The sequence below is a fragment of the Microcaecilia unicolor genome, chromosome 6, assembly GCF_901765095.1.
Source record: "Microcaecilia unicolor chromosome 6, aMicUni1.1, whole genome shotgun sequence".
NCBI classification, from domain to species: Eukaryota; Metazoa; Chordata; class Amphibia; order Gymnophiona; family Siphonopidae; genus Microcaecilia; species Microcaecilia unicolor.
This window is the reverse complement of record NC_044036.1, coordinates 161768872-161828107: the sequence shown is the minus strand read 5'-3', so window position 1 is coordinate 161828107 and position 59236 is coordinate 161768872. Positions and strand designations below refer to the sequence as shown.

The following is a 59236-nucleotide window of genomic DNA, read 5'->3' as shown; positions in this document are numbered from 1 at the left end:
CTCAATAAACAAAAAAGAATGCATTTGGAAATGCTCACTAAGTTGAAGATACCCCCCCAATGAAATTTGAAGGAGGGCTGGTGGGCTGGATGTCATTGACTCACACTGGTCAGCAGTGCCATGGCCCTACATGGGAAGATATTTGGCAGCTGTCCTTCAGCTCATTAAAACCCCAGCTTAAATATTAATGAAGGCCTCTGGCATAGTGGATGAATTGTTCCATGAATACAAGTTTGCAGCATGATATTATGGGATACGGGGTGAAATCAAAGAATGGAGAATGATGCTATTGCATGAACTATATTTTTTTTAGGGGGGGGGGAGGAGGGGGAGATAATGTGCTCAAAAGAACTATTGCATTAAAAAAGAAGAGAGAAATGTACTGCAATTTTCTGCTTTCTTTTGAAATGCTACCTTTTCAATCATTAGAAAAAACCGGACAACTCCAGTTCAGTAAATAAAAATCATGTACATGCATTTTAAAACCTGCCTAGACTGCTGTATATTACTTACAGTACACAATATATTTGTCGAGATTTAACTCACACTTTCAACAGTAACTTAAAAGGAATTTACATTCAGATACAGTAAATATTTCCCCTGTCCCTGGAGGGCTTTCAATCAAAGGGTTCCTTTTAACAAGTGACGGTAAGCACTATGCTTACTGCATGTTAAAGGCACGCTCAGGCATCCTGTAGTCGTTTTGGAATTATTGTGTGCGCTACCCAGGCACTAAAAAAAATAGGTTTTATTTTTTAGCACAGGGGCTGTGTTTGGAGGGGAGAGTAGGCATGCCCTGCGCTAACAGGGTAGCATGGGTAAATTGCTGTGCGCTGCCCAGTGGCATAGCTATGTGGGGCCACGGAGGCCTAGGCCCCCATAGATTTTGCCCTGGACCCCCCTGCTGACGACCCTCTCGACCCCCCCCCCCCCGCCGTTGGCTACCTTTGCTGGCAGGGGACCCCAATCCCTGCTAGCCGAGGTCCTCTTCCTCTCGCGAAGGCTTCGTTCTGTTTCTGACATCCTGCACGTTGCGGATGGCAATGGCAGAGGGGGGGGGTGTCTGCGGCGCCGGGAGGGGGGGGCTAAAATGTGCCCCCTCTCCTCAGGCTCTGGACCCCCCTCCTGCCGAAGTCTGGCTCTGCCCCTGACACTGCCTGATTAGCATGGGGTTAGCACGTGAGCTCTTACCACCTAGTAAATAGGTGGCGGTAAGGGTTCATGAACTCATGATCATGTGCTAATTTCACAATTAGCGTGTGGCCATTAATGGAAAAAAAGTAAATTGTGGCCATTTTACAGCCATGCTAAAAATGGCCTCAGCATGCAGGAAACCCACACACTAAAAATAGCACTGGACACTCTTTAGATTAGCTTTGTAAAAGGGCCCCAGACTATTCAACGCCGATCACCAGAAACGGGCTGGCATTGAATATCCAGTCACCGCAGGAGTTAGCCGGGCTGCCTTTCGCAATCTGAATATCGGCCCCATAATGACTTTCAGCGGTTCAGGTAGGCACCTGGGATATAGATGCTTAAAGCTAGGAACAGCACCTAGATTTACACCATATAGACACATGCCGGAGGTGTAGTCCTGAGGGGCTAAACACAGATCAGGTTTTCAGGATCTCTCATGACTATGCATGATACAGATTTACATACAATGGAGGTAGCATGCATGCAGATCTCTCACATACATATTCATTAGGTACATCCTGAAAACCTAACGTGTTTCTGTCCCTCATGGGTTGAACTTGTGCGCCCCTGATGCAGGTGTGCCTTAGGGGTGGAGAGAAATAGGAATGGGCACTTATGCCTAAATCTGTTTCAAAGCAAGTGTAACTTTGTGTGGGAGCTCTGGGGTAGGCTATTTTAAATTACCCTCTTTATGCATGATCCCCATTCTCTTCCAGTGCTGTAGATCACTTCAATTATTCATCTTCAGAGAATTAAACTTATCTAAAACAAAACCAAGAAAACTGCAGCAACTCATAAAATCTACTAAATATCCTTTTCTTTTCTGGACAAACAATGACCAGTTTCCTTGCCCAGAACGAACATGAAGAGAGACGGAATACAGTTTGCTCAGCAGTTACTTGTTTATTGGTGCCCAGTCTGCAATGGAATGAACTGTGTATAAAATGAAAAGCAACTGTAAGCCAGGTGATTGTTAAAACGATTATAAAGACCACGGTTTTATTACAAGCATTAAAAGGTTTTTGGAATTCTTTCCAGTATTACTGCTGTGTAACGAGACGAGATATGAGGAATTTTATCCTACTTTGCATTGGTTATTTGGGAAACCACAGTTTTGACAGAGTTCACAATGTTATCTTTATCAATGCCAAACATCTTTAGCAGCTCGGCTGGCTTTCCGCTGCGAGGTATATGGGATACAGCCAAGCGGGTGACTGTGATGCCGGGCTGTCCTACCACAGCAGATGACACTGCTTCTCCAATCCCACCTATATGAAGAAGACAAAAATCGATTAGCATAGCAAGCTTTGCTGGTCGAAGTGTAAGAGTGCACTAGTGCACATAACCGTGCACTAATTCCAATCCTCATGTAGGAGTGTTTTGACTAAGTTGAGTTAGGCGCTAATGCATAGCAGCAAAAAAAATAAAAAAAAAAAGCCCAACACAGGATGGACTAATGTGCTCCATTTTGGGATGTGCACACGCTAATCACACACTATTTTTGTTTTTAAGGGGGCTTGTTGGGGAAGGGGGGAGTGGGCATTCCTGCTCTAACCAGTTAGTGCGTCTACATTACTGCATGCTAATTGGTTAGCGCACTGATAATGCAGGAGTCCTTATTGCCTACAAAATAGGTGTTAGTAAGTGCTCCCATAATGGCAACATTAACTCATGGCCATTATAGAAAATTATTATTATTTATTTTTATATATACAATTGGTAAGATGGAATTCTCTAAATGTTATGATTATGGAAGAAAAAGACTTCAGAAATTCTGTATTCACCTGTTCAAGATTGTGAATCACAGACTGCCATAGATCTCATAAAAAACTTTTTGTTAAAGACTATGATACAGATTCCTCAGTCAAAAAACCTCCAAAGTAACATCATAGAGCTATTTCTTAATATTCTATCATCACAAAGTTATAAAAGGTTATAGATACACCTATGATATTACTTTGGAGGTTTTTTGACTAATGAGGAGTCTGTAACATAGTCTCTAACAAAAAGTTTTTTATGAGATCTATGGCAGTCTGTGATTCACAATCTTGAACAGGTGAATACAGAGTTTCTGAAGTCTTTTTCCTCCATAATCATAACATTTAGAGAATTCCATCTTACCAATTTTGTGTATAGCAGTTCTACTCAGGAGCAAGACTCAACGGTTAGTTTAAATATTATTTATTTTTACAACCACTGTAAAAATGGCCTTAGCGTGAGGGGGATAAAACGTAAGTCAGTCATGCATGCAATAAGTGCTCCAATCACTGGTACTTATCTCCAAATTAAGGGCCAATTAACTAATTATAGCCCCTCTTTACTAAGTCACGTTGTAGGTGCGCAAACTTTTTAGCACGCGCTAAGACACCCATAGGAATATAATGAGTGTCTCTATCATTAGCATGCGCTAAAAATTAGTGTGTACTAACGAGAGACTCTCATTATATTCCTATGGGTGTCTTGGATCACACTAAAAGGTTTGCGCGCCTACAGCATGACTTAGTAAACAGGGCCCTATGTTACTGACCCTATTCTATAACTGAGTGCACAATTGGGTATCTAACTTTAGGTGCCATTTATAGAATTTGGAGGAGGTGTGAAGTTCGGACTCCTCTTTCCTTCAGGCCTCAGATCTCAGCTGTGATATGCTCTTCTTTTACAGAACTCCACAGGACCAGAACAGTGAAACCCTAGTTTGTATCTTACAACTCAAAGCTTCTTCTTCACACAATGTCATCTCTCAGCTGGACTACTGCAATACCCTCAATAATGGCCTAGCACCATTATCACTCAAACGCCTACAATGGCAGCTGTGAAGGTGCTCGTATGGGCAAGACATTTTGATTGTGTTTCCCCAATTCTAGCAGCACTTTAAGGTTTTCTTTCCAGCACAGAGGGTGCTTCATTCTTATCGATCTTTATATTGGACAAAGTTTTTGAACCCTTACAGATCCTCATGAAGCCTTCACTCATCTCAAGCTTCTTTGCTTTCCATTCCTCTCCAGCTGAAACATGACCGGAGATTTCTCCCCACACACTTAGGGCCCTGATTACTAAGGTGCGCTAGCGTTTTTAGTGTGTGCTAAAAATGAGCATGCGCTGTGTAGACACCCATAGAAATATTATGGCCATCTACACAGTTAACACAAGCTAATATTTAGTGTGTGCTAAAAAGCCTAACACGCCTCTAGTGCGGTTTAGTAAACAGGGTTCCTTAGGCATCTAATAGAACAGCAATGGGGTTTTTTTTTTAAAGTTTCTCTATTAAAATCAGATGATCCATAATCCTGAAGTGTTTTTGGAGCAAATTCGCATCATGGTAATAGAGAAGATCTAAAGGGTGCATACAGTCAAAACATAACTCAATCTTCAGTTCGAAAAAGAAGAAGAAGAAAACGGATAATGGATAACATGCTGTGTGCTGTGATTTTGGTGCTTTTGCTAATGGTAGCTGGCTTCATTTGTCATACCTTCGTAATAATGGTCTTCCACTGTTATGATTCGTCCGTGGGTTGCTCTGGCACTTTCAAGAATAGTTTTGCAATCCAGTGGTTTAATGGTGAATAGATCAATCACTCTAATGGAGATATTTTCTACAAAATAAAAAGGCACTGTTAGCAGGGATACATCTTTACATGCGATGGCGGGAGAGAGTTGGCAGCGGGAGGGGGGGTCGAGAGGGTTGTCAGCAGGGGGGGGTCAAAGTTGTTGGTGGTGGTGGGGGGGGGGGGTGCTAAAATGTGCCCCCTCACCTTGGGCTCTCTGGAACCCCCCCTCCCGCCGAAGTCTGGCTACGCCCCTGACTCCTACAGAAAAGGAGTTACAGGAATGAGCTCAGAATGTTGTGCTTATAAGGTATACACAAAAAAGTGGCACATTTCTTGGGCAGACTGGATGGACCGTGCAGGTCTTTTTCTGCCGTCATCTACTATGTTACTATATAAGTAAATACAAGCAGCACAGGAGTAGGTGCTTACTACTATTACTACTACTCATTTCTATAGCGCTACTAGACGTACGCAGCGCTGCATACATTATATGCAAGTACTTTCTCTGTCCCTAGAGGGCTCACAATCTAAGTTTTTGTACTGGGGCGATAGAGGGTTAAGTGACTTAGCCAAAGTCACAAGGAGCTGCAGTGGGAATTGAACCCAGGTCACCAGGATCAAAACCTGGTACACTAACTATGAGGCTACTCCTACCAGGGGCGTAGCTACATGGGGCCACGGGGGCCTGGCCCCCGTAGATTTGGCCCTGGACCCCCCTGCTGATGACCCTCGCGACCCCCCTCCCGCCGTCAACCCGCCGTCGCCTACCTTTGCTGGCGGGGGATCCCAACCCCCGCCAGCCGAAGTCCTCTTCTTCCGGCGCAAGGCTTCATTCTGTTTCTGTGAGTCTGACGTCAGAAACAGAACAAAGGAAGAAGAGGACCTCAGCTGGCCGGGGTTGGGGTCCCCTGCCAGCAAAGGTAGGTGACGGCGATGGCGGGAGAGAGTTGGCGGCGGGAGGGGTGGGTCGAGAGGGTTGTCAGCGGGGGGTGGGGGGTGTCAAAGTTGTTATTGTTGGTGGTGGCGGTGGTGGTGGGGAGCTAAAATGTGCCTCCTCACCTTGGGCTCTCTGGACCCGCCAAAGTCTGGCTACGCCCCTGACTCCTACAGAAAAGGAGTTACAGGAATGAGCTCAGAATGTTGTGCTTATAAAATGTATAGAGATCTAGTTAAGCAAAGCCAAATCAATTCAAACCATCCTTAAGTGTTTTGGTGCAGCTGTTAACACCTCTATCAGGTCTCAACTTCTTAGGAAGCACATTTTTTTGGCATTTAAAAAGCTCTTGAAAGCAAGTTTAGTGCTTCTGGAACAGTGACTGATTGCTCTCTGTGGGAACTGAAATGGATGTTGCTTGAATTGACTGTGTTTATTGATAGCATTGTATTGCTACGTTTTTATGTAATGATTTTGTACATTTGCTTGCAATCTGCCCTGGATGAGGGCGGAATATACATTCTAATAAATGAAATGAAAAATGAAATAAACTAACAAAGGGAAAGAGGGGAGATAAAGAGAATTGGTATCTTTTCATTACAGGAGCGATGTCAATAAGAGGGCGCCTTCTTAATGCTGTGCTTTTTCCTGACGTTTTTGTTTGAAAACATGGGGAATGTCATTGACAATGGAAGAAAAAACACAGTGCAGATAAAGAAAACAGTATTTAGTGACACAAGAGAGCATAGAGCAAGACCTGTTGGTATCCGAATGACCCAAACTAATCCTATGAACCCTATAACCCAACATATATCCAGGACACAACGACGATGACCTAAACTACTTCTCCCACCAAAATTCCCTATGCTCAACCCGTAGCCCATCCCCCTCCCCTACCCCTCCTCCAACGCTCACCTACCCTTGCTTATACCTCTCCTACTCCCTTCACCACCTATCTTTTTTGTTATTCGGCTATACTTAACTTATATTTTCTCTATCAATACTCTGTAATCCCTATTACTATGTAAACCGCGTTGAACTGCTTCGAGTGGGAAAGCGTGGAATACAAATGTAATAATAAATAAATAGTCTATAATGCCACAGAAATCAATTGACTAGTGCCAGCAAGTTGGCGATGGCTAGATGACCAGCTAGTAGATGAGCACAACCAATGCACACAGTCTGCCTATTTATTCCTGCTGACACTGAAGATTACATCCCAGGTGCCGGCTCATTTGCTGTCTGTGCAGACATGTAGTTCATATATATCATCCCTCTCCCCCACCCCCAGCCAACCCTTACTAAGTCTAACCAGAAAGCCTTGTAATAATCAAATCCAATATTAGCATGACTGTGCTGCATGACAGATGACCTAGGTCAAATGCAGGCTAACATTTTTTTGTTTAATATTGTTTTATTGATGCATTTGCATAACCAAACAGTATTGTCATAGTACAAATATATCTTGTTGATATAACTCCCATACTAACAGTGTGTAACTAGTACATCATCATCAATCTTTTAACATTTTCCTCCCTCCATCCCCCCCGTTCTCGACTTCCCCCTTCCCCAATTCTATTCCCCTCCAATCCTCCCCCCTCCCCCCTTACTGACATTAATCCGGTTTTATTAAAACTTGCCATCATTCTATTATTCCGTACATATCGCTGCCATACTCTGTAGACACCGTGCAGGCTAACATTTTATATTAACAGTACCTGCACTTATCAAAGTTTCTGTGGCTGCGACCCCATTTTTGTGGCTATAAAAAAAAAAATCACATGACCACCCCCTCTCCTTATTGCTATGGACATTTATGTCTCTATGGAGGGACCACCCAGGCAAAGACTTCAAATGTAGCTTTCTCAACTTCACCCACAGTTTGGAAAGCCCTGGCCTATCTATTCATTCTGGCATAATACTTCAAGAGCTTCTGCCCTCTCTTCTATTCAGCAAGATAAGGAGAAAACATGGGAAAATACAGCAAGCATGGACGAGTAGCATCACAGGCCCTGGGATAGCCAGGGTAGTACCAGCTGGCTAGAAGTTCCTAGAAACCAAGCCAGAGCCAATGGGTCAGTGGTGGCTGTTTACTGTCTGTTTGTTAATTTTATTTTTGTCATGTTTATATTGTGTATTCGGTTTTATTCTATTTTATTCACATTTTGATATTTCTGTATGTATTTCAACTGTGTCAATGCAATATTGTTTTAATTTTTGATCTGTATACATGTTTTTAGAGACTCCTGAGGAAGACGGCTTGTGTCGAGTCCTAGGTGTTTAATAAATGTGCAAGTTTGTACATCGTCTGTTGTCCCCTCCCTTTTTTCGTCGCCCTGGTTGTGAATGACCTATCTAGCAAGGTCACAGTGATCTACGAAGATAGAGATAATCTCACCAGGTTTGGTAGATGTTTAGATTACAACTCTTGGTAAGACGTGGGATGGGGGGGGGGGGTGGTCTGCAAGCTACACAGTAACATTACAGTGGATGACAGAAAAAGACTAAGTGTTTCATCCAGGCTACCCAGCTATTCGCATCCAAGGATTATCTCTCAGCTGCCAGCCATAGACTGTGACCACCTGCATGACATTCCTTTTTCAGCAGTTTTGTCATCTACCTCTATTGAGCTCCATCCTCCTTGGGTTATGTGCATGCAAAATGCCCTTTTTATTTCATCTCCAACACTTCTCCCCTCCTATGTCCAACCACAAAATCACAAAATAATCCAAATAGCTGCCAACATGAGTTCAGTCATTACCCGATCATCTTGCCTTTCCTGCCAATGGCCTGGTATTGTCAACCTGCCATACTAATCTGTTCAATACGAGGAGGAGGGACCCTCTCAGCATTTCTGCTAGGACCTCATAAAGTAAAAGCAAAGCTGAAAGTCAGAGTGGCAAGCTTGCAACTTCAGACTAAACCAGTTCCTGAGAAACTGCAAAATATGCATTATTAAACCGGGGTTTTGCCAGTGGTCCTGGGGACTCTTTGTACTGTATTACTGTTAATCTAATTTCAGAAGATTATTTTACTGAAGTGGTGATGTGGTGATCCTACCTTTCTTCAGTTGCTCAGCTGCAGCTAGTGCCTCATGAAGAGTTACTCCTGCTCCAATCACTGTGACTTGGTCATCTTTACTCTGACGCACCACCTGAAAGGATATTTATTTATTTATTTACTGCAATTTATTAAGCGCCTTTATGAAGAGATTCACCCAAGGCGGTGTACAGCAGGTACAGTTTAACATAAAACTTACAATTTTGTTAGCAGCATAACAATAGTAAAATAACCAAGAATAAACATAAATACAATAAAACTTGAGAACAGCAACTTGAAACCTAATAATAGATCTACCGTGAAACAGTATCAAAATATGAGATATGAGTGGTCTAGCAGAAAGGCACCTCATTGATACCTCATTTCTACTGCAAGATACCATTTTTCCTAGGCCAAGCTTCTCCAGGTTCAGTCTTCAAGGGCCACAGCAGGTCAAACTTTCAGCATGTCCACAATGAATATTCAATGAGAAAGATCTGCATACAATGGAGGTAACTGAGCATGCAAGTCTCTGTCATGCAAATTAGCGAAAGCCTAAACCTGGCATATTTACAGCCCTCGAAAACTGGACTTGGCCAAGCCTGTCCTAGACGGTATCACAGCACAACCTGTGATATCTCCTGGGATGAAATCTAAGTAAGGAGATACCAAGGCCAAACCCTACTGAATTATCAGAAATGGCCTTCAATACCTTCCTTGGTCTCTTTTTCCTCCCTTACAGAAGTGATAACCACCCCAATGGCCAAGAATACAGATCCTCTCATTGATGCTCTTGTAGTCTTCTAGTTACTTAAATCTGTTCTTGGAATGAGGTTGAGGAGGGAACATAAAACAAGCAATTTTCCTCAACCACAAAAGCTACAGTAAATGTGATATCCTGGTTAATAACTCACAAATATGCAGGCAGCCAGGAGTAGAAGCTGCCACAGTATACCTCTTGCCAGACTATTGATGAGATGCTTGTGAAGGATTAATATTCATATGGGATGGCATCTGACACATTTGAAGAGCAAAAGGCTGGAGTTAGCCATCTGCCAAATTCCTGTATCCTACATAATGTAGTCACTGGATCTCTGTTTATAACTTATAAGCCTCTCCACCATCCATTCAGCAGTGAGAATGAGTTCTGTAGCTGCTGCTGATAGACTAATACCTCACTTAGGGGTCCTTTTTACTAAGGTGCACTGAAAAATGGCCTGCAGTAGTGTAAAGCGTGTTTTGGGCACATGCAGAATTATTTTTTAGTGCACCTACAAAAAATGCCTTTTTTTGCCGAAAACGGACTTGCGGCAAAATGAAAATTGCCATGCATCCATTTTGGGTCTGAGACCTTACCGCAAGCGATCGACCTAGCAGTAAGGTCTCATGTGGTAACTGGGCGATAATGGTCTAAGTGCGTCAAATGCCAATTGACTCGCGTAGCTGCCGCACGCCAGAAAATAAAAATTAGTTTTCAGACGCGCGTGGCGGACTAGCCCCAAAATTGAAATTACCGCAAGGGCCATGCGGTAACTGGGCAGTAACTCCAGTTGGCACCTACGCGGCTTAATAAAAGGGCCCCTCTGCATTTTCATGAACAATGAAACATTCCAGAAGCTGCTCAAAGAACAAAACCCTAGGCAGACCCTTGAAGACGCTCTCAAACTAATTTACATTTAAACTGTGCCCCAGAAACAGAATTTTTTGAGTAAGGATCCTGAAAAAATCATTGTAGTAAATTTCAGATTTGCTGATCTAAGATAACACCTGTGTTTTGAACTTAAATATTTTGGGAAGAATTTTTGTACTGGGGCAAAAGTTACCTTGGCGTGTCCTACTTGGAAGTTCTCATTGTTGTTATAAATCACTTCATTTTCTGGGCGACTGGTTCTTATGAAGCATATTCCCTGTTGTAGAAATGAAATGATCAAAGACAAGTAGGCAACATTTGACATTCTCAAATTTACTATGCAATGTGCACTTTGACCTACCCAGATATTGTTTTAAGTCTTCCTCCTTTGTCGAGATTTCTTCCCTGAAGTTTGTATCAAGCAACATGCTTTCTTTAGCTACTGTAAAGCACTATTGCTTTTAGTTTGTTTTCATTAGCTGTGGTCCATGGGTGTAGAAGCTGTTTTGCTTGGAGATTAAATATGGTCTTTCATTATTTAAATTACTATTGTATTTGCAATTTTAGAGAGCTCTGAAAATCTAAGTATTTCTGATCCTTTTCTTAATTTGTGTTGTGATTTATAATGTTTTGTAACCTGCTTTGATTCCAAGTAGATATAAGCGGGATATAGATGCCGGGTATAGAATAGAATTGAATCTTCTGGCTTGGATACTGTGGATTTAGCAGAGGGGGATGCAGACTGCAATCTCTGACAATCCCCAGTGGCCCTCACTGGCTCACATTCACACAGCCAAACTTGAGTTTTCAGTTTCAGTCGAAACTAGCTAACGAGTTTCGGCTCAAAGCTTTCAAACGGTTTCTGTAGTGGTTTCAGTTTCAGCCCAAACTGAAAAAAACCTTTTCGGCTGGCCTCTATTAGGCACCCATTCTATCAACAGTGCATAACTTCTATAGCACACAGCTGAAAAGGGAGCATGGACACGGGCGGGGTATGGGTGGAGCATGGGCATTCCAATCCTATCATTTAAGTGCATAATTGTCGCATTTAAGCGTGAACGTTTACACCTGCCATAAAGGGAAAGGGAAATGGGACTTGATATACCGCATTTCTGTGGTATTTTGCAACTACATTCAAAGCGGTTTACAGATATACAGGTACTTATTTTGTACCAGGGGCAATGGAGGGTTAAGTGACTTGGCCAGAGTCACAAGGAGCTGCAGTGGGAATTGAACTCAGTTCCCCAGGATCAAAGTCCACTGCACTAACCACTAGGCTACTCCTCCACTAGCAACATTCCATGTAGAAGCCTGCCCTTGCAGATCAGCAACGCAGCTGCGCGGCTGCGTTGCTGATCTGCAAGGGCAGGCTTCTACATGGAATGTTGCTAGTGGAATAGAAACATTCCATGTAGAATCTCAAATAGTAGCAACAGAATCTCAATAGTAGCAACATTCCATATAGAATCTCCTATAGTAGCAACGTTCCATGTAGAATCTTCAAATAGTAGAAACATTCCAGGATCTTAAATAGTAGCAATAGCAACATTCCATGTAGAACCTCAAATAGGGAAAGGGAAATGGCACTTGATATACTACCTTTCTGAGGTTTTTGCAACTACATTCAAAGCGGTGTACATATATTCAGGTACTTATTTTGTACCAGGAGCAATGGAGGGTTAAGTAACTTGCCCACAGTCACAAGGAACTGCAGTGGGAATCGAACCTTGTTCCCCAGGATCAAAGTCCGCTGCACTAACCACTAGGCTACTCCTCCACTCCGCAGGCGTAAGTGGTCGTACCTAACTTTAGGCATGTGATTGATGACTTATGCTATTATTCTATAATGCCTTATGCATGCAAATGTACCACTGCAGAACACTGGCTTAGGCAGCAAATCTTTAGTGCTTGAGTTTTACCATCCTTTGTAGAATTGCCCCCTTAGAATAAACGAATAAGCTGTTTAAGTTGGTTTCTAAAGTCCAGACAAACCTTTGTGTTAGCAGCTAGCTCTACGGCTTTCTCCGTGGATACTGCATCACTTGGGTAAAAAACAGTGGCTGTGGGTACAGCTCGAAACAAGGCCAAGTCTTCGAGGCCCATCTGTGAAGGGCCATCCTCACCTGAAAGAAAACATGATGCATAAAAAATCCCAAAGAACTGAACAATGTGATCACATACAGCAAACCCTGGTTATTCAGCACACATCAGGCACACAAGGCACATGCAAATCTACCTTTTCCCAGAACAGAATCATCTTCTCCTTAAAATTGGAAAACCATCTAAAACCAGTGAACAAGAAGACAGAAGGAAACTAAAAAAAAAAAAGAGAAGAAAACTGAAAGTTATACAAGAGAAAAATGTAAAAACAAAACAAAACAAAAAAAACCCACAAAAAAATAAAGATGATTAAAATCAAACATTAAAGGCCCTGTTTACTAAGCTACATTAGAGGTGCGTTAGCGTTTCTAGCACACGCTAAATGCTAGAGATGCCCATAGGAATATATGGACGTCTCTAGCGCTTAGTGCGCATTAAAAACACTAGTGCACCTTAGTAAACAGGGCCCTAAAAGTGCTATGTCAGTAAATGCAAAGGGAAGACAAAGTAGACTTGGCCAGAAGTAGGTGCTATCAATTTCAAGTGCACAGTATATGTTTTTTTTGTCATAATTTGAACCATTCCAAAGAAGTATTTATTTACCAACAATTCAGGTAGCTTATAAACATTGACTGTACAGCTATCTGACAAGACGACCAAGTAACTATATGTATCTATATCTCTATATATTAGAAGGTATTTATTCTATAATAGTTCCAATTGATTCAGAATGCTGCAGCAAGACTAATAGAAGGTTGTATGCGATGTGACCACGTCACACCATTTTTGCAAAAATTTCACTGGCTACCAGTACAATACAGGTGATACCCGAAAACGAGCCTTCTCCAGAATAGCCCCCACGCTCTGGAATGCACTCCCCGAAAGGCTTCGCTTAACACAAGACTATCTCCTGTTTCTCACAAAAACGTCCAAATTGCTATTTTCCAAACCCAATTTTCAGATGTTTTTCTATGAAGTCCAGTTATTACAATAACTCCCCACTACAATGCAGAAGGAAACAGCACAACCAAATTCCTATGACTATCTACTATAGGAACCACTCCAGTAGCACTAAATGTTTTGGCCAAGGAAGAGGAGGGTGAGGCAACCGATCACAAGGTGGACCAGGAAGTTAAGTTTTTTTGAACTTTTCTTGTTCTTCCTACAATGATTTATTCAGTGGCAGGGATGAAGTCATGAAGCTATTACCTGCATTTATGTAAATAAGATATGTGCTCCAACATGTTTAAAGATTGAGAATTTTGGGGTGGTTTTTTTGCCCGTGATCAGGGATTGATTATTATTATTATTTATTGCATTTGTATCCCACATTTTCCCACCTATTTGCAGGCTCAATGTGGCTTACTTAATTTTGTTAACATTGTCATTACAGGATAACAGATACATTTAGTTTTGTGCAAAGATTAAGCAAGGGAAGAAAAAAGGAAGGAGGAAGGGAGTGATTAGGGTAATTATAGAAGGTGAGCTTTCTTAACTGATTGGGTTGGTGAAGTGGATTTGTGTGGCTATAGGTTCTCATTGAAGGCCTTGTTGAAGAGATATGTCTTCAGAGATTTGCGAAAGGTAGTTGTTTTGTCGATTGTTCTCAGGTCTGTGAGCAATGCATTCCATAATTGTGTGCTTACATAAGAGAAGGTAGTGGCATGCATCAGCTTGTATTTTAGTCCTTTACAACTGGGGAAGTGTAGGTTGAGAAATCTGCGGGATGATCTTGTGGCATTTCTTGGAGGTAGGTCCGGTGAAGACTGGCGATTGGTCACCAGGATCACCTGTTGCCGAGCAAGGTCATCTCTAAGAACCTTGCAGCACCTTGAGGCTTCCCCCCCCCCCCCCCCCCCATAGCTCTACACCAAATTTCTATATCAAAACTTTTAGTGCTACTGGAGTGGTTCCTATAGTAGATAGTCATAGGAATCTGGTTGTGCCGTTTCCTTCTGCATAGTAGTGGGAGTTATTGTAAATAACTGTATATTAGCTACTCCTACCACCACCATTTGTTACGTATATAGAGGTTTCTATGAAGTCTATCACAAGTGCATTCAGGTCACAAGGGGGCATGTCAGGGGTGTGATTTGGATGTTCCTAACACTTGGACGTTTTTCAGCAATAATGGAACATAACAAAACCATCCAAGAATAACACTAAGATGTTTTGAGCTAGACCTGTTTATATAACGAATAAGGCACAAAAAGGTGCCCTAAATACCCAGATGACCACTGGAGGGAATCAGGGATGACTTCACCTTACTCCGCTAGTGGTCACTAACTCCCTCCCACCCCAAAAATGTGATTAAAAACATTACTTGCCAGCCTCTATGCCAACCTCAGATGTTCTACTCAGGTCCATTACAACAGCATGCAGGTCCCTGGAATAGTCTAGTGGTGGGTGCAATGCACTGCAGACAGGTGGACCCAGGCCCATATTGTTACACTTGTGGAGGAAACTGTGAGCCCTCAAAAACTCACCAGAAACCCTCTATATCCACACACAGGTGCCCCCTTCACCCGTAAGGGCTATGGTAGTGCTGTACAATTGGGGGTAGTGGGTTTGGGGGGGATCTGCAGACAAGATAAGGGAGCAATGGTGAGATGTGTACCTGGGTGCATTTTATGAAGTCCACTGCAGTGCCCCCTAGGGTGCCTTATTGCTTTCCTGGGATGTCAGGGGGACCAGTCTACTAAAAATGTTGGCTCCTCCCACATCCCAATGGCTTGATTTTGTGTGTTTTGCACTTGGGACGTTTTTTGTTTGAAAATGTACCAAAAAAACAAAACGTCCAAATCACAAAACCTTGTTGAAAACAGTATTTTTGAAAACAAAAGATTGACGTTTTTATTTTTTTTTTGAAAATGACCTTTTTCCTATTCAGATTTTGGACGTTTTTTTGCAAAATGTCCAAAGTCAGACTTAGACGTCATATTGAAAATGCCCCTCCACATGTTCCATCTTTGCTTACACCTTATGCTGTCTATTAAAATGTTTTATTGTGTATTGTGTTGGCATTGTAATGCAGATTTCTAAGCCATACTTTGTGGTGTTGTTTGAATATTTTTACTGCTGTAATTGTCTGTTGCTTATGTTTGACTTATTCTTGCTACACACTGCCTTGAATGAATTCCTTCAAAAAGGCGCTAAGTCATAATACATAAATAAATAAATAATCCCAGCACTAACAACTCTTCCCATTCCCTGACTGGCAGTCATAGGAACATAAGAGTAGCCATACTGGGTCAGACCAATGGTCCATCTAACCCAGTATCCTGTTTCCAACAGTGGCCAAGCCAGGTTATAAGTACCTGGCAGAAACCCAAATAGTAAGAAAGGTAGGCTCTTCTAAAAACCCGAGGAGACATCTATAAAGAAATAATTCTTTACTGCAAGCGAAGTGACAACTCCTCAACACAGCTGTGTTTCGGCGCTAGCTCGCACCTTCTTCAGGAATCTTATGATGTATAGCTGATTGTGTAAAGTGCTCTTCTCTGTTCTGACAGTGGAAGTTTATATTTTATATGAAAGTTTTTTTGTAACAAACTATCGACTTTACACAGCTTTATACAAAGTATCAGCATAATAATGCTACAAAGCAGTTGTTACTTCTTTAAATATGTTATACAAAGCTACATTTGACTGACAGCCCTTAGCCTCCCCAACATTCTGCTAAAGTGAATGCTGATTATAATTCATAATTTGTTCAAAGAGCTACTACAATGAGCTTCCTAAAATCTGGTATAGCTCTTCCAGTGTAGGCCATATTATGAGGACAATTTTCAAAGCTATTTACACTGGCTGAAACTGCCCTGCCTTAAGCAGGGTAAAAGCATGTGTAGTCTTACACAGTGTATGGACAATTCAGCTGGATGTGATCAGGCCAGAGGAGTTTTAAAAAAATGCACGTGGATTGCATTTTCAAATCTACATGTGGTACCGTATTTTTCGGACTATAAGACGCACCTAGGATTTAGAGGAGGGAAATAGGAAAATTTTTTTTTTCCTTTTTCCCTCCTCTAAAACCTAGGTGCTCCGGTGCGTCTTGTCCGAATCCCTCCCTCCGGCCCTGTCACCACTTCTCCCTACTCATGTCACGCGATCTTCCCTGGTGGTCTAGTGACGTCGGGGCAGGAAAGAGCCCCCTCTTTCCTGCCCAGCGCGCTGCTCTCCGTCCTCCTGTATGCTGCCTGACGGTCTCGGCGAGATTCAAAATGGCCGCCGAGAATTGAAGTCTCGGCGGCCATTTTGAATCTCGCCGAGACCGTCAGGCTGCATATAGGAGGACGGAGAGCAGCGCGCTGGGCAGGAAAGAGGGGGCTCTTTCCTGCCCCGACGTCACTAGACCACCAGGGAAGATCACGTGACGTGAGTAGGGAGAAGTGGTGACAGGGCCGGGGGGAGGGCGATCCCGAACTCGGAGGGGGGGAGGGTGGGCGGGCGATCCCGAACTCGGAGGGAGGGAGGGAAATCTCTACCTTCGGACTATAAGACGCACCCCCCATTTTCCTCCCAAATTTGGGGGGAAAAAAGTGCGTCTTATAGTCCGAAAAATACGGTACTTTCCATTGAAATTTCACCTCCCCACAAAAAGCAGGTGTAACATTCACAGGTCCTTTTTACCTGTAGGTAATTTTCAAAAGGGAAAATACACATACATTTTTCTGTTTAAAAATTAGGTACAAAAAGAAGCGAGTAATAAGAAGTAGTTCTTTAACCCATTAGTGCCCAATGTTCCCATAATAAGCCATATGGGAACAAATTGATGTTGGGCACTAATGGGTTTTAATAAAGTTTAAGACTCGACATGGAACCGTGTTTCAGCAAACAATACCTGCCTCAGGAGTCTTGTGTGTTGTCAATGTCGGTAAAAGGAACAGGAGCAAGAACAGCCCAAATCAAGCCTTTAAGAAGACTGATGATTGGTAACAGTATCAGGTACGTAGGTGATGGTAGAACAAAACTGTGAAGAAAATGTAATATAAAAAGTGCCTAATAGGCAAATCACCGAAGCACTGTGCCGTGTCGAGTCTTATCCCTTACTAAATAACTACTTTTTATTACTCGTCCCCTTGGTTTTTTGGAAGTATCGTGTTGATCACGCTACTTTTTGTCCTCGACTTTTCCCCTCAAAGCGGATCCAGTTTCTCCACCTTGGTGGCTTATTTTTGTAAAAATTAGGTACAGCATCTTTGATGAACTTCTTTGCTGTTAGCGGATAATCTGAACACTGTCCTCTATTTGCTGAACTGCATGCTGGCTGCGAGTCAGACTAACTCAGAAAATACACTAGAAATGACTGTGTTGGAAATATGTTTATTGAACAAATAAAAGCATGCAAAGTACACAGTGAGTCTGCTACATATTTTGACAAAATTAACCCCCTAATCTCCCTACCCCCCCCCCCCCTGAACTTTATAACAGACAAGAAAACAAAAAACAAATCCACCAATCGTGGAGAGCGTGTGTTCTTATAGCTCTCCACCAGATAACCAAAACAATCTGGCAGGAAAAGATGAAAACAGTCTGAACAACACCCCTTGTGTCTTCCCTCCCCCCTGCTGTAACACTAAAAAGATAGCATCAGTATGGTAGTACTGCATCACCAGTTATAAATCCAGCTCATTAAGGATTATGCTAAGTGCTTGTAATGGTAAAGATTGTACATAAATTGCCCAAATTGCCCAAAATTGTTTTTTATGCTTAATACTTAGGAAAGCATCCTGGGATTCCATCACCAAAAGGTTATGGGAAAAGGGGACTTGATATACCACCTTTCTGAGGTTTTTGCAACTACATTCAAAGCAGTTTACATATATTCAGGTACATATTTTGTACCAGGGGCAATGGAGGGTTAAGTGACTTGCCCAGAGTCACAAGGAGCTGCAGTGGGAATTGAACTCAGTTCTCCAGGATCAAAGTCCACTGCACTAGCCACTAGGCTACTCCTATGGAACATATTCCTCCAGTGCTTAAAGGCTGGTAAGTGATCTAGGACCCAAATGGCAGTAAACATTTTTTACCAAGTACAAAAGATTTACAGAACAAAATACTTTCAAATTGGGTAAGTGGTCCACAGTGGTCTAATTTCTTAAGAGGATAGACTTCCCCAACAAGGATTTTAAAAAATATAGTAATTATTCCAATAGCTCTGAGCCAGTGGGCATAACCAATAGAAATGGCTATATAAAAGGAACCCCAAAGTTTCTAATGAAAAGGGGGTCTGCATATTTCAATGCAGTCAATGTGATGCTTATTACAGTGGCAGGGGGCCAAGAGGTGAAAGGAGGACAAACACGCTCATATTACAGTTTCAGTGGTAACAAACTACATCAAAATCCTCTTTAATAGTGGATGTGTCTCTGTGTAATAATTCAGAATATTAATTGCAACAGCTGAAGGCATGCAGGAACAAAAGCCTCCCGCCCACGCAATATGAGAATAAGGAAGTACAGGATTTTCACAAGTGTTGCAAAAGTTCCTTAGAAAAAGTTCCATATGCAAATATGTAATCCCAAGCGTTAAACAGTTACTTTTCCCAGAGAAACAAAACGTCTATTCTATAAGAACATAAGAGTAGCCATACAGGGTCAGACCAACGGTCCATCTAGCCCAGTATCCTAATTTCCAAACAGTGGCCAAGCCGGGTCACAAGTACCTGGCAGAAACCCAAATCGTGGCAACACTCCATGTAGAACCCCAAAGAACAGCAAGATTCTGGAATCCTAAAGAGTAACAGGATTCCATGCAGAATCTCAAAGAGTAGCAACATTCCATGCTACAAATCCAAGGGCCAGCAGTTGCTTCCCATGTCTGCCTCAACAGCAGACTATGGACTTTTCCTCCAGGAATTTGTGCAAAACTTTTTAAAACCCAGATATGCTAACCGCTGTTACCACTTCCTCCCGGATATTCACCAACAACAGGATTATATAAAACCTTGGTGGCTCAGAAAACTGCTATTAACTTTCTATAATGACTTTTCTGAAACAAAACTACTGCATACTCTAGCAGCTTCTATTGATTCTTACTTGTATTTTGTGATAACAGGGAAATGTAAAAAGGTAAGTATCAGTTATCAGATGTTTTTAGTGGTGAGATCAGTAAATGGGATGATGAGAAGTCAGGAAATGGATACTATGCCAATCATGATCTCTAATGTAATACCACTTGTATCTCTCACTTCAGAAATGGCGATCGCCATGACGGAACAATGTAAGCCACATTGAGCCTGCAAATAGGTGGAAAAATGTGGGATACAAATGCAAGGGATAGTGCCGGGCAGACTTATACGGTCTGTGCCAGAGCCGGTGGTGGGAGGCGGGACTGGAGGTTGGGAGGCAGGGATAGTGCTGGGCAGACTTATACGGTCTGTGCCAGAGCCGGTGGTTGGGAGGTGGGGCTGGTGGTTGGGAGGCGGGGATAGTGCTGGGCAGACTTATACGGTCTGTGCCCTGAAGAGCACAGGTACAAATCAAAGTAGGGTATACACAAAAAGTAGCACACATGAGTTGTCTTGTTGGGCAGACTGGATGGACCGTGCAGGTCTTTTTTCTGCCGTCATCTACTATGTTACTATGTAAATAAATTCTTGATATAAAAATGCAAATAATCGCATAGCAATGTGTTGCGAGTATAAGCCTTCTCTGGAGTATGCATTGTTGGATGCACAGTCTCATTACTCAATTTGAATCAAAAAGGAAAAACCCTAGAAAAGATATGAAAGAGTCACCCAAGCTAAAATACTGTCTCTGGTGCTTCCTATCTCCCCTTGTACAGAGAAAATAACTTTAACATTAAGTGATATTGTCTATGCAGATCTAGTAATACCACGTCCCTGGTGGCCTTCTTGCTTAGGAGCTGCTGATGCTTCCTGACATGCTCTTGAGGCATTCAGGAGCCTTTTACTAAGCTGCGCTGAAAAATGGCCTGCACTGGTGTAAACGTGTATTGGACGTGCACAGGTGCATTTTTAGATGCGCTTGAAAATAAGGCCTTTTTTTTGTTGGCCACCCATTGACCTAGCGGTAATGTCTCATGCATTAACCGAATATCCAAAAAACCAGAGTACAATAGGAAGGAGTAAAAAATATAGACAGAATATTGACCAGACAATGTATCAGAGGCACCTTTCTGTGCTTTATTTTATTTATATCATGTTTGAGTTCCTGAGGAAGTTTATACGAAACCCTGCAGAGTCGGACTCTTTATGATTTGTTGAGGGCGCAGGAGCGCTTTTACACGGGGACAATTATTGTTTGACCACTCCCCCAAAAAGAAGAACAGCACTTTGGAAGAGATAAAGCAACTGTGATATTTTACCCGACTGGAATACAACATTGAATATCCAGGAGGGGAGCAACTAGCCATATAACGATAAGTGCCCAATTGCTATCATAAATATTGGAGACTTAAAAGAGGTTTACAAAAAAACCTTTTATGAATATATATGAGGGTGGATGGAGTTATAGATAGGATTGATTGATTGGCACTTTTTTACAATTTTTATATTTCTATATTAGGTTATTAACCAGTTGGTGAAAAGAGCACAGGTGTGTTGTTGTTCACACAATAAAATATAAAAAAAAACACGGAGTTCTATGATTGAAAAGCTTGTCCACCATTAGAGACATAAATCATTTCGGTGTCGTCTCGCTTGGGTGAGTTTATACTCTGAGAATTCTCCATTACTATACAAATTATTTGTTTATACAGATTGGTAGTGTCTGGTCAATATTTTATCTATATTTTTGACTCCTTCCTATTGTACTCTGGTTTTTTGGATATTTGGTATTTTGATTGTTACCAGGGATTTATTTTGGGATTGTTATTTTTGAATAGCTGGTCATGCATTAACCGGGCAGTAATGGTCTAGGCACATACAATGCTGATTACTGCCTGGTCAGTGCCGCGCACCGGAAAATTTCTGGTGTGCTTAGTGGACATGTGTACAAAATAAAATTACCGCCCGGGCCAAGCGGTAGTTCAAAATTCATGCGCGTCGGACGTGTGAACACGCCTACATGGCTTAGTAAAAGGGCCCCTCAGAGTGCTCCTGCAGATCAGCACAGTCATGGAATGAAGAACTTCACACTTGTAAGCACATCTTTCCACATGAGAGAGTACGGGGCTACGGCAAGGGTCCTTATTTTCAAGAGCAGGCCACACAGATCATTCCAAATCAAAGGGGTTGGTGTATGTGTGTGGGATGGGGGGGGGGGGGGGGGTGAATTGGCTAAGTACAGTAGGGAGGTCACCCTCAGTTTGCTAAGCTTCTCCAGGGCCCAATAATGCTGTGATCTTGTGTACGTTTCTATTTGAAATATGTAGACATCAAATATATGTGTCTGTAATTTGAACATTCCTATATAATAATGCTATTAAACAACTGCATTACAAGGATTCTGCTTAAATCATTCTACAGGTTCTACATGGTCCCAGTACGACTGTACAACATTTACCAGAATATCCACCTCAACTAAATAAATGTGTCACAGAACATTGCAGCATCTCTTTCACCAGTACAGTGAAAAACCCTGAGTCACTGCTATGGGTGTGAATGAATTCCCAGAATATAACCTTGTTTTGTAATAAGAACAGTGTTACAACAGCAAAGCGGGTCTCAGAGAACAGCGATTTCTAATTTACAAGGCACAAGCAATAACACTGAATAAAAAATAAAAACCTTTTTTCAAATTATTATTGAAAATTGAAAATTATTGAAATCAGTATTGTTTAAGAAGGCATATTCCCCAGGTTTAACCTAACTTGAATTAACTATTACTATAAATTCAGATCCAAGTACAAAAATTACCACTTGCCTTTTGATGTTAATTGTTATTTCATATCTTATTCTCAATTTGTATAATTGTTTTTCTTGTACTGTAGCTTGCACTACAGACTTTGTAAGCCACTTGAGCCTGCGATCAGTGGGAAAATGTGGGATATAAATGTAATAATAAATAAATAAATATTTGTTTAAAAATGCCATTTGTGATTCCCTTCTAAGTTTGACTTATGAAAATACTGAAAGCTATTTGCTAGAAGTAAGGATGAACAGAAAATCCGTACGAGTATGACTTCACTTATTCCCTGATTTCCTCTGTTGCCTTTACTGAACCAGGTTTTGATACAAATCTGCCAGAAATTCATTCTTCAGATTACATATATGCAGAGCTGGAATTAGGGAGGGGGCGGGGGACACTGCCACAGGCACCAACATTTGGTCTCTGGAGTAGGGCTTAAGTGAAGCCGCCATATTTCATGTGGAATCATTCTGAGCACCAGAAAACCTTGCATTCCAGTACTGTGGATAGGGTTTATGCTCACATACTACAACTTTCCAGTTTGTCTCAAATAATTTTGAGATTGAACAAAATGACAAGTAAAAATAAGGCTAGGTCTCCTATACTGCCTCTCTCAATAGTGTAAATTAATTTCAATTTAACTGCCATGGGAATGGACAAATATCTAAATCCATTTGAAAAATCACATTGGGAACCACTTTTAAATGAATATGAATATGCATGAGAGATTTGCCTTCTTGGAATGCAAATCTTTCATGCAGATTCATTGCGGATATCCTGAAAACCTGACTGGCCAGGTGGTCCCTGAGGACTGGTTGAAAACCACTGGTTCACTCAGCTGAGATGGCACATTGACTTTCTCAAAATCACTTTCTATGAAATTTGACTCTAACGATCAGGGCCGGTCTTAGGCCGAGGCGACTGAGGCGGCCGCATAGGGCCTCGCGTCTAAGGGGGCCCCGCGCGGCGCACCTCTGCCTCCTCCGCTCCATCTCGCTCTGCTCCTGCACCGACGCCCAACCCCCGACAGCCCTCCGTTCTTTCCATTCCTGCCATCTCCCATGGCATCTCCCTTCCTGGAACTGGAAACAGCATCGTGCGACGAGAGCTGATTGTATCGCCGGAACCTGCGCATCCTCTTCGCCTCTTCAGTCAAGGCCAGTGCAGTGCAACCTTCTTCCTCGCGCACCACTTGGCCATTTTTGGTGTTTCTGCCTCCCTCCACCCCCTACGCGATGCAGCTGTAACAGCAGAGCGAGGCAGGGGGCGGAGTCAGGCAACGCGGACCAGCAACGCTCACGCCGGTCCCCGCAGCCGCGCGCTTGGAAGCAGAGAAGAGGAAGAGAGAACAAGATGGAGGCGAACCGGAGCAACAGCAACGCCTGAGACCGGGGCTGTACAGAGCAGAGAGCCACCGGTCAAAGGAAGGCTGAGCGGAGCGGGAGAAGCACAGGCTGGCGGCGACTGACATGGCAGCCATGCCTGCGGGCAGCACGGAGCCCGAAATCGTCCTCAGCTACCGCCAGGGCCAGTCAGGCCTAGGCAACAGTCTTTCTACACCTGACTTTGTACTCATGAGGAAACCATTATTGGCAGAAGAAATGTTCACTGCCCTTGGAAGAGAAAGCCACAGCCTTGTCTGAACTATGACAAATGTGGGGTAATCTGTAAGTGATTTTAGCACGTAGAACAGCATTTTTACATGCTGAAATAGGCACTTACAAAATTGCTAGATGGTAGATGTTCAGAGAAAAGTATAGGGCAATTCTATAACCGTGTGCCTGTGGTTTTCTGGGGCAGCGTATGGGAGGACCGATGGTGGAATACTCAGCTACATGTGTAACTTACAAAATACACTTAGGTGCCTACAGTTACACCAGGTCTTTGAGTACTTTAACTGTGGGTACCTAAATGTAAGATTAGTATTGCTGCATGTTGAGTCTGACTTCTTGAGGTAACGTACATCTTTTTTGGCTACTTGGGGTTGGGGATCTCTGTGTTGCCTCTCTGGTTTGATGGGTTACAGAGTAATAGGGGAATTTGAAAGTACTGGATCTTTTCTTAATTAATATTTTTCCTTTATTCTCCTTTGTTATGAGAATTGGAACTACTAATTGTAGTGGACTTGAACTGAATAATTTCTAAGAGGGGGTTCATGATATCATTGTGCTTATTATTTCAATCAGTTTTCTGTACAAGTTTAGCTTCATTTGTCTTTATTTGAAATTTCATAAATAAAAAAAATTCTAAAAATTGAATAATCATCAATGGGGTGGGGCGGGGGCAGGGCTAGGATGGGGCCCCACCAAATTGGTCTGCACAGGGCCCCGCACTTGCTAAGACCGGCCCTGCTAACGTTATGTAACCACGAATAAGGCAATTTTAAATGATACACTTATCCCCCATTCTATAACAATGAGCACCTAAATGTAAGTGCCACTTGTGTGCTTGGATTATAGAATACTAGACTTACGCACTCTGTATTTTGTTCATACCAGAATTGGCAATCGCCTTAACGGTATTATGTAAGCCACATTGAGCCTGCAAATAGGTGGGAAAATGTGGGATACAAATGTAACAAATAAATAAACAAGAAATAAATAAGCAGAATTCCATATCCTTGACATGCAATCTGCAGAGCCCACAAATGGGCGAGGCATGGCCATCTTCCACAATTATGCACGTGTTAGAGAATAGTGTCATTTATATGGTGGTAAATGGATAAACCTAAATGTTGCCACATATATGCCAACTTACACTAGTATTCTATAATGGAATTTAGGTGTCCAGATGCTGCTATAGAATCCATACTTAGTGCCTAACTTTTGGTGCACTTTAGAGAACTGCCTCCCCTAGAGACCTAGGTGCAAAAAACTGGGTTGACCTGGTGGGTCAGTGGGTGAAGCTGGACCTGGCCCCTACTTCCTCAGGTTGGCTGAGGCTGGGGAAGCTGCAGAGACAGCATTCATGGAGCCTGAGAAGTAAAAGGTGTCCATTTTCACTAAGTGGCGACACCTGCTGGCTGGGTGTAAAAATGTAGGCATACTGACTTCTATAGGGAGCTGCAGTCTCTGGCCCTATTCAAGGGTTGTCACTGCAATGAGGGGTCCTTTCACTAAGGTGCGCTGAAAAATGGGTTGCGCTAGTGGAGGCGCAAGTTTTGGGTGCACGCAGATCCATTTTTCAGCACGCCTGTAAAAATGGATGTGTGGCAAAATAAAAATTGGTGCACGCCCATTTTGGGTGTGAGACCTTACCACCCACCTTAGTGATAAGGTCTCTTGCATTAACCGTGCAGTAATCGCCTACGTGCGTCAAGTCGGAGTTACCGCCCGATTTTTGCCACGCGCCAGAAAATAAAATATATATTCTGGTGCACGTATCGGATGCACATCAAAAATGAAATTACCGCATGGGCCACGCAGTAACCGGGCGGTAACGCCAAACTGACGTGTGTTGGGCACGCGTAGGCACCTACACAGCTTAGTAAAAGGGCCCTGGGTTAGTTGGGTAATTATAAAACAAGATTTAAACCATGGGTAATTTGAGTGAAAGCTTCTTGCTGCTGCTGTAGTCCAATGGAGGCTGATTACAACTGAGTCAGAAATATGAAGACGTTAAATGATTATTCAATGTTACACATTGCTTGTTGGAGGGGGATTGAGAGGGAGGGAGGAGATGTTATTAGGGTATTTCGGGAGAATTTGTCAAAGTTGGGTGGGTAATTAATGTGGTGGGGGTTGGAACAAGTTGGGGGTGTATGGGGAGAAAAACTGTATAATTGTTTTCCTTTAAGACTGGAAGCAGCCGTAAGGATTACGTTATGTATTGCTCTATATTGTCTGGTCTTATTGTGACCACAAGGATATACCTTCAATAAAAATGTTGAAGCATAAATGATTATTCAAGCAATTTGCTTTAAGGAGAAGATGTGTGTCCAATACTAGAAAGGCAACTTACCAATGGAAACCCCACAGTGCGATCCGCACAGGTTGATGTTACTCTCAGAAATCGCTGCCATACGGATCTGGTCAAAGGCTCTGGTGAAAAATGTGGCAAAAGTGCTGGCAAATGCAATGGTCCTGTCGCGGGTGGTGGCACCAACGGCAATGCTCACCTTTGGGGGCAGGGGAGGGGGAACACAGAAAAAAACCCATAAACCTCAAATAAGGCCCTTTACAATAATATATTCAAACATTCCATACCTAACCACATCATTAAATATTTCTGTTTTAATGTTTTACTGCGAATCTTGGGGCACTTTTACTAAAGGAAGTTAGTGTGCACCAATAGGCTGTCTCAGAAATGCATTACATCATTTTGCACTATTCTGCCTGTTGGCATGTGCTAACCCACACACTACCAATTTGTGAAAAATACTTTTGTGGAGAACTTTCCTTTTCTTATAAATAGATCCTGTCTAAGCGTCATTGTTCATTTTTATTCAGTTACTAAGAATAAAACGCCACTTGTCAAGAAGCAAGTTTATGAGAGACTGAAATAGAACGGATCATGCCAAGCTGCAGTGACCTGTATTTGCCTAGTTAGTTACTGTTGAACAATAAAATGTCCATTTCATAATCTCTGCTGCTCGGAGTTCAGGGGTACTCGGAAGAAGCCAACTGTTGGTCAACGCAGAAGAGAATAGAAAAATATCACAGCCATCCCTTAAGCACAAGACAAGACATTACCATGTTCTGTTCGGCAATGTAGCACTCAATGTAACGACTGGGATGCTCTTTCTTGAACAGCTCCGAGAAGGTTGAATTCTTTGTGTCTCCATCCATGGCAATCACCCGGTCACTGGCTTGACCTAATTTTGCTAAAGCAAGTCCGTAGGCTTTGCGGGTAGCTATCTGTAGGAAACAGAAGCATGGTTGTTACGATAAGTATACTTACTCTCCTACAATACATAGTAACATACAGTAACATAGTAAATGATGGCAGATAAAGACCTGTACGGTCCATCCAGTCTGCCCAACAAGATAAACTCATTTTACATGGTGTGTGATACTTTATATGTATACCCGAGTTTGATTTGTCCTTGCCATTCTTGGGGCACAGACCATAGAAGTCTGCCAAGCACTGTTCTTCTACTAAAAGTTCTGAACATTCTGGAATCCTAAAGAGTTACAAGATTCTGGAATCCCAGTTAGTAGCAACATTCCATGTAGAACCCCAAAGAGTAACATAGTAAATAACAGCAGATAAAGACCTGTACGGTCCATCCAGTCCAACAAGACAAACTCATTTTACATGGTATGTGATACTTTATACCCAAGTTTGATTTGTCCTTGCCATTCTCAGGGCACAGACCGTAGAAGTCTGCCCAGCACTGTTCTTCTACTAAAAGTTCTGAACATTCTGGAATCCTAAAGAGTTACAAGATTCTGGAATCCCAGTTAGTAGCAACATTCCATGTAGAACCCCAAAGAGTAGTATAGTAAATGACGGCAGATAAAGACCTGAGTGGTCTGCCCAACAAGATAAACTCATTTTACATGGGTGTCCTCAACTGCTTTCCGTCACAGAGACGATCAAAGTTCATGGGGGCATGTTGGAAGTGTAGCAAAGGCAGGACTGGGGCGTGCCTAACACATGGGCATCCTCGACCGATAATGGAAAAAAGAAGGGCGTCCCGGACGAGCACTTGGGCGACTTTACTTGGTCCATTTTTTTTTAAGACCAAGCCTCAAAAAGGTGCCCGAACTGACCAGATGACCACCAGAGGGAATCGGGGATGACCTCCCCTTACTCCCCCAGTGGTCACCAACCCCCTCCCACCCTAAAAAAAAAACTTTTTAAATATTTTTTGTCAGCCTGTATGCCAGCCTCAAATGTCATACCCAGCTCCATGACAGCAGTATGCAGGCCCCTGGAGCAGTTTTAGTGGGTGCAGTGCACTTCAGGCAGGTGGACCCAGGCCCATCCCCCCCTACCTTTTACACTTGTGGTGGTAAATGTGAGCCCTTCAAAACCCACTGTACCCACATGTAGATGCCCCCCTTCACCCTTAGGGCTATGGTAGTGGTGTACAGTTCTGGGGAGTGGGTTTTGGGGGGGCTCAGCACCAAAGGTAAGGAGCTATGCACCTGGGAGCAATTTGTGAAGTCCACTGCAGTGCCCCCTTGGGTGCCCAGTTGGTGTCCTGGCATGTCAGGGGGACCAGTGCACTACGAATGCTGGCTCCTCCCACGACCAAATGGCTTGGATTTGGTCGTTTCTGAGATGGGCGTCCTTGGTTTCCATTATGTCCGAAAATCGGGGACAACCATCTCTAAGGTCGACCTAAATTTCGTGATTTGGGCGTCCCCGACCGTATTATCGAAACGAAAGATGGACACCCATCTTGTTTCGATAATATGGGTTTCCCCACCCCTTCGCCGGGATATCCTGCAAGGACATCCTCAGGAAAACTTGGGCACCCCTTTCGATTATGCCCCTCCATGGGTACCAAAGTAGCATTTCATTGTAATGGCTTTATGTTGATTTCTTTCTATTTTGTTTTTCTGTTTGTTTAGTAACTTAAAGTGAATTATGTTATGTGATTTCTTCAATTTGCATTGTGTATTTCTGTTGACATACCTTTACTCCCACTTTGTAATTTGGTGTAGAGGGCATCTTGATGTCCTTAATATTTACAGCTGGTGCATCTTCTACGGGTAGAGTTGGGCTCAGCTTCTTCTTGCCCTCTATTCTACCCTCAATTTCCTTAATTACTTGTTCAGCCATTTCTTTTGGGAGGGGTTTACCGTGCCAGTTTTCCTTGTCTTCAACACCTGCAGATTTTAAAAGGGTGCAGCACACAAAAAGTTGGGCAGATGTTGGCATTAGCGTGCTCATATCGGTGCCAAGAAATTTGATCAAGCCACTCTGTTGCTGACTTCTGAATGCTGGCTTCCTGTTTTCTATTGAATATCTTTCAAGACTCTGTAGCATATCAGGCTCTCTATATTGGCTTGTCATTGTTTCTAACAGATCTTTAAATCCATAACAAACCTCTCATTCAGCAGGAACTGGTTATCCCTATATATTAAAAGATCTGGATACTTCCTTCTTTAGTGTGGTTGCCCCTATTTTAAGAGTAATTCACCTTATTATATATATTCTGAGATCTCATAGCAAGCTTTCTGTAAGGTACTAAAGACCTATCTTTTTAATATTGCATTTCATGGACATTAATCTCTCTTCCCAGGCTTCTGGTGGCCACTGTTTTTGCTGGTAACTTTGCTACAGTGTTCTTTCTCTGTGTTACATTTTTGTTGATTATTTCCTTGTTTGATAGGGATGTAGTTTCAATTTATTTATTATTTAATGACTATATGTACATAAATGTTATAATATTTTCATATTTAACTTAGAACTATTGTTTTCCCTTATACCTAATTTTAATTTTTTATACTTGTAAACCACCCAGATAACCTACACTTCATCTGTTCTATTTATTTTGTGTGTGTGTGTGTGTTTGTATGTATGTGTGTGTGCAGTGGCGTTCCTAGGGGCGCTGACACCTGGGGCGGATCGCTGATGCGCCCTGCCCCCCTGGGTGCAGCGCCCCCCCCCCCCCAGGCAAAAAGACACCCCTCCACCCCGGCAAAAGAACCCCTCACCCCCGGGTGCCCGCCGCTGGGGGGGTGCCGCGCGCCGGTCAGCGTCGTTTGTTTCCATGCTCCCTCTGCCCCGGAACAGGAAGTAACCTGTTCCGGGGCAGAGGGAGCATGGAAACAAACAACGCTGACCGGCACGCGGCACCCCCCAGCGACGTGCACCCGGGGCAGACCGCTCCCACCGCCCTCCCCTTGGTACGCCACTGTGTGTGTGTTTGTGTATAAGGGGTTTGGTTCCTGAAGACAACTATCCTTTTTGAGAAGATGATGCGCCTTGTTCGTGGAAGTATGCTGAGACCTCTACCCATCATGTAGAAGGGCGAAGGTATTGCAAGAACATTATGGGGGTTCTGGGAGAATCTTGGTATCTCCCATATGAAGGGCTATTGCTGAGCTCTGTTAGTCAACAGCAATTGCAATAAAACAAAGTAGAGGAGGAGACAACAAGAGTAGCAGTTCTGGGAGTATATGCAAAAAAATCCCACACAGGTAACTTGTCCAGGAGAAAACCTTTATTTACACCAGTATGGACCAGACACAGGACCATGTTTCGGCAGGGCAAACCCACCTGCCTCAGGGGTCATAGAGACACTGATGGATGTTGGAAATCAGTAAGGTCAAATAAACTGGAGTGAGTACCATATATAAATGTAGACAGACGCTGCTTTCAGGGAACGGTAAGACAAAATAGTGCTGAAAAAAGACTCCATGACACATTGTTGCTTTTTCAGCACCACTTTGTCTTACCGTTCCCTGAGAGCAGCGCCCGTCTACATTTATGTTTCAACATTTTTTTATTGATGGAACCACAGAAATTCACAAACAATAATTCCAATTGTAACCATAATGATCAACACAAGCTGAATAATCACCGAACAGGAATGCACCACCAAATGTTTTTTACATTTCCCACCCCCCACCTCCCATTTAAGATGATATTCACATCTAAATATAAACTCTTGCCTTGTTAAATGTGTCAAATTAAAAACTTCCCAACTGTCTTACAATACTTTGGTAACAGAACTTCATTGCACCCAATTCAAACAAACAGAGTTTCAAAACTCTCCAGGATTAGTGTGACTAATACAAAGGCGTCCGTCTACATTTATATATGGTATTCATTCCAGGTTTATTTTATTTTAATTAAAGTTTTATTCAACACCAAGAATTATACAATACATATAAATCGCGTAGCCTCAAGGCTACCCGTTCTCATGTGCAACAAAACCTCAACAAATAACCAAAATTATATTGTTTTACTCCCCTTCCTCCTACCCCCCCCCCCCCCCATTCCCTCCTCCTTTTATCAGGGCTCATTCCAGGTTATTTGACCTTACTGATTTCGAACATCCATCTGTGTCTCTTCGACCTCTGAGGCAGGCGGATTTGCCCCGTTGAAACACGATCCCGTGTTGGGTCCATACTGATGCAAATAAGGGTTTTCTCCTGGACAATTACCTATGTGGGATCTTTTCACAAATACTCCCAGAGCTGCTACCCTTGTTGTCTCCTCTACTTCGTTTTATTGCCTTTGTGTTCCCGTAGAGGTGGTTTTCTGTTCTCCTTGCTTCAGTCAAAAGCAATTCCCACTGTTGTGGACCTTAAAGGTGAAGGACCACCAACGTTTAAAAAGGTCCAGTGGAATCATTCAAGTCCTTTGTGCCTTGAGCTAATCTAAACAAACAGCAAGAGCAGACACAAGATCAGTATTTTTATCTTTCAGGAGGAAGAGACTATAGAAGTGCCGTAAGCTTACATAATGGGACACTTACTGGCTTTTCAAAATGGAAAAATTAATATCCTGCCCTTTGCTAGTTTGCTTTCAAACTGATTTAAATAAACATTTGACAAATTCATCCATTCATTACCCGTGATTCCTTTTCCTTTAAATGTCTTGGCAATGATAGCAGTGGGTTGATTCTTGACCTGGCCAAATGCTTTGCAAAGTTCCTCCACGCTGTGTCCATCTACCACAATAGCATTCCAGCTGTAAGGCAAACAAGGCACACAGATTTTATTCGTCACACTAGTACAAACTATTTGGATTGGCCACTCTTGGAAATGGGATACTGGGCTAGATGGACCATTGGTCTGATCCAGTATGGCTATTCTTATGTTCTTATGATGTAGAACTAGCACCTATTCTAAGGCACTCCTAAAAAAATGTTCTCAGAAAAGGAGCGAGGACTACCCAGCTTAGTTTCGAAAAATTAAAACGAGGAGTTCTGTAGTGCTGAAACATCAATGAATCAACTCTGTCAACGTATGTTCCCTGAACTACATGATCACCTTAGTATTTACACTACAGCTCCAAACTCCTCATCCTAATTTCAAATATTATAGAGGCAAAATGAAAAGTAATTTTTATTTGGTTCCAAACAATGGCTCTTAAGCTCCTGTGTGCAAAACAGGACATGAAATTCTGAGGCTTTATTTTACTCATTAATTTTCAGATCTCAATACGTAGCAAACTCACTATCTTTAAAGGCTGTTTATTTTCAAAGTCAAACTTTCTTCTCTAGCGTTGGGGATAAAAGTGCTGATCCTTCCTCCTGTGTTCTGATTACATACCCAAAGGCTTCACAGCGTTTCTGATAGATGTCCACTCTGTGCTGCAGTGGTGCTGGGTCACTTTGTCCAAGGCGGTTAACATCAAAAATAGCAACCAAATTATCCAACTTGTAGAAGCTAGCAAAAGCCATGGCCTCCCAGATAGAACCTTCAGATGACTCTCCATCTCCAAGCAGACAATAAACTCGATAGCTAGGGGGAAAAACACACCGTGCTCCAGAAATATTCTGCATTTAGATGTGGGAAACAAACTTAGCACAAGCCTGCTGCACAGATCTACTATTTTTTATGAGCTGAATGCTCAGGAAAAGACAAAAGGTTATTAACACCACACCTCGGCACGGTATGTTTCAATTGATGCATAGATTTCACTAGGAAATTTTAAATATACTTCAGGTTGTGCAGCCACCAAAAAACTTAGTATTTTTTTTTATTTTTGTTACATTTGTACCCTGTGCTTTCCCACTCATGGCAGGCTCAATGCGGCTTACATGGGGCAATGGAGGGTTAAGTGACTTGCCCAGAATCACAAGGAGCTGCCTGTGCCTGAAGTGGGAATCGAACTCAGTTCCTCAATTCCTCAGGACCAAAGTCCACCACCCTAACCACTAGGCCACTCCCATTTATATTTGCAGAGAGCGATAAACTGCTTTTTGACTTCTTGGTCTCTATTGCGTTGAAATTAATAATATCGCATTGGAAAGATAATTCTCCAATCAATGTCATTCTTTGGTGGAATTGGGTCTTATTGTAGAAGAAATATGAGCAACTTTCAGTGAATGATATCCCTGGGTCTCATTATGGTTCTCAGAAATGGAAAACTCTCGACCTCTTTCTGTCATCAGCTGTCTAATTGTATTGCCTAATGTTTGATCTCAGCTTAATGTATAACATTGTTTTGTATAGTATAACTTGTTTTTTTTTTTTAGTTTTTCTTTTGTTTGCTGTATTTTTGAAAACCTCAATAAAAATATTTTTTAAAAAACCAAAAACTCAGGGGCCCCCTTTTACTAATCTGCGTTAAAGTACCAAAAAGAAAGTTTAAAGTGGGATGTTCCGTGTTAATATACAGAGAACCAAAAACTATCCACGTAAATTATACTATCTTTTACGAACGAAATTAACCTAATACCTTCTTATTATAAGTTAAACTTTCCTTCCTGTAACCAAATTCACTCTGTATCCTCTACCTTAACTATGTATTTCTCTTCTCCGGAACTGGTATTCACCATTTACGGATCTATGTAAGCCACATTGAGCATGAAAATAGGTGGGAAAATGTGGGATACAAATGTTAAAAATAAATAAATAAATATTTTTTGGAAATTTATTTTGAGGGGGTGTTCCTACACTAATCAGTTAGCATGTTTACATTACCGTGCTGGTTAGCATATGGATAATGCAGGAGCCCTTACTGCCTACAAAATAAAGGTGGTATTAAGTACTGCTATGGTATCTTTTAAAAATGGCCGTCTGCTAAAGCCAACATTAGTGCATGGCCAGTAAAAATAGAAAAAAAAAGTTTTTTTTTAATGTCCGTGGTAAAAATGGTCTTAGTGTGCAGGAAAGACCCACATAAGGGCCCCATAGATAGCCAAGAGCACTGCCTAACCAGTTTTGAAGTTGAAACGGAGAAGAGACAATGTTACTATGGCTGAATGAGCTGAGCACAGGAACACAAAGGCATAAGGTCTACGCCATAGAGTCAATGGCTAAGCAGGTCTAGAATGTATGGAGTATTTCATTTCATATTCTGTGCTTAGCTAAATCTGAGCCTTACATTTCTCAACTCATGCCTAATCATGGGACCCTTTCTATGGTATTTTGCCTGTTTACGCTTGGTAACATGTGCGTTAATGATTTTTAACAAATATTTTTCAGAGCATGACATAGGCAGAGCTGGCGCTAATATAAAGACTGGGGGTTGGTCCTTGAGACAGCTTGTGGGATCGAGCAAAACATGTCGGACAATAGTACCCCCGAGTCCGACTAAATAAGATAAGTAACAATCTCTAAGTGAATAAACTATTAGAAATAAAAAGAACTAATAAGTTGTATACATGAAAAATAAAAATTATAATAGTGTACCTATGAAGAAGCGGATGTTCGGATACACCCCCATGTAAATCCTATAAGGGTGGTGGGTGGTGAACATCACTGATGTCACTTTAAGAAAATTATATATACAATTGCTTTGTTAAATCACTTTTACTGAAGAGGAAAGTAATATATATGTTTTGATTTAAAATCGTTTGAAAACTGTCTGAAGATATGCTGACTGGATACTAGTGAATTGAAGGTGATTTTGGATCAGAACCAATCCAAACTTTAGAAATTTGCCATTTGCTGTGTATAGGCAGGGAATGGGCATTCATGTGTTATTCAGCTAGCGTGTTCTGATTAAGCACGCACTAACCAATGATTCTATACAGCATGCCTAGGGCCCTTTTTACCAAGCTGCGGCAAAAGGGGGCTGTGCTGGCGTTGGCGCGTGCTTTTTACGCTTGCCAAGGCCCCGTTTCACCACAGCTGGTAAAAGGGAAGTCTCGCTTTCCTACAGGAAATGGCTGTGTGGCAAGTAAAGCACTTGCTGCGCAGCCATTTCAGGGGGGGGGGGGACTCTTACTGCCACCCATTGAGGTGGCAGTAAGGGTTCCCGTGCTAACCTGGCAGCACTGCCCGATTACTGCTGGGTACATTCTTGTGCTACAAATATAAATACATTTTTGTAGAACCGGAAATGACAGCATGCTAGAGGTGGGAAGTACTGCCAGGAGGAGCCCCTAGAGATCTCCACCAAAATCCAAGAGTATTCTATAATAACGCGCATAACTTAATTGGCTTAACAAGCTAATCAGCATTGATAACAGCTCTTAACATGCAATAATTGTTGGAATGTAATTGTATTTTACATGCATTGCCTGTCACCTATTATTTCTCTGTGATTACTCTGTGACCTCTGATGTGAATTACTTAGAGAGGTCACACAGCTATGCAACTTCCTGTAGGGGTTAGACACAGCAGATGCAGCACATGGAGCACATGGAGCTCATGATCTCTCCTAACCTGAGAGGATCTATGGTGGTGTGAGCATCCATTACCATCTAAGCACATGGAAAGAGCTGATAATACAAATGTATAGTAATATGTATATATAAGCCTGTCTGATTATAATCTAACTGCAAACTGTGAGTAAACAGATGTTTTGTTACTTCAACTTTAAAGTGACTCAGCAGTGAATTATTCAGGGGTGAATGAGAGAGAGATGAAGAAAGAAATTAACATTTCTAAAGCTGAAGCTGTGTGTACTAAAATCTGCTAATTATTTACTACAAATAATCCAACAAAAGGGTTATGGGCCCAGGGTCCAGGAATTGAAAAAGAAGAGAAATATTACCAGGCAGAAAAAAAGGCCACATTTTTCTCTTAAGTTTTAAAGGAAAGATTCAGTCTGTCTCTCTCTCCCCCCACACAGCAGACAGAAGGCTAAGAAAATGGCTGAGGGAAGAAATTCACCATTGTTCTATTCTCTCAAGGTGCCTAGATTAACTGAGTTTAATTATCAGCAGTGGGAATTAAGATTCATATGTTTCCTTCGAGCAAAAAGATTAGATATATGCTTAGACCAAGACAGAACAGCTGAAAATATGGCTGAATGGGACAATGCAAACTATTATGTGAAGTGCATGCTTTTGGAAGCTCTCTCAGAGAAACAAGCCATATTAGTGGAGGGAAAAGATACACCAAAGGACATTTTATATAAACTGAGAACTATGTATGCAACTACATATGCAAAGCAGCAACCAATTTGGTTGGCAGAGTTGAATGAAACCAAATTAAGGGATAAAAGTAAATGTAATGATCACATTATGTATCTTATGTCTTCATTTCAAAAGCTAGAACTTTCTGGAATTCCCATGTGTGATGCATTGAAAAGAGCATTTCTTTTTACCTCACTATCAAAGAAGTTTGATGTTTTTAGGTCTGTAAATGAGGCCATTGAAGGGCAATCTTTGAACAGGCAACATCAAACTAAGGCAGGAATGCATAATAAATGATTCTGAGGAGATGTGTTCTCAAAGCAAGTCAGAGAGAAATGAAACAAATTTCTTGGCAAAGAACAGAGGAAGGCGGAGCTATGGGAAAACTCCACCCAAGGGCAAGCTGATTTGCTACTCATGTGGAAAGGAGGGACATGTATCTAAATGGTGTAAGGAAACACAAAACACTCCCTCTAGCTCACCTAAGCCAATGGAACTAAAGAATTTTCAAACCAGGAAATGTATGAAGGACAAAGATAAACACAAGGGCTTTCTAATGGCAGAAAAATCTTTGACTATGGTAAATAATAATTCAAATGAAAGTACTTGGATTTTGGATTCGGGGAGCACATGCCATTTAACCAATTGTAAGGATTTCTTTCAGGAAATGTGTCCAGAGGAAGGTATTCTTAAAACTGCAAACGCAGGGACTGCTAAGATCCAAGCAAAAGGTATTGGATTCTTAAAATGCAAAGTGTCTAATGAAGTTAAAGAAATTCCTGTAAGTGATGTCTTGTATATTCCCCAAGCAGTTTGCAATATGCTTAGTGTATCTACATTAGATAAGAAGGGATTTGTGATTCATTTTGAAAACAGTAAGTGCACAATCTCTAAAAATGATGAAGTGTATGCTGAAGCTTTTATGCATAATGATGTTTATAAACTGAGCATTTCAGGTGAAGCCTCACATATGGCGCAAGTAAGGAAGAATGCTGGTAAAATGGAGAAATGCATAGACTGTGTTACTCAAAAAGGTGTAAGACCCTCATTTCCTGCATACACAGGAAATAGGAGTAATAAAGTGCTGGACTTAATACACAGTGACTTATGTGGACCGTTTAATATCCCATCATTGGGAAATAACAGATTTGTGCTAATATTCTTGGATGATTTCTCTAGATATTGTGTGGCCTATTTGCTGAAAGAAAAAGTCAAGTCACAGACATGCTGAAGAAATACGTAGCCATGGTGAGCAATAAATTTGAAAGAAAACCAAAGGTTCTTCAGACCGACAATGGTGGTGAGTTCATTTCACAAAGCATGCACACATTTCTAGAACAAGAAGGCATTCAACATATCACAACAGTAGCTTATACACCAGAGCAAAATTCTGTTGCAGAGAGAAAATTTAGGTCACTTGTGGAAATGACCAGATGTATGCTGTCAGATAGCAATCTCCCTAAAAGACTATGGGGGGAAGCCATTCTCACAGCAGTGTACCTACAAAACAGAATGCCAACTAAAGGCGCTGAGCGCACACCACATGAGACGTGGCATGGTAGGAAGCCAAACCTGTCACACATAAGAACATTTGGAAGTACAGCATATGCTCATATACCAAAGCAAAAAAGGCATAAGCTGGATTCCACAACAGAAAGGGGCATTTTAGTTGGCTATGCTCCAGGACACAAAGGATATAGAATTTTGAATCTGAAAACTGGCATTGTTGGCATAAGACATGTTACATATTTTGATGAAAACAAAAGGGTTGATAAAGGCTGGATTATCCCAGATGAGCCTTATCATCCAGAATATGAAACTAGAACAATAATAGACATGCCAGTGTATATAAATGCCATACCAAGGCAGATGTCTGAAAGCAACTCACCTGTATCTAACGAGGAACAGGCAGAGGAAGCAGACACAGAAAGAATCATTGAAGAAGACAGTACAGTTGGAGAAGGGGAATCAATTGGAGAAGAACTCTCAGATTTAGAGGATGCGGAAAGGTCAGACCAACCTGTTGTCAGACGCTCATCCAGGGAAAACAAAGGTGTTCCACCCCTAAGACTGTCTTACCTAACAAAGTCAGCAGAAGCTCAAGAGCCCTTAACATGGGATGAGATTGAGAAAATGCCAGCAGAAGAAGCTGCTGAATGGCATAAAGCTGCACAAGAAGAAATTGATGCATTGGATAAAAATAATACTTGGATTCTTACAAAATTACCTCCTGGCAAGAAAGCTATAGGATGCAAATGGGTATTCAAGTTAAAAAGGAATGCACAAGGAAAAGTGGAAAGGTATAAAGCAAGATTAGTCGCAAAGGGATATCTTCAAAAATATGGAGAAGATTTTGATGAAGTGTTTGCACCTGTAGTGAAACACACGACAATCAGAACACTTCTGAGCATTGCAGTCTCAAAAGGCATGCAAGTCAAACACATTGATGTGAAAACAGCGTTTCTTCACGGAGATATAACTGAAGACTTGTACATGGAACAGCCAACAGGTTTCATAAATACAAAACAAAGACAGCTAGTGTGTAAATTAAACAAAGGTCTTTATGGATTAAAGCAAAGTGCAAAATGTTGGAATGATAAATTGCATGAAATATTGACAAATTTAGGATTTAAGCAAGGTGAAGCAGATAAATGCTTGTACACTAGGTGCACAAATGGACAATATGCATACATTTTAGCTTTTGTTGATGATCTGCTCATTGCAAGCAAAAGTGAGCAAGAGTACAAGGACATTGTAAAATGTTTAAACCACAATGTTGAGATAAAAGAACTTGGTAATGTGTCATACTATCTTGGTATAGAAATTGAGAAACAAAATGATGGTTCTTATCTTCTAAGCCAGAAGCAGAAAATAAATGAGCTTATTGAAAGTTTAGGTATGCAAGATGCCCAAGTTGTAAGCACTCCCATGATCACTGATTTTCTGAAGGATGAAACAGTAAGAGAACCTTTACCAGATAACATCCAATATAGATCAGCCATAGGTAAGCTTTTATATCTAGCTACCACATACAGGGCTGATATAGCAAATGCAGTAGGAATTTTGAGCAGAAGGGTCAGCTCACCTACCAAATCAGATTGGACTGCAGTTAAAAGGATGGTAAGGTATTTAAAGGGTACCATTGATTGTAAATTAAAGATTTCAGCCAATAGTAATCCAAAACTAATATGTTACTGTGATTCAGATTGGGCAGGGGATCATTCTAATTATAAATCCACAAGTGGATATGTGTTTATGTATGGAAATGTACAAATTTCATGGGCCAGTCATAAACAAAGTATTGTGAGTTTGTTTTCTACAGAAGCTGAATACGTGGCTGTATCGGAAGCGTGCAGAGAACTGATGTGGATTGAAAAACTTTTGCTGGATTTCGGAATAGCTGAAAAGAGACCAATCCAGATAATGGAAGATAATCAGAGCTGCATCCGACTGTCACAGAATGACAAGGTTCAGTCACGTACCAAGCACATCGCAACGAAATACCACAACGTGCGAGAGTTGGCGAAAGAAGGGGTCATCAGTCTACACTATTGTCACACCAGTGAGATGACAGCTGACATCATGACCAAACCGTTACCCAGAGAACATTTTGTGAATCTGCGTATAAAGCTTGGACTTTGTATGAATAAATAATTGCATGACAGTTATGCATGAGAAGGGGTTTGTTGGAATGTAATTGTATTTTACATGCATTGCCTGTCACCTATTATTTCTCTGTGATTACTCTGTGACCTCTGATGTGAATTACTTAGAGAGGTCACACAGCTATGCAACTTCCTGTAGGGGTTAGACACAGCAGATGCAGCACATGGAGCACATGGAGCTCATGATCTCTCCTAACCTGAGAGGATCTATGGTGGTGTGAGCATCCATTACCATCTAAGCACATGGAAAGAGCTGATAATACAAATGTATAGTAATATGTATATATAAGCCTGTCTGATTATAATCTAACTGCAAACTGTGAGTAAACAGATGTTTTGTTACTTCAACTTTAAAGTGACTCAGCAGTGAATTATTCAGGGGTGAATGAGAGAGAGATGAAGAAAGAAATTAACATTTCTAAAGCTGAAGCTGTGTGTACTAAAATCTGCTAATTATTTACTACAAATAATCCAACAATAATGAGCGCTAATTGGCACTGATTAGAATTTATGCGCACAACTCGCTAAGCGTATTCTGTAATTCAGTGCGCCTAACCTTGAATGAGTGCAGGCAAAAAGGGGCATGGTTATGGGTGGGGAAATGGGCATTTTGTGGGCATTCCAAAATTTACATGCGTAGTTACAGAATATGGCCCAGTGCTCCTAAATCTACGTGCCAGGATTTACGCCACATTTTTGTTGGTGTAAATGGAGGCACATAGTTTTAGGCGCTGAGATATCAACTAAGCGTATTCTATAAACCACGCCTAAATCTAGGCGCTGCTTATAGAAAACACTTAGGCGGCACTGATTTCTGCGCTGATTTTTTTTAGGCGTCATATAAAGAATCTCCCCCTAAGTGGATAATGCGGATTTAACACAAGAGCATTAAGCATTTCCTAAATTGGAGGCAGTAAGTGCTTCTGTGTTAATTTATTGCAGGTTCCATGCGCTAATGTGAACATTAGCGTACGACCAAAAAGAAAAAAAAATACAAAAACACCCTGAAAAGTGCCATGTTTAATCTGGGCTTAGTATGTGGGAAAGTCCTGTGTTAGAGTCAAGATTTTACCACTTTAATAAAAGGGCCCCTATTTGATCTAGCTCTCTTTTGAAAGCTTGTATATTACAGTCAGGATAAGTGATCAACACATCTCAAAGTCTACATTCACTATGACACAGCAATTTCATTACTACAACTGCCAGAATCAGAGACTGCTCTGACTTCCTCATTCTTGCACTCTTGTTAAGCAAGAATGGAAAGGCATGTTCACGTGAAAAAGCCAGTCTGACTTGTATTGCCTTCCATAAACAATCATAAGATTGCAAGTGTAGCCAGCCGTGGAGTAGTGGACAACATGTATTTTACACGCATGGTGTACTGTCTGAGTACTGAGAATTCAACCCTTACAAAGATAACAGAAGATTGGCAGACTAAAAAATTGTTGTCTCTGCTTTAGAAAGCTACATGTTTAAAATGTAACATTGTCACCAAATAAGAAAATAATAGTAACAACAGAGATAAAAACTTTTAAGAAAGGCGGAAGTAGCAAAACATAATGTTTACAAGGACATACTTTTAAGGCTGATCATTCTGGTGTGAATGTTACAAATTAAAAAAAAAAATCGCTTGGCTCGTAGTGGTAGCCTGATTTTGACAACCCACACTGGGCCCTGTTTTTTTTTAATTTTTGTTACATTTGTACCCCGCGCTTTCCCACTCATGGCAGGCTCAATGCGGCTTACATGGGGCAATGGAGGGTTATGTGACTTGCCCAGAGTCACAAGGAGCTGCCTGTGCCTGAAGTGGGAACTGAACTCAGTTCCTTAGTTCCCCAGGACCAAAGTCCACCACCCTAACCGCTAACCCCAGTCTGAGAATTGTTGCTGCAATAGTTAAGCTACAGGAAACGGGTGGTAGCCATTGACAGTTGCAAAGGAAGGTGTGTGACTGAGGTGGATGGAGAGGGAAGGGGAGTGGAAACCAGAAAGCAGATTGAGAAAAGTGATTAACATCAGGATGTGTGTAACACTGGATCTCCCTCCTTCTCCTTCACTGTGCTTGATTACCTCCTTTCCATTCCATAATCCCCACTTGTTTTTTTCTTTCCACATCTCCCTTCTATCTGTTCATAGTCCTCTCTCACTCACCTCTCTCCTCTAAAGCCCTTCACTCACACAGTACACCACCTCTTATCCTTTCCGTGCCCCTCAGTCATTTCACCCCTCATATTTCCATCCCCTCCATTCTCCTCATTGCCCCTCAATCACTTTTCTCTCCTCACACTCTCTGCATTCCTTAAGACACTTTCTTTCCTCTTTGCACTGAACCACTGCCATCACAATCCCCTGGCTTCTCTCCTCCCCCCCTGAACACTCTTCCTATCCTATCCCCTTACACACCTTCCTCAGTCAACCTGGGGGACAGCAGCAGGGTCCTCACCCTTCTCTATTATCCAAGGCCAATGTGTCACTCATGCTTCTGAGCCTGAGCCAGCATGGGGATCGTGAGTAAAGGGATCACGGTGGAAGGAGGGAAGAGAACGATGCGCTGCCTCACTTTTGCCACCACCGAAACTTTGCTTTGCAGACAGTCAACAGTTTCTTATGGCAATGTCACAGGGCCAGTTAAATCTGTGGCATGGCTAAACAGAGGAGTAACTTAGTGGTTAGAGAAGTAGGATAAAGTATTTACTAACTTTGGGCAAAAACTCTACAATGCTGGTAGATTTATCCTACAACACTCATGACTATTATTGCTGCAAAAAGGAGCTGCCACCAAGTATTGAGTCAAGAGATGTGAAGCCTTATGTATACAAGGCTTTTTGGTTCCTTATTTACATTTTAAATATTTCTACTATGGTTCTTTCGTGTTGAAAGTGTCTCAGGATATCCCTAATGAATATTTTGAGATAGCAGAATTTGAAATATATACAAGGGTATGAAGACTTTCAACAAGGCACTACACTAAGATCTTGAAAGAACCCACAATGAGATCTGCTCATTCACAAAATGGGTGCGGCATGGATAATTTAAACCTTATCACACTGCCCTGACAAATTGCTTCATATCTGGAGTAGAAGGATCATTTCAAAGGGCAACTGGTCAATTATGTTTTCACAGACACAAGGTGGACTGGAAGACAGATGAAAATAGATTACCTGGCTTTATCAAAAAATTTGCCAGTGTAGGCCATGCCACAGGCTGCACCTAAGCCTTGGCCCAGAGATCCAGTAGCTACATCAGTGAATGCTTGTTTCTGTTAAAAGGGAAACAAAACAGATGGTTAAAAAAAATGAACATTTACTTGGCGAAGAATTACCAGTATGCAGAGTGGTGTACCGAGGGTGGGGCGGTGGGGGCAGTCCACCCCGGGTGCACGCTGCAGGAGGGTGAAGGGATCAGCCAGCTCTTCTGGTTCCCTGCTCCCTCTGCTGTTACTTCCTATTCCAGGGCAGAAGGAGCAGGGAACCAGTGGAACTGACAGCCATGCGGCTGCTCCCTGCACCCCAGCAGGTAAGAAGAATACACGGGGGGTGGGGGGCTGTGCTGCACCTGGAGGAGACAGACAACACTGCACCTGGGGGGGGGGGGTGTGCCCAGTGGCGATCCGCCCTGGGTGGCAACCGACCAAGGAACGCCACTGGTATGCATGATATTAATAAAAACAGAAATGGTGATGAGTGGTTACTGTGAAGACGGCATTCAACAATTCAGTGATCAGTCAGGAAAGCTTGTGGGTACTGTGCAATCTTCACTGAAGAAACAGCCAACGGTACAGCATGAAACCAGCAAACATAATTTGGCAATGTTTGCGTACACATATACACACGCTTGAACAGGAAGCTTAAACTTCTATCTACACAGACTGCTGTGGCTCAAGTTCCTGGGAAAGGCAGTAGTGCAGGTGCAGCTTAGATAATACAGAGACTCTGGCCCCCAACAACATTCCACCTACAAGGTCAACTTGTCAACACTGGAACATTACTTCCATCGGAAAGAATTCCTGTCTGAGAAAGTGTGATCGCTGTCCCTGCCATGAAAAAAAAAAAATACTTGCATCCCACCAGTTATTTGCCTAGCTGTCTTGTTATCTAAAATCAAGTTCATACAGCATTCTCAAACCATAGCCTCAACTTCTGTCAATACCACAAAAACCCCCTATTGTTAAAAGGCAATTCTACAATTTAAGATGTGCATTAAGGTTTCAAGAGCATATCTACATTAAAATAAAAACCAAATCTTTTAGTGTTGCCACACCTTTCACATTGAAATAAGAGTGTTGACAATTCTCCGTTATCAGTCATAATGCAAATATTTTCTTTAAAAGTTAATAAGTTGCTTGTCGACAATAACATCAGAAGCTCTTTGCAGGAGATGAGGTTTGTAAAGGAAGTGACACATTCTCTACTGGGGAGTACCGGGATCACTTTTACGACCACACTCCCTGCAAGTACTTGGCTAAGCAGGGTCAGCCTAGGTTAGTATATGAATGAAGGATCATAGGGCTTTCTACTCTGTGCCGCCCCCAACTTGCCCATTTTTTGAAGGCCACTCACAGCCAATATTCAGAGGGACTGTCTGGTTAACTGATGCTAAATATTGGCAGTTGGGTGGCCCTGAGCCTCTGCTGCCTGCTTAAATCACTTTAAATATCAGCCCAACAGTATATTAAGTAGCGTGGTCATTCCAACAAAGGCAGTTTGGATCCAGGTGAGGAGACAGATAACACCGCCTACAGGACTAGCTTCAGAATACTCACTGGAACAGGGTGGCCCTCCAAAATGGAATCGATTTTTCTTAGGGTTAATAATTCTGCTTCTGGTATGAACCCAGCCTCTGCCCACACAGCATACAAAATTGGTGCTGCATGTCCCTGGAAGGAGGAGAGAGATCATGAACAGATATGGGCATCTGTATATTAAAATCAGGCACATCAAGACACAATAGAAGCAAAATGCTATATCTAGCCAGAGCGGCGAATAGAAGATGACCTAGTCAGAAAGATTCTGCACTGCAACATCTCTAAATGATTCTTAGTTATTCCAATAAAAAAGGTATCACAATTGTTAAATAACCTTAGTTTTCTTTTGGCCTTACTGGCATAGTAAAACAGTAAATGAAAGCAGACTGAACTAATCCCAACTGAGCAGAAAGGATGGGTCAAACTAATTCACACATGCCACCCGATACCAACTCACCCCTCCCAATGTCTTTTACCAAGCCTCTCAACCCTTTTCTATTAGTGCCCTCCAAATCCATTCTAAGAATGCCTAAATTCATTAGAGTGATGGCTTCCACTACTCCACCGCTAGGGCATTTCAGGTCTTGCCATCTTCAAGACCATTACTTAAGATGACACTGAAGAGAGTCTGAGTGTTGGCTTACCACCAAGTTTTGTAGTAATCCCCACAGCTATTATGTATAGTGAGGCTATTACACAAAAGCCATCCTCCTCATGCTTATTTAACTTTGGAATTTAATCATGGCCTCCCTAATGGACTCCACCAAAGCCTTTTTGAAAGCTTGATATTGTACTACTGCTTCATGCAGACTGCCCCAATGCTAACTGTGCAATTTATTTTTTAACCAGATAATCTCACCTTGTCATCAAGGCCTGTCTGACTTTTGGCATGCCTCTAAGTAATTAAGGCAGCGTGTGTGTGTGGGGGAGTAGATGGGGAGCTCTCCTCTAAAGTTGTGGCACTGAGACAAGAGAGCAGCGGCGTAGCCAGACACCCAATTTTGGGTGGGCCTAGGCCCAGGATGGGTGGGCAGAAGAACTTTGCCCTGTCCCACAAGTGATTTAGTCTCTCCCTCTCTTGCCTGCATGCCATTTGGTCTCTCAAACATCCTCCCTCCCTTGCATGCAGCAACTTATACACAATGCTCATGTTGGCCCCACAGCCTTTCCTCTGATGTAACTTCCTGTTTCCGCATAGGTGGGAATACATCAGTGGGAAGGCTGTGGGCTGGTGCGAATAGTATGTATCAGTCGCTGCTCGCTGCAGGTGAAGATCTGCTATTTACAAGGTATGCAGGAGGGCCAGTTGTTGGGAGTTCTTGGCTGGTGAGGCTTAGGGATCCCTGCCAGCCACATCATAGGTGTGCTGCTACTGGGTGGGCCTGAGCCCAAAGTGGGTGGGGCCTGGGGCCCATCCAGGCCCACCCTTGGCTACGCCACTGCAAGAGAGGGCTCAATTTACAAAGATATACAAGATCATTGGGAACTACCTCCATTTTTCGTCAGGTGAGTCTCTCACATCAGTTCTCCCACCCTCTCCCCTTTAAGGAAACACATACCCGATGGACACAAGATACCCCAAGGCAGATGCCTACTCTGCTCAACTGAAACCAACCCCTTGCCTGTCACAGGAAACTGTTTCTCACCTTGGACATCACAAACCTATCATTGTTTGCATTTCTGGGATCTTGGGCCTTGTACTTCATTGTATGGAAAAACAGCACAGACATAATCTCTGCAGCACTGGCACATGATGTTGGATGTCTAAGAATTAAAAAAAAAAAAAAAAGAAAAAGAAACAACACAACTGTTATTCCAGACTGTATATGGGCAGTGCAACTTTGCTAGTCCTTCTCTCCTCAGCACATCAAGCATCCAAGGTCTACAATTCTTATATGGTAGATCCACTGGGTTTAGGATATCAGATTTTCAAAAAAATATATTTTTTTAAAATACAGTTGCAGCAATACACCCTGCAATGTGCCCTCAGATACTGCTACTTGATACAAATATACTTAAAAAGAAAGTATAGCTTTATTAATTTGCTTAATATCAACAGGAGCTTCTGTGTTTCAATAACTCAGAGGGCTATGCTGAAGGGTTACCCATATCAGACAGGCCTCTGAGGAGAAACCAGACAAAGAGTGTCCCAAACTGGGAGAGTGGTAAGATGGCGACCTGAAGTTCGTATGCCCAACGGCCCAGTTGCCTTCTGAAGTTTCGTCTTCTTTACGTAAATTTCCTCTCTGCAATTGCAGTTAACTGAGAGGAAGGGGACAACCGGTGGTCAGCTGCCGATGGCCAGCGTTTTGTCCCCTGAGCAGCAAGTGCGGGACCACTGCGTGACGAACTGCCCACAGATGAAAGGGTTGGCAAGTCCTTTGATTAGCGCCGGCGAAGAAGCATAGACGCTTTTGAACCTGGAAAAAACAACTCCATCGATCCCCAATTATTCAACCACCATGTCCAAAGGAGTGGAGGAGTGAGTTAGAGGCATATGCTGAAACGGAGGACGTTTACAGCAGAACCCGAATCAGTGGAACCACTCCTAAACACCTAAGAGAAATCAACTTGGAGTTTTTTGACTCCCGTGGAGGTTACATTGAATACCATCTGGAAGGCGCTTCGGGACCTAACAGTGGTAGTAAATAATTTTGTTTCAGATATAATTTTATTAGAGAGTTACATGGACAATTCAACTGAACCCTTTGAGAGTGAAAAATTGATGTAACAAATGATTCTACACGAGCAAGAAGTGGTTATGATCTTGAAAACAATAATAGACCAGAAACTTTGAATAATAAAATAAATAATATTACAGATGATTAGATGATTAATATCGAGATTATTGTTTTTCCCAGAGTTCCGGGTATGACTCCTAAAGTTTTCCTCAGAAATATTTCCTCAATTATTACTTTAAAAGGAGTGAAGCCTGTGAAAACTGGGATTACTTTAATCAGTGGGATTTGAATTAGAGACTTAAGCATATGTATTGTTAAATAACTTCTGGTTTTTAAAAGAGAGAGAATGTAATCAGATGTATTATTTCTAACTAATATTGGACAATAAGTATGTTTTTCAATGAAATGATTTGACTATACACCGTATTGGCCTAGAAGAAGCCAAACAGATGATCAATGTGGAATAATGAATTAGACGAGTAATATCTGGGGATAATCAGGTCAATACCATGGGTTTTTTTTTCTGTTTACTGTTTAATTGATCTCCTTATCTTGTTTCACTCTCCCTATTTAGTGGTCTAAGGAAGAGAATAGAATTACCTGACTGAAATAATTCCTATATATTACTTTCTCTGTATTTCTGGCAAGTTGTTTTATCACTTGTAAAAATTTAAATGGCTATAAATAAATAAATAAAGCATACATGACACAGCACACTGTTTTCTTAGGGGGTCTTTTACAAAGGTGCACTAGCACTTTTAGCTTGCGCTAAAAATCAGCTGGCGCTAAATGCTGGAGACACCCCTTATATACCTATGGGCATGTCAGCATTTAGGAGTAGATTCTATATATCATGCCTAAAAATTTGGCGTCAAAATGAAATTCGCTTAGGCGTATTCTGTAAAATACGCTTTAATTTAGGCACACTTTATAGAATAAGCCTAAACATCCACGCAATTTATAGAATACACTGAGCACTGGTCCATGTGAGTAAATTTAGCTGCGGTTGCCAAGTAAAACATGGTGTAAATCCCTGATGCCTAAATAAGGCGTGGAGCGAGTGAAATCGAACACAATGCGCATGGATTTTAGAAATGCCCATGACCCATTCCACGCCCACTTTTCAGCTATGTAACTTATATTTACGCACGCCACGTTACAGAATAGGCTTAGCAGGTAGTGTGCGTAAATTCTAATTAATGCCAATTAGTGCTAATTGGTTATCCAATTATCAGCACTGATTAGTTAACTAATTAAGGTCCCTGTTTACTAAGGCGTGTTAGCGTTTTTAGCATGCACTAAATGCTAGAGACACCCACAGGAATATATGGGTGTCTTTAGCATTTAGCGTGCGCTAGAAACGCCAGCGAGCCCTTAGTGCAGCTTAGTAAATAGGGTCCTAAGTTATGTGCATTGTTATGGAATACGCTTCTATTTCCTCAGGGAAATCTCGGCGCAATATATAGAATACCGGGGTTGGCACCAGCTGATTTTTAGCGCAAGCTAAAACGCTAGTGCACTTTAGTAAAAGACCCTGCTAGTTTGTTATGTTTCATGCAGGTTATGACTCTGGGAAGTTAAAGCCAGGGCTAGGAAAAAAAACATCCTAAATATAGTTTCTGGAGATGCTAAAGGGTAGAGGGGTGTGTAGGGAAAGCACGTTTCCTCTTTTTCTTTTTGTCTTTTTTAGCATGCACTAAAATGAGCTTAGTACACAGTAAAACTAAACGTACATTAAAAATATACTAAACGAGCGAAATCATTTAGACACATGCAAATACAAGACAGAAATTTGCAGTAAAACATCACAAGCTGAGTAATGCGCAAACACTTTTTAAAATCTGCTGACCATGGCTTAAACTTTTATTAGTACATATTTGTAAACACGGTTTAACCCTGTAACCCAAAAAACATGCTTGTTTAATGTTTCATTCCTTTAAACGGCAAGAACTATATACGTCACCATGTCTCTATGACTTCTGGGCTTGGAAAATAAAATATTTTAAGAAACCTGAAATAATGAACATGTAGGTAAGTGAAAACAGAATGCACAGAACATCTTCATCCCGGTTCCCCATCCTTCCCACAAGAAATCAACTTGGAGACTCAGAACATTCACCTTTATGGGTTCAAGTCAAAACTGTGTGAAAGAAGCCAATAGGATTTAGATCCTGTTTCTAAATAGTACTTAATTCACTGAAATACAGCTTGAAATCTAGTTATGGACAAGTTATTCTAAGAGTTCCACATAATGATACTTACCAATTCTGGATTAATCCATCATAAAACAGCAGCCCATCCTATCAAAGTTCTGGATATATCAATTATTAGTGCACTGTTAGCATCTTGCATGTGCACCACAGAGGAATAAGGCACTTGCCTTTTGCAATTAGACCAGGGGTGTAGCTACGTGGGGCCACAGGGGCATGGGCCCCCACAGATTACGACCTGGCCCCCTCTGCATTTGACCCCCCCCCCCCCGCCGCATCATCAGGTACCTTGTTTGCTGGTGGTTGCGGTTGCGGGGGGGGGTTGGCGGTTAAACAGTGCCCCCCCCCCACCTCGGCCTCTGACCCCCCTCCCGCCAATGGCTCTACTATTTGCAGGGACTTGTTTTGCTTTTCTTAGAGAATGCAGCAGCGTAGCCCTGAATTAGACACAAAAAAATCCACATAAGGATTATAATGATAGGTGGTTTGGTTAGATCAGAGCGGACCCTGTTTACTAAGCTGTGCTCCAGTCGCACTAGTGTAGATGCCCATAATATTCCGATGGGCGTCTACACAGTTAGCACACACTAATTTTTAGCACATGCTAAAAACGCTAGCGCACCTTAGTAAACAGGGCCCTAATTTTTTGTAACCATGACCCCATGATCATGACCAAATAAACACTGTGTGACTATTGGGAGGTGCAGAATAATAATGTATCTAGAGGGAGCCCACCTAGGTTGTGACCCCAAATGTGGGTTTTATGGTCTTGACCCACAGTTTGAGAAGCTTTGGGTTAGATTCTGACTGGTTCTGTACCTCAGAAATGCAGTACACACTTGTTTCCTCTTGCTGGCCTATAGCTAACTATGAGGTCATTTTACTAAGGTGTGTAGGTGCCTACGCATGTACAATAAGCGTCAAATTGGAACTACCACCCGGCTACCACGTGCCCTGGGCGGTAATTCCATTTTTTATGTGTGTCCAAAACACGCAGTAGAAATTTTCTACCGTGTGGCACTTAACTGGCGGTAATCAGCAGTGTACGCGTGCTGATGATTACCGCCCAGTTAATGAATGAGACCATACCGCTAAGTCAATGAGTGGCGGTAAGGTCTCATGCTGGAAATGGACACACGCTGGTTTTAAATTTTGCCGCACGTCCATTTTTGGCCACAAAAAAGGGCCTTTTTTGCAGGTGCGCTGAAAAAATGGACCTGCACGTGTCCAAAACACGCGCCTACACCAGCGCAGGCCATTTTTCGGTGCGCCTTAGTGAAAGGGCCCCTGTGCCATTTACTTTCACAAGCAGAGAATAATTTCAAGACGCCTCATGCATAGCACATCGAGCCATTCTCGTTTTTATTTTAATCCGAGTTTAGTTAACTGTACCTGAAAAGGTTCGAAGACTTTAGCTAAGCAAGCAATAGAAGGCTATGGGGCCAATTAAGCTCAGAGGGGAATGAGGAAACAACCCAACAGTCTTCGAAATGGGAGTTTTTAAATATTCCCTGGTCATGGGACACATTCTACATATCAGACAAAAGTTTAGCTCTGCGTTTCAGACCTGACACTTTCCCATATTATACAAAACCTGTAACCAGCACAGGAAAATTCAAGCAGTCATCTAATTTTAAAACAGGATAATTTATGCTCAAACTCTCCCCACCAACTGGACAAGGGCACTGCTGTTTTATAGCCTACAACTAAAACCAAAAAGGTTTTCAACAACCAAAAATAAGTTTGAGTAAATGATTAAACAGTCAATGAAAATATCTAATTCTTGTACAAAAAAGTCAGTTTATCACCAAGTTGCAAAATGTAACTGCTTGTGAAGAAATTATTAGCTTCTGCATTCATAATACCTCAAACTCTTAAAGAGAGAGAAACTATGGGTTTGGAACTTTAAAACAGAAGCCCTGACTCGTCCACATTAAAATGTCAAATCCTAAAGTATATTAATGTTACACCGTTATGAACCAAACGGCCCCTTTATCTCGTTTTAAAAGACTGATTTTTGTATCCGCAATAGGACTGACAACTGAACCCATATTTTTAAGCCAGACGGTTCCAATCCTGCTTTGGCTCTACTATTTGCAGAGACTTGTTTTGCCTTTCTTAGAGAATGCAGTAGCGTAGCCAGTATGGGGCCACGGGCACCTGGGCCCCCCTAGATTTGACCCTGGACCCCCCTGTCGCTGACCCCCCCCGCCCTCGCCTACCTTTGCTGGCGTGGGACCCCAACCCCCGTCAGCAAAGGTAGGCAACGGCGGGTTGGCAGCAGGAGGGAGTCAAAGTTGGTGGTGGTGGTGGGGGGGGGGGGATCAGCACCGCCGGGGGGGGGGGGGGGCTAAAATGTGCCCCCTCACCTCAGGCTCTGGATCCCCCTCCCACCGAAGTCTGGCTATGCCCCTGGTGGGTAAAGTGGGTTTTGGGGGGTTTTGGAGGGCTCCTATTTACCACCACAAGTGTAACAGGTAGGGGGGGATGGGCCTGGGACCGCCTGCCTGAAGTGCAGTACATCCACTAAAAACTGCTCCAGGGACCTGCATACTGCTGTCATGGAGCTGGGTATGACATTTGAGGCTGGTATAGAGGCTGGCTACAACGTGCAGGACGATTTTTTTTTTAAATTTACTAATCATTTCTATAGCGCTACTAGACATACGCAGCACTGTACACATTATATGCAGGTACCTTCTCTGTCCCTAGAGGACTCACAATCTAAGTTTTTGGTACCTGAGGCAATGGAGGGTTAAGTGACTTGCCCAGAGTCACAAGGAGCTGTGCCTGAAGCGGGAATCGAACTCAGTTCCTCAGTTCCCCAGGACCAGAGTCCACCACCCTAACCACTAGGCCACTCCTCCACTAGAACGAAGCCTTGCACGGGATTGGGAAGACGAGGGCCTCGGCTGGGGGGGGGTTGGGGTCCCCTGCCAGCAAAGGTAGGCAGCAGCGGGAAGGGGGGGTCGGGTGGGTCGGCGGCAGGGGGGGTCAACGTTGGTGGCGGGGGGTTAAAATGTGCCCCCTCACCTCAGGCTCTGGACCCCCCTCCCGCTGAAGTCTGGCTACGCCCCTGGAATGCAGTAGGGTAATCAGAAGTACAAGTCCATTTGTGCTATGGAGTAAAATCAGGACTGAGGCAACCTGTCATGAATAAAAAATGAAGACGGTTGACAACCTTTAAGCTGCAATGGCACAAATCCCAAAGACTCCCATTGCCCTTAATGTGCCAGGCAAATAAACTTCATTCATAAGCTTGGCTACCCTAGTTAATGGAAAAATACACACAGAACAAAGCTTAGTCAGCACATGAAGCTGACAGCAGAGATGGCATTGCTTGAGGTCTGCTGCCGGGAATCCCAAAACAGAATTCAACTGCAGCACTGACTGCTGTGTGATCCTTACTTTTCCTCATAAAAATACCAGTGGAAGAAGGGTAAAAGAAAAAGAAAGCCTAACAGTCAATAGCACCCAGGAAATATCTGATTAAAGATCACCACCTAGGACTAATCATAGGCTATAAGTTAAGACCTGTAGTAAATCAATGACCTCATTATCTACTGCCACCAAAATCACAAATGGAGATCACCTCCACAAAACAAAATGTCTCCCTGACCAGGATGACTCAAGGACTACAACTCCATTTGCCATTTTACTAGCCCTGATGTTGTTCCATTCTTCTAATAATCTCAATACAGCAGCAAAACTAAAGGGGGAGTTTTCAACAGGGACTACCGTTAAGATGTGCTACTTTATCACTAAGAACATAAGAGTTGCCTTACTGGGACAGACTGAAGGTTTGTTTCCAACAGTGGCCAATCCAGGTTACAAGTACCTGGCAAGATCCCAGAACAATGCAATACATTTTAAGCTGCTTATTTTAGAAATAAGCAGTGGATTTTCCCCCCAAGTCCATCTTAATAATGGCATATGGACTTTTCTTTCAGGAAATTAGCTTAGCAGGGTTTAAAAAAGGTTTGGCTAACTGTTTTTATCACATTCTCTGGCAATGAAATCCAGAGTTTAATTACACATTGAGTGAAGAAATATTTTCTTCAATTTGTTTTAAATTTACTATTTCAGCACAGGTTGCATTTTAAGCAAAGAGACCTAGTTACTAATAATCCAGATTATCAGTAAAACGGTTGCCCAGGTAGAAATGAATAAACTTCCATCAGGTATGAAATACAAATCAGAACAAGAAGGCGGCTCTGACAGACTAAATACTGAGTTTTAAAAGTCATTTTCAGCAGTGTTGCTTCTGAAACCACACAAATTGTTTAACAACCCAAAGGGTTATCTAAATTTTACAGGCATGCTGGTAATTGTTGGGATTTTATTATCGACCCAGATTAAGGGCCCTGTTTACTAAGGTGCGTTAGCATTTTTAACATGCCTACAATTAGCGTGCATGCTAACCGTGTAGGCGCCTATAAGGATATTGTAGGCACGTATACAGTTAACACACATACATGGTTAATGCATGTTAAAGATGCTAACACGCTTATAACATGATTTAGTAAACAGACCCCTAAATTAGCCAACATCATTCATATAATTGGTTAATTTGCAAAGACCAGGTGGGCTTCATCAGTGGAGGAGCCTAACGGATACAGCACTGGGCTGACAACCAGAGAAGCCCTTTTCAAATCCTGCTTCTGCTCCTTTGATCTTGGGCAAACTTGGATCATGAGCTCTTCGTGGACAGGGAAATACCTTAGTGTACCCTGAATGCAATTCACCTTGAGCTACTCCTGAAAAAGGAATTAAATCCAAATAAAAAATTGATGGCTACTCTGGTTCAGATAATACCTGCCTTTTATGTCATATCTTTGGCTAAGTGAACTCTGCAAACCTGCTCTCGATGTAGAGAATACATATCTCCTTGACACTATTAAACACTGAAATATTTTGGCTTAGTGAAAAAAATATGATTAGATTACTATTTACTGCCCCAAAGTCAAGCCTTGTGTTAATAATAATAGATGTTCAGACTATTTTCTGCTGAACAGGGGTGCGTGACAACACTGCTTCCCTTCCTCCTTTTTGATTAATTTTGTCCTAGAGCCTTATTGTGTGCCCTCTGTATGACCAATAATATTCCAGGTATTCAGGTGGTTGAAAGGGATTTTAAGGACTCCATTTATTCTAATGATCTGCTTTACGTTTCTCAACCATCAGTCTCACTACCAGCAATTTTATCCTTGATTACCAACTTCTCGGTCTTCTCAGGTGTTATTATTGACACAAGACTGTCAATGGATAGGGTTCATGGACCTGGCAGACACGCACACTGGCTGGATATCATACAAGCTGTCACTAAACCATTTCCACTACACAGCTTAATAACCATCCCCTTACCCTAATGTCTGGGTGCCATACTATCCATAAAGTCCACTCACAATGCCCTATGGAAGAGAAAGACTCTAAATTTCACTTCCCATTCGTGAAATCTACTGAATGTTTATTGTGGAACAATTCTACATTTCATATAGACAGAAAGCCAGCATCATGGTATAAGTAGCAGCAGGCTGGAATTTGGGTGGTTGGAGATTTATTAGTCCAGACATGGTTTCTAATGCTTTTGCAAGTTGCTAATTTAATCTACTCAACACTTCTCATGTTAGCAGCTCACCCATACTATTAAACACAGTGATGTGGGGATTGAGCAATGACAGCTAGTTAGATTTTCCAACTCTAACTCAAGGCCATTAGACCATAAGGCTTCCCGATTTTTTGAAAAGATTGGTAAGTTTTTGCACTTACGAACATGTGGCTGTCTGATTGGAATGGGGGAACAGATGTGGAAGATACTTCTTGAAATCATGTTTGGATAGATTTGTTTTAAGACTTCTGGTTCTCCTAGCTTAACCCAATCCTTATATTGTTTTGCACATAGGTCACACTAACCTCTCATAAGTGCTTGTCCAGCGGCTTTGGCTCCAGAATCCATATGTTAATGAGTTTTGGGGATTCAGTTTGAAGATAGCAGAGATTTTTGAAGATAGATTAATACTACATGCCACTCTAATCTTTAAAATTTTAATTCTTAAAGTGGTAGCACTGCAAGATGTTATTCCAAAGTCCTGTTTTACTTTATTGAATATTATCGTGTCAATTGCTTTGTACATCATAGTAAACTGGAAGAATCTGCATCTGGCAAATGTTTATGTCTGGTGACAAAACATTTGTATTACGTGTAAACATGAAGCATTGTTAGCAAACAAACGCAGAGCTGTGAAAACTTTTTTATCCATTTGGAAGCCAACAGAGAAATATACTGGAACCCCAGGTACTATTTGAGTTACATAACTAAGATGTCCATTGATTTCTCATCTCCATCTTCTTGCTCCTTTAAACTATCCTGTTCTTTGGAATCCTACACACACCGTTTATCTTGAAACTGGTTCCTTTTTGTTCTTTTTATGATTTGGAATGAAAGTCAATAAAATTTCTAACCCCCTCAAATCAATACATTATGATTCTCACTAATACAGAAACCATTTAACTACTTAAATTTAAAAACAGTGTAGAAATATCTAATACATATATTTCCTAACTCTCCAATTCAAATTAAGTTTTAGAATAATTATTTTCAGCAAGTGGAGTTGAACGGGCAGATGTGAAGCGTCTGTTCACGCTTTCCAAAAATACTAGGACTAAGGGGCATGCGATGAAGCTACAATGTAGTAAATTTAAAACGAATCAGAGAAAATCTTTCTTCACTCAACGTGTAATTAAACTCTGGAATCCGTTGCCAGAGAATGTGGTAAAGGCGGGTAGCTTAGCGGAGTTTAAAAAAGGTTTGGGCAGCTTCCTAAAGGGAAAGTCCATAGACCGTTATTAAATGGACTTGGGAAAAATCCACTATTTCTGGGATAAGTAGTATAAAATGTTTTGTACATTTTTGGGATCTTGCCGGGTATTTGTGACCTGGATTGGCCACTGTTGGAAACAGGATACTGGGCTCGATGGACCTTTGGTGATTCCCAGTATGGCAATATTTATGTACTTATGCTATTTGTTTACAATAGTGTGTTTGATACTCTTTACATATGAGTAGAGCCTTTGAGCTGCTTGCCTTTCGCCAGTCTTTCTGCTTGTCTTACCTGCCTCTTTAAGAGGCAAAGAGCATAATGATACCATCTATTGTTGTGTACTGTGAACACTGCATAAGCTTTAGAAGGAGCTATGTGATTTATAAACAAAAGACCAGAATTCTGAGAAACTACTTGGTCTTCTATATTCCGATCAGCAAAGAAGGAAGGGAAAGCTATGGAAGAGATTGCTTAAAATTTCCTGAAAAAATTATGAATCTTTTGTGTCTTCAAGTTTAAGACACCTGAAGACACAGTAAACCAAACAATCTAATGGTCAGAACATGAAACTTATGAACCAGAGCAATGTACCAGATAGGGAAGGGAAAAGTCTCCAAAAAAGGAAGGGAAAAGTCTCCAAAAAAGTTGATCACAAATGCACATCTGTTTCATGAATGCTGCTTCCTTTCATGTCTGCAAAGCTCAGTTCATGAGCAATGTCTGTGGCCATAGTCAGTTATAATATGGGCTGATCTACTGATGCTCCTTGGAGCTGGCACTCTTTGCATGGAAAGCACCCGCACTTTGGTCACAGTGTAGGAGATGCAAAAAAACAACAACCCAAAGCACAGACACAGATCACACTCTGAAAAAAGTAAATAATATATTTAGCTCTCCTTACCTTTTAATGCTCAAGGCACATTACTTTTATTAACATTTCCTACAATTATGTCCCTTCCCTAAAAAGCCTGTAGCCTAAAGTCTACCTGAGGCAACTGCGGATAAAAAGGTATTTGCCCATGGTCAAAAGAAATGTTCGAGGTAAAAGTCTGATACAAACCCTGGTTTGTCTGCCTCTTGCTCTAAGCACTAGGCCACACCTTCGAAGACAGGCTGCGTGCTACTAAGAAGGAAATAGAACAATCCATCTTTTCACTAGAAGAATTATTCTAGTCACAATGCTTTATCATATCAAAACTGAAACAAGCCATATACTTTCTTTAAGCACTGTGCCTGTCAAGGTCTGCAATACTTGTTTCATGCTGTAATATTTAAATCACATTAAGTAGTTTTTGCAAAATCAAACAAACAAAAAAAAGAGCACTGAATTTATTCCATTCTGTTGCACTTAGATGCATGCCATTTCTATAGTTTCTAACATGTCTCTTTATCCACCCTACAAAAATATACCTTCCGGGAAGGTTGGTAAAATCTGACAACAGTAAATATTCTAAAAATAAAATTATGATGAGAAAGGCTCCAATTCAACCTTTGCGATTTTTGACATTGGGTGAGGCCATCAGCTCGAAGCCACTGACTGCCAATGCCAGCACTTGCTAAACCGTGCCAGGTTTTACGGGGCAGAACTCACCTCTGGCAAAAAGCTCCACAACCCTGCCCAGAGCGGAGTACTTTTGCCATTATAACAATTGCATTTTTTTTTCATGCAACAAGAAGCATTAAACTGAAGGCCACGGCTGCCCCCTATTTTTACAGCTATCAGCAAAGTGCCTCCTGGCCCGCCCACCTACTCACCCAGAGCCTGCCGCTGTAGTCGCTTTGATGGAATTAATCCGCAGCCGGTGGGCCGTGTCCTTTAGGGCCTGCAGGGTCTGCTGGTCGGGCTTGTGATAATCCGCCATGGAGAAACAGGAATGCTGCGCGAGCTCGTGCCCGTCTGACAGGAGGCCTACGGATCTGATTGGTGCGGCAGGGGCGCGAGCGTGTCACCCGCACAGAGAAGTGGGCGCGAGCCTGTCACCCGCACAGATAAATGGACACGAGCCACAGGGGACCAGGACCACCTGAGCTGCTGCTGAGCAGAGAAGGAAGCGGCGCAGAGGTCGAGGCGGGAACTCATTTATACCAGAGGCAAAGGGAGGAGTCGCTGCTTGCATAAGACCGAGAGAGACGGTTACAGGTAGCTGCTGGGATGACACTAACTTGTCCTGACACGGAAAGGGTGTTAACAGCCCCAAGCTAGTTTAAAAAATGGATAAGCCAATGCAATCAAAAAGCATCACCATTTTTTAACCCTAGAACGCATATTGGGGGCCTTTTAGGCCCCCATGCTTACATTTTTGCTATTATCTGCAAAATTACTTTAGTTAGAATTTTGAAACTCAAGGTATTACTCAAGTATGTCATTGTTGATAATATCCAGTTGTTCATATAATTTTTTTTCATAGGCATTATGGTGTAACAATGCTTGTTTGGTGAAAACTACATCTGTACGAATTGGGGGCCTTTAGGCCCCCGCTGTTTTTATCATGTTCTCAGAAGTGTTTGTGTCTCAAGTTACTTTATTTGTACTCAGTAATGCTGGTGGAGGGGCCAGGGTGTGGATAATAACATGTGAGGATGTCATGTGATTTTTGGAGGGAGTGATAAGGCCATGACATCACCTCAGGTCCTCTGAACACTGAGGACAGTATACACTGTGAGCTAATTGCTGAAGGACCTGTGATAAGATAAGCTGTTGAGAGGAAATCTGTTTCATTTTCTAACATCTAGTCAGCAATGGCACAGTCTTCCTCCAAGTGTCTGACTGACCAAGAAATTGAAGCGATTATGTTTCAAAGCGATGATGAAAGTGAACTATCTTTGTCTGATGAAGAATATCTGCCACCAGCTAATCAAACATCCTCATCCAGTGATTCTTCTGATGATGAAGAAGTGAATCTAGTGGATCCTCAA

The 59236-nt window shown here is 42.0% G+C and overlaps 1 protein-coding gene across 1 annotated transcript; it reads right to left on the bottom strand.

Annotated features, from left to right (window-relative positions):
* Positions 1-2077: 2077 nt before the first annotated feature.
* Positions 2078-58336, bottom strand: TKT (transketolase). The gene is made up of 14 exons (XM_030206460.1): positions 58076-58336; positions 46255-46372; positions 44627-44740; positions 43026-43123; positions 32439-32630; positions 31736-31854; positions 28846-29039; positions 26952-27116; positions 26221-26377; positions 12341-12471; positions 10542-10625; positions 8740-8833; positions 4668-4790; positions 2078-2465 (listed from the first exon to the last, which is right to left on the bottom strand). Exons 1-14 carry the CDS (start codon positions 58180-58182, stop codon positions 2278-2280), a joined length of 1884 nt encoding a protein of 627 aa, XP_030062320.1. The 5' UTR covers positions 58183-58336; the 3' UTR covers positions 2078-2277.
* Between the last annotated feature and the right edge of the window lie 900 nt (positions 58337-59236).

Coding starts and splice junctions, on each gene's coding strand:
- TKT (XM_030206460.1), bottom strand. CDS start 58,182: ATGGCGGATTATCACAAGCCCGACCAGCAGACCCTGCAGGCCCTAAAG. Junction 29,040..31,735: donor TAAAGGAAAAGGAATCACGG/GTAATGAATGGA, acceptor TAAAATCTGCAG/GTGTTGAAGACAAGGAAAAC. Junction 12,472..26,220: donor GCACTGTGGGGTTTCCATTG/GTAAGTTGCCTT, acceptor GTTTTCTTTCAG/GTGAGGATGGCCCTTCACAG.